This window comes from Carassius gibelio, chromosome A4 (assembly GCF_023724105.1).
Source record: "Carassius gibelio isolate Cgi1373 ecotype wild population from Czech Republic chromosome A4, carGib1.2-hapl.c, whole genome shotgun sequence".
NCBI lineage: Eukaryota > Metazoa > Chordata > Actinopteri > Cypriniformes > Cyprinidae > Carassius > Carassius gibelio.
Window position 1 is genome coordinate 10,737,717 of NC_068374.1, and position 72,089 is coordinate 10,809,805.

General features: G+C 37.2%; 1 protein-coding gene across 1 annotated transcript; it reads right to left on the minus strand.

The window, feature by feature from the left end:
• Positions 1-8,311: 8,311 nt before the first annotated feature.
• LOC127969089 (NACHT, LRR and PYD domains-containing protein 3-like) lies at positions 8,312-43,914 on the minus strand. The gene is made up of 8 exons (XM_052570767.1): positions 43,648-43,914; positions 40,168-41,992; positions 39,819-39,992; positions 23,170-23,343; positions 22,898-23,071; positions 9,749-9,892; positions 9,016-9,092; positions 8,312-8,871 (listed from the first exon to the last, which is right to left on the minus strand). Exons 1-8 carry the CDS (start codon positions 43,901-43,903, stop codon positions 8,312-8,314), a joined length of 3,384 nt encoding a protein of 1,127 aa, XP_052426727.1. The 5' UTR covers positions 43,904-43,914.
• Positions 43,915-72,089: the final 28,175 nt, after the last annotated feature.

Consider the following 72,089-nt stretch of genomic DNA (forward strand, 5'->3'; position numbering starts at 1 on the left):
GGTTTTTCTTATATTTTTTTATTGCTACGTGGCAAACAAGTTACCAGTAGGTTCAGTAGATTCTCAGAAAACAAATGAGACCCAGCATTCATGATATGCACGCTCTTAAGGCTGTGCAATTGGGCAATTAGTTGAATTAGTTGAAAGGGGTGTGTTCAAAAAAATAGCAGTGTGGCATTCAATCACTGAGGTCATCAATTTTGTGAAGAAACAGGTGTGAATCAGGTGGCCCCTATTTAAGGATGAAGCCAACACTTGTTGAACATGCATTTGAAAGCTGAGGAAAATGGGTCGTTCAAGACATTGTTCAGAAGAACAGCGTACTTTGATTAAAAAGTTGATTAGAGAGGGGAAAACCTATAAAGAGGTGCAAAAAATGATAGGCTGTTCAGCTAAAATGATCTCCAATGCCTTAAAATGGAGAGGAAAACCAGAGAGACGTGGAAGAAAACGGAAGACAACCATCAAAATGGATAGAAGAATAACCAGAATGGCAAAGGCTCAGCCAATGATCACCTCCAGGATGATCAAAGACAGTCTGGAGTTACCTGTAAGTACTGTGACAGTTAGAAGACGTCTGTGTGAAGCTAATCTATTTTCAAGAATCCCCCGCAAAGTCCCTCTGTTAAAAAAAAGGCATGTGCAGAAGAGGTTACAATTTGCCAAAGAACACATCAACTAGCCTAAAGAGAAATGGAGGAACATTTTGTGGACTGATGAGAGTAAAATTGTTCTTTTTGGGTCCAAGGGCCACAGGCAGTTTGTGAGACGACCCCCAAACTCTGAATTCAAGCCACAGTACACAGTGAAGACAGTGAAGCATGGAGGTGCAAGCATCATGATATGGGCATGTTTCTCCTACTATGGTGTTGGGCCTATTTATCGCATACCAGGGATCATGGATCAGTTTGCATATGTTAAAATACTTGAAGAGGTCATGTTGCCCTGTGCTGAAGAGGACATGCCCTTGAAATGGTTGTTTCAACAAGACAATGACCCAAAACACACTAGTAAACGGGCAAAGTCTTGGTTCCAAACCAACAAAATTAATGTTATGGAGTGGCCAGCCCAATCTCCAGACCTTAATCCAATTGAGAACTTCTGGGGTGATATCAAAAATGCTGTTTCTGAAGCAAAACCAAGAAATGTGAATGAATTGTGGAATGTTGTTAAAGAATCATGGAGTGGAATAACAGCTGAGAGGTGCCACAAGTTGGTTGACTCCATGCCACACAGATGTCAAGCAGTTTTAAAAAACTGTGGTCATACAACTAAATATTAGTTTAGTGATTCACAGGATTGCTAAATCCCAGAAAAAAAAAAAAATGTTTGTACAAAATAGTTTTGAGTTTGTACAGTCAAAGGTAGACACTGCTATTTTTTTGAACACACCCCTTTCAACTAATTGCCCAATTGCACAGCCTTAAGAGCGTGCATATCATGAATGCTGGGTCTTGTTTGTTTTCTGACAATCTACTGAACCTACTGGTAACTTGTTTGCCACGTAGCAATAAAAAATATACTAAAAACCTTGATTATTCTGGCTAGTCACATTGTACTGCTATTATTTTGAACAATACTGTATATATATATATCACACACACACACACACACATACATTATATACACAAAATCAACCAACCTGTAACTGGAAAGTTACTTTTATTACATGGCTCTGTGGGTACTTGATTCTGATTGGTCAGTTGCGACATTCCGATGTATGTTATCCCTGGATAACAACCTGTAAAATGTAATAACACAGGCTCATACGGGAAAACAGCAGTTGGCGCAGTACTCTTGCTTGAACTATTTTTTTCTTGGTGGAAGCTGTGCATTTGTTTAGCTAATAAAATATAAAATCTTTATTCAAAGTTGTGTCAAAGTTGATTAATCTTTATTTTATTTATAAAAAGAAAACTATGCAGTGTTTTTAAACTTTTAAGTACAGTTTCTGTACCTGAAATTTTTTTAGTTGTATTTATGATATTGCTAATTGATTTGTTTGTTCATATCTTACTACTGACTGGTTACTTGTCTTTAACACTTTAATATTTTATTAATTAATTGTTTTTGCTATGGTATTTTTTTTTTTTTTTAAGCACAGGCAAAATTCCTCTTGCAGTGTTTTGTAAGCTGCTGATTTTTGCTCATGTTTTTCAGCTGCAACAGAATGCTTTGTAAAAAGACAGAAACATGTTTGACATTTAAATGTTTGACTTAATTTTTTTATATTGGATTTTTTATCTTTGGAATCGAAACTAGAGCAGAATCGGAATTGGAATCGCTAAAATTCAAACGATACCCAACCCTACACACCGGACGCGTCACATTTTATTTGCTATTTTAGAACAGTGCATGATTATCTAATCATGCGCAGCGTCTTTGAGAAGTCAGTTATCACACACACCAGATGTTAGAGCTGTAATCGGGCCTTAAAAGTTAGGCCCGACAGGACCCGAGCCCGACAGGTTTCGGCCCGAGCCCGACAAGTACATTTAGATTTACAGCTTTTTTTAAATCCCGAACCCGTTTACAGCCCGACATTATTCAAATGTGCGCACGCACACAGCTCTTTTGCCTTTTGTCAACAATGAGTAATTTATTCATGTTTTAACATAATTTACTCATAACTAACGTAGACTAGACCACTTGGAAGTTGGAATAAAGAAATAAAATAAGTCCTCTGTCACATCGTAACATCTCAGCATTCTAGACATAGGCTCATTTAACCTATAAATAGACCAACGCACCAATAACAACGAGTTATTTAAAAAAAATTAAATTAAGATACATTTTAAATTAAGATGGGTATTTGGCAATAACGAAATTAAGCTAAAGGCTCCGCCGGATTGGCTTTATTTAATAAAAGAATAATGCCAACATTAGCGTAAATACTCTGTCAACATTCTGCATTTAAGACTCAATGAATATTTAGTTATCATTTGACAAACCTTTACTCACAGAGATTAGGCTAGGTCTACATGTTTTTGTGGAGGAAAATGATTGAATCCACTGTAGATGTCTTCAGAGCGCTCCTGCGCTCACTGATGTTGCGTCATTAGACACTCATTATTCTCATTATAATCATGGTCAAAACTTTTCCACACCTCAGACTTTGCTTTAGTTGCTGGTTAAAAAGTAATCACAGCCAACAAAATAACTTGTGCTTGGTGTTAACTATTAGCCACTCATAGCACTCGTAGTTGCAATCTTTGAAATGTTGCATAAAAATGTTGCTGGCCTTCAGTTTGGGTTTAGGTCTTCCTTTCTCAGGTGTAAGTCTTCATTTCTCAGTTATTCTCTTTTTTTCTGCAAAAGAGCACCTTAAAAAAGCATTTTAGCAGATTGGCAATCAGATCTGTAGGCTGTATTTTCTTTTCATTGAATTTCACTTTCGTACTTTGGAAATCCCTGACTAAAAGGGCAGTCTAACGCTGGGGGTAGCACTGGGCACGTCTCTAGACACAGAGGGTGTGCTGTCATTGAACGTCAAAATTTGATTCGCTGATGATTCTGTCACTAATGCTCGTAACAAATCAAAAGGGGAGCACAATCTGTAGTGCTGGCCATAGACTTTTTTTAATGTAGGATATTCCAGGTCAACCTCAACTAAACTAATCACAAGCAATTTGTGAACATTACACAAATGTTAATGATAACTAAATAGCCTGTAAAAGCATTTTTCACACAATTTTGTTTTAAACTGCAGACTAGTAAGTAATAAATAAATAAAAAATGAACTAAGTACAATCTTGAACATACACAACTGTTTCAGAAGTTTGGGATGGTATGGTTTTTTTGTGTTTTTGAAAGTATTTTATGGCAACCACAGTTTAATTTATGAAATGAATACAATTCACTACAATATAAAATAAGTTTTCTATTTGAATATATTTAGAGAAGTAATTTATTCCTGTGATGGTAAAGCTGGATTTTCAGCATCATTACTCCTGTCTTCAGTGTCACGTGATCTTCAGAAATCATTCTTATATTCTGATTTGCTTCTGAAGAAACATTTCTGACTATTATCAGTGTTGAAAACTGCTGTGTTCCTTCATTTTTTCAGGATTCTTTGATGAATAAAGTTTTAAAACAGTACAGTGTTTGAAACAGAAATGTCTGTTTTAACTTTTGATAAATGATAAGACTATCATTTGATAAGTGATAATAATTGAAAATGTTTATTGAGCAGCAAATCAGAATGATTTCTGAAGGATCATGTGACACTGAAGACTGGAGTAATAAAAATTAGCTTAGATCACAGAAATAAATTACATTTCACAATATATTCACGTAGAAAAATGTTGTTAAATTGTAATATTTCACAATATTACAGTTTTTTTTACTTGCTTTTGATCAAATAAAGGCAGCCTTGTTGAGCAGAAGTCGTACTGACCCCAAACTTTTAACGGTAGTATAAATTACAAATATAATGTTCCACCTACTGAAATGTGTATTCCATTCTAAAGAGATGCCTGTTCCACAAATATTACATTTACAGGGATCACATGAAACACTTCATGAATAAACTGATTTTTGAGAGCATTAGTGGCAGTGTGTCAATTTTTGTTTATTGATCGGTGAATTGGAAGTGGATGTGCGTTTATTAAACCTACGTGTGATTAAATCAGATATATAGAGCAAAATAAGCTCAAATTGAGGCAGCAGCATCTGTGGTGCATGGCCTGTAGTGAGGTCACTAAATTCTAACACCAAGAATTTATCAAAGTCCACTAAAGGAAGCAAAACCTATTGGTATTTTACTTTGAAATAGCCTTCCTAATAATATTTGGGGCTTGGACTCTTTTGTTGTTGTTTAAATTAAATTAAAATACATAGTTTAGTATTCACACAACACATCTAATAACCATGCACTCCAGTTATATGTGATTAAATAAATAATATTTTGTCTGAAATAATATGAACAGCAGCAGCTATTCTAAACTTTCTCCTTTTTATTTCCTGTTTCTATCTCAGGATGTCAATCCCAAGGTTTCTAGAGATTACACCAGCTCCAAACTGAATCCAGACTCAATTGTGAAGACTTCAGATGACACCAACGCTCAGAAAGACTACAGACAACAACTGTACATGAACTACATGTCTACATGTCCCCTTTTATTTGTAAGCATCACTCTGCAGGATGATGCAAAATGAAATGACGAGTTTTGACGAAATGACACAATGCAGCATCTAAATGAAAACATGCTGTTTTGTATCAGTTTTGCAAATAAACGGTATCTTGGAGAAAAAATAAATTGTTCTTTTACAAATGTTACAAACAATATAACAAAATACAAAATGGATTGCATTTTTTTTTACTTACCCTTTAAAAATGTTGAAAGATAATGTTAATGTTAACTGAATACAAAACTAGAGACTTGTTTAGTAAGATTTTATCAGAAATATTTTTGAATTTTAATTGCTTAATTATTGTTTGCCTGGTTTTATTTTGTTTATGTAACTCTTTTTAAAAAGTTCTTGGCATAAAGTTAGCCTGCGCTGCTGACAGCACTGAACACATGACTTTTTATTATGAACTAGAAGATGGTCTTCCCAGTGAGTCTCAGTCATCTCTGGCTTTTTAAACTGTAACCTTGAAACATGCATTTTCTTTAAACCTACTTTGAAATAAGTATTGTGAAAAAAGTGCTATACTCATACAGCATTTAACCATGCAAGTACTGTAGGAATTGTTATTTTTGTTTTTACTATGGTTTTAATGCAAAAGCTGTAGTAAAATCATAATTAATTTTCGAAAGACTACCGAATTATCCACTTTTGATCAAAGCATCTGGTAAATGTTATTGTATTTGTACATGTAATATGAAATAAATGAAAATATTAATAAAGTTGCATCGGTTCTTGAGAGTGGTGTGTATTGTTTTATTATAAACCAGCGGCGGTAGCCGCGGGTGGTCCGTAACGATGAGCAAAACGCCGGTGAACCGCGTCCACGCAAAGCGGCCGGGATGTATCGTCCCAGCATCGGCCGGAGAGCATTTCCGATCAGAGGCCGACGTCGCCGATACATCTTGCCTATTAGCAAACGCTCCCTGAGCGATATCGTCCCGATGGAATTTTGTAGGTCGGCTCGACATCGGCACAACGTATGTGTGCTGTCTGGGAAGTGAACTTTCCCAACACTGACTGTAAGATTACATTTGTTTGAACGCATTATTGCGAAAGCGATTGAGTGTGAATCTGTTTAAGTCATGCTTTAACTCGAAAATAATCAGTAAAAGAAACAGACTAACTCTTAACATCCCGCTCGACTCTTGCAGTCAACCTTCTGATCAAGCTAAATATGTTTAACATGAATTTTACTCGCGATAAGAAGCTCATATTCAAGTGTTTGTGCAAAAATTATTAATGTGCATTAATGACAGGGAGCCGCCGTCTCATCACTTTAATTTTTCATGATAATGATAATGATAATTTTTTAATTAACATAATATCGTGGTGTCTCACATAGGTACATTAAAAATATAGCTACAGAAAGCTTGAAATGTTTTTAAACGAAAAGGAATAATGTAATGTGTGAATGTTGCATTTCTCTCGTTGGAGAGAGCCAGCACTGTGAATATAACCAAAACAACAGTCCTATATAAACCGGTTCAGTAAGTGAAAGCCTCATAAGACACTGTCCATATGAAAGAGCAATTCACACATTTATCTCGACCCCACAAGCCATGCATAACTATCCAAAACCCAACCCCCTCCAGCTGAACAGAATTCGGTCTGTGTTTTGGCTCTGAGGAACGTCGTGTTACTGGGCTGAAACATGCCTGCACTACACTTCATAATTTTCTCGCAGCCCATATTATTATTTTCACAAGACCATAATGATAATAACACATCATCAATTAATAATTAATCATTATTTTACGAAAATCATTGTTATTTGTGATCGTGGATGTTTGCGGGAGGCTTTAAGACCAAGCGGAGTCCTCTGTTCCCGCCTCACAGCGCGCGGGTCTCCGAGGCTTCACTGTCTGTGGTTTGACTTTACTGAATCAGATTGAGGCGAACTTATTGATCATGAGCCCAACATTTAGCAAGGCAGGAAAATTCTAACGGAAGGAAGACGTATATCATTGAGCTAATGCTGTTAAAGAGAGAGAGAGAAGTCTAGGACTATTCTTAAACTTGGAGCTCATTATGTTGAAGTAGCCTACATATCCAAACACCAAAAACGTTATGTATTTTATGAATAATGAAATGTTATGAAAATTATGCATTTTATTTATTCACATGCTGTATGGTTGAAATAATATTTTAGTTCACAACTTTAAGTTCCGTTGTTTAAAAAAATGCTTTATTGGCTAATGTTTCATAAACCTTCAGTTGTTATGCTCTAAAATCCATGCCATTATTAATTTCACAGTATTTTTACCACCTAAATGACTAATCTTTAAAGTCACAATTCTATAATGGTCAAAATTACTCAGGCCAATGGTATTTTTTAATGACATTATTTTATTATTAAATAATATAAAATAATATAAAATAATAAAATAATTATTGCAATTAGTTTTTTTATACTGGTATTAATTTTTTTATTACATTAAAACTTATATGATAAATATTAATACATGCATACATACTTTTTATTTAAGAGTACAATGTTGATATTATAATCATAACATATTTCTTGATTGGTTTGTTATAATACAAATAATTAAAACAATCATATTTTTGCTGTTGTTATCAACTCAGCAAATATTATACATATTTTATCACATTTTTACACATTTAGGTAAATAAAAAAAACAGTAAATAAAAAGTAAATAAAATCACAGATGAAAGAGATCCCATAATAATTGAGTACAGCTTTTCTGTAGTTACAATATATTTTATTAAATGCTATGATGAATGTTTTATTTTATAATGTCAGAAACTCTCCTCTTGTGAGGAATTGATTATATTCATGATACAAACATCAGTTCAATTCAATTCTGATCTCAAGTTCATTTCTCACCATGTTTTATTATTTATGAAGAAAAAAAAAACAGAGAAAAATGTATTACATGTACTTTTCACAAACATGGTCCATGAAGAACTTTTCAGTTGAAAATAAAGTTTGATAGAAATAATACAAACTAAAATGAAAACACAAATGAAGACACACACAAACTGATCTTACTGTCTATAAGAGGATTTCTGACACATTTATTCTGTCTGTTATTTCAATGACAGAAAGTCAGCCACAGTATTATTGTCATGAAGAGACTAACATCTCACTGTTACTGGTTTATCATGCAGCTAAAAGCATTATGGGTAGAATCTCTTGTCAATCTCTTCTGATTCATCAACACAGTTTCACTGATGATCCATAAGAAAAAAAACCAAACCCAGGATAGAGCGGCTGAGTGAATGTGTTCTGGACTGTGTGGATGAGGCTCATTGTGTTTTCAGAGACGCTGTAGAAGGACAGAGTTCCTGCTCTGTGATCCACATACACAACTATTCTACCGATATAATCATTGTCAAACACTCCTATTCTCCTGCTGGTGGGCTTCACAGAGAGATCAGTCTCTATGTTATTGTGTTTGAATGAGTATCTGTCAGGAGTGCAGATCAGACCCCAGGACTGATCATTAGATCCAAACTCACACTCCTCATCTCCCTTCCTGTTGATTCTCTTATATGACACTAATATACACACATTATATTTACCACTGCACTCAATCTCCCAGTAACAGCGTTCACACACACTCTCTCTACACAACACCTGATGAGACTTATTAAATCTGTCTGGATGATCAGGATACAGCTGTTTCTCTTGCACACGTGCCACCTTTCTGTTCCCCTCAGACAGAATGAGATCAGTGCTTGCTGTGTTTGGATCCAGTGTGAGAAAACAGGCATCTGAACACAAGAACAGAGACATTTAGAACAACAACAATAACTACAGCTGTGTGTGTGTGTGTGTGTGTGTGTGTGTGTGTGTGAGAGAGAGAGAGAGAGAGAGAGAGAGAGAGAGAGAGAGAGTGAGAGTGTGTTTAGACATACATTTCTTTAGTCCTGGTGTAATCCTGGATTCTCCTCCATGATCCACACTAGAAAACACACACAGAGTCACATTCAGTCTGTGAACAAATTGCTGTTGCTATGCAGTTACTATATAAGGTACAAGGGTGGTTGCTAGGGAGTTGCTATATGGTTGCTAAGGTACGTGATGTGGTTGCTTTGCAGTTGATAATGTGTTGTTATGCAATTGCTTAGGTACTCAGGGTGGTTTCTAGGGTGGTTGCTATACAGTTGATAACATGTTCTGGTTGGTTGCTATGTGGTTGCCAAGGTACAGAACATGGCTGCTAGGGTGTGGCTGTGCAGTTGCTAGAGTACATGGCTTGGTTGCTAGTAAAGCTGTGTATCACCAGTAAAGTCACAATACGATAAATATCCTGATACACCAGTTTTGTAGCCAGTTCAAAAAAGAGTTAAAGTAATGTTTTGTTGTTAATTTGTTTTGTCTGAGCTAGTCTAGTTAAGATTTTACTGCTCAGACTAGTGCTCTTTAAATTTGTTGTATAGTTGAAGCCTCTAAGACCTCGTAGATTTATATAGACATACCCAGAGAAACTGAAAATTTCAACAATAAAACCTAAATCTCTTCATAAATTTCGGAAATACTAGAATTTGTTCAGTTAGCATACTCAACATACTTGAATTTGTCCAGTTTTTCAGAGAGCTGCTTGATTCCTTAAAAGTTGAAACAATAAAACCTAAAACCTTTTCCTGCTGGACATACTTGATTTTATCCAGTTTTTCTGAATCTCCAGGGTGATTATAGCTTAGATCCAGCTCTCTCAAGTGTGAGGGGTGTGAAGTCAGAACTGAAGAGACATAAGAAAATCCTTCCTCTGTCACCATACAGCCAGACAACCTACAAAAAACATACAGCAACAGTCCACATCACTTTAGTTTGTTTTTTCTGTATGTCACATTATATGTTGTATCCTTTTTGTATTTAACTGATAATTCAATAAAAAGTATTGTGCACAATTTGTTGTCATTGTGATCTTGTCAGTTGGGTCAATGTTTTTTTTTTTTTGTTTATTGATTTTCCAGTGACATAACAAAATCAAGAGGTAACAAATCGGGTGTCAAGACAGTGTCAAGTACAACTGACAAGAAAAAAATAAATAAAATTAAAATAAGAAAAATTAAAAAATTAAATTAAAAATCAGATAAGGAATAATAGTAATAGTTTAAATGGTTTGTGTACTGAAAATCTGTTCATATTATTTTAAAGAAGAGCAAGCAATGCACTGAGGAGGTAGGAGTATAGAAACATATGCTATTCACACAAGCCTCATTGATACTAATGAGCTTATATGAGGACATCTCAGAGCTCAGCATCAGTTAACAGTCATTTGACTGGTCAGGCTGGATAAAGCATCCCTTCTAGCTTCAAATTACTATGTCTAATATTTATAATATAATTTTTACAATTTCTGGATAACTCCTCAGACAGAATGAGATCAGTGCTTGCTGTGTTTGGATCCAGTGTGAGAAAACAGCCATCTGAACACAAAAACAGAGACATTTAGAACAACAACAATAACTACAGCTGTGTGTGTGTGTGTGTGTGTGTGTGTGTTCAGAAATTGAATTTGTGTCTCAGTATAGGTATCAGTGCAACTTACTTGGGGCCCATTAAATTTTTTTCCCCCAAATTACATTTACATTTTTCTAGACTCTGTTTTAATTGTTAAATTAATAAATATTCAGTGAACTGGGTTTGGTTCTTTTAAAACAAACTATATGTGAAAACACCCATAGAGTTTCAGCAAATTAGGCGACCAATTAATAGTGAGTCTGTACTAGTGTTGCACGGTGCACCGATACTTCAAAAGTATCACAATTCTCGGAAATTAAAAAACGTCGCGATTCCTGAATTTATTAGTATCGATACTTCAAATAATGACTGCGTTCCAGATTTGTAAGAGGCGTATTTCATGTTGGTGTGTGCAACGCACGCTTCCAGTGCCTCCCTATGCACATCTGTGTTTTTCTCCTAACGCAAGCAGCAAAAAAGCACTAGAGCGAGATGTCTACATTAGTGGCTTTACTAAACTGATTTGGCTTTACTAAAATGTGTGCATAATCGCATTAAATAGTTGAAATAAGTTGTTCAGATGAACAAAGCACAAGGTTTTCTTCCATAATTAACATTTTAATTGTTTGGTCAGACAGTTCATATATAATATTCACATTAATCGGGGATTAAACGTGGAGTTATGTTCTGTGTGTTAAATATGAAAACGAGCATATCTGCAAAAGCACCTATAACTGCGCTTTGTATCTGCTGATTGCTGCTCGAGATTTACATGCTTTGCTCACTGACCCTGTATTGAGAGTGAGGAGTCACGTGTCGATTTGTGTTGATTTGGGAGGGGTCTGAGCCGATCGGCCATGATGGTGGGACACGCTATCAGTTGCCAGGGGCAATGCCTTCAGAACTTCACAGAGGCGCGACTAAACATTCCAGAGCGCTTTAATTTTTGCGCATTATGTAGGTGGAATAGAGACGGATCTACGAATACAAGAAAGAAAAGAAGAAAGTAAAGCACATGCAGAAAGATAAGGCGAAAGAAAGGGGACTTTACAGGAACAAGCTCACACCAAGCGCAAAACAGTGGTATTTGGAGAAGCTCTCAGGCATCCAAAATATCGACCCATACGAGCTCCTTGCAGAGGCACAGAGACCTGGACCATTTACCTCAGTGCACACATATGGACATTGTGAATTATCTTGTTTACGATGTAAGTCACCTTGCATTCACGCTATTGATGGCTTTAATCTAACAAGGACATTTACATCTTGCAATCACACATTTAACTACCCTAGCCAACCCAGAACTGATTTATCCACTTTGCAGCCCCCAACGCAAAAACCTGGTACAGTATGTGTCATTGGGCTAAAAATCAAATTACAACTAAACATACACAGCTTTAGCCTACATCAAAACATGTTGGAAACGTTGGTATACATTGAACATCTCGTTACAAAAAGTTACTTTGTCAGTTAAATGCAAAGTGTGATTACAACACGCTAAAATGCATTTGAATAAACTTTGTTTATTAAAAACGCTGTTTTCACCACCTGGAGACTTGTAGATGGACCCAGCCACAGCAGAAAGCCTCGTAACTTTCCAAAGACTTGTGGCTTTTAAACTCCTGCATTGTCTAGTAACTTACACCAAAAGCAAGATAATTCCCAATGTCCATATGTGTGTGTGGATGTATGTTCCAGGTCTCTGTGCTGCTGCAGGAAGCTCGTATGGGTCAATATTTTGGATGCCTGAGAGCTTCTCCAAATACCGCTGTTTTGCGCTTGGTGTAACCTAAAACAAATTTATTCCATTGTTCCTATGTTTTCCATATGTATCGTGAGAGGTACTGGAGCAGTTTTTTAATGTAGCAGTAACTTCCAGGCATGGTAAAACAGTGCGGAATTGCAAAAACCTCCTCCACTATAGAGTTAACAACACATGTAAACAATCCTGTTTCACCACCGGTGTCCTGCCAACATGGCGGAGACTGTGATATCGAGGGAAGGGGCTCTGTGCTATGACGATAACTCCTCACTCTCAATACTCATTCATTTCATTCATGAACGAGATGTATCAGTTCATTACACTCGTTCACGAATGAGAAGATCACTCGATCTCATTCAGTGAAGGGCGTATGGGTTCACTACATTCAACAAATCACATGCTCCGTCACATCTTGAGTAACTCTTTGACAGGATGAAACAGTTCACAGAGCTGTTCACGAGCTGCGCATGAGCTGCTAATAGCGCTGAGCTCGGGCGCTGCTGTGGAGGGAGGAGCTTCAGTGAACGAGAAAGTCTAGTAGCAACGTATCTTCCGTGATGTCCCCGATGCGCGGGTCCGGGTGGGTAAAGAAATGTTACTTTATTTGCGGGCTGGGGCGGGCCAAATAATTTCATAAAAGCGGGACCCGCTGGTTGGGAAAAAACCCGACCCGCCTATCACTAGGCTGCGTGTGCGAGCACAAGTGATACTGTGGCCGCCGGTTTACGACTGGAAGAAAAAGATGACGCTCAATAAAGATGACGCTAATTAACGCTCAGCTTAAAGTTCAGAATCAAGATAAATTTATTACTCTTATGTTTCTTATGATGACTGAGATAATAATGCTAAATTTATTCTTTCTTTACCTTGAATGTCATTGCTCTATTTTATTTTTTATATTTCATATTTTGTTCAAATGTTTAATATATCTGCTGTTCATATGTTCATTTATTAGTGTGTTACATGATTAGAATGTTGTCCCAGTTTTAAAATAAAGCACATCAATGATATTTGAGAGTGTATTTTCCCTTTTCAGGAAAAGTATCAAAAAAGTATCGCAATCGCAATCTAATCGCAATTCTTGACTAGGTTTCGGTATCGAAACAATAATTTTGGTATCGTGACAACACTAGTTTGTTAATATTTGAAAAATAAAAATCTTAATTACAAATATTACAAATATATTTACATTAACATTATAAATTCTAATATTTATGTATTTCTTAATATATTTGCTTTAAATCTTTAAAAATAGAGTTTTTAGTATTTCATAAAGTATAAAAATATAAAATAATTCAATATTAATATTTTAGAAAACCATAAACAACCTGAAAAGTTAGTGATGCTTCATACGTTTATAATGAGAACTGTTTATAAATATTTTGAAGGTGTTTGGAGCATGTTTAATTATCAAATCCATGTTTAAGTGACCCAAACTTACAGCGCTGGTAGAGATGAGTTCATGTGGAAAAGCATTTACTGCAAACTGAATCACTCTGAGACTTGAGTTTCTTGTTTTTCAGTGCATACTGTGTCACACCTCACTTGTATATTGCATATGTACTTGATCATACATTTTTATAATTACATCATAACCTTTGAAATCTGATGATTACAATAACCAATATCACATTCTCAAAACCATGCATTGTACGAATTTATAAGTTCTTGGCCATTTGGCAAGTAAAACCCTTTTCATATACTTGCCAAAGCTGTGTTAATTTTGGACACTAGCTAAGATGCTAAGGGTGTCCTGCTAGATTCTATGCTGCTAGCTCATGAAGTGCTGTCAGAAGTTATGTATAGAACATGCAGCAGTTTTGCAGCTTGTTTAGTAACTGTTAATGGCCATTTCAATCTACAGACTAGGCATGGGACGACAACTGCATGGTATACAATGGTTTGGAAAAGTCACGGTTTCAAATCCCCCCAAAAATTGTCATGACAATTAAAAAAACCATCTGCTGGATCTCAGGTGTCTTTGCCACTGTTTGAGTGTACGGAGAAAGACTGTGTTTGTGTGTGTGTGTGTGGCACACTTGCACTCTCTATGTCCTTATGTGAATGTGCACAAATCCTTGTACCTCCCCACTCCAAACTTAATCCAGGAAAGGTGAGCATTTCTGCATCATATCTTGGACTGAAAGAGGAATGTGTAGAAAGTGAGCATGTCTTCAAAAACATTTTGAGCTGCAGGTTTAATGACTGCATTTTTCATTCATCCACTTTTTAATTAATTTTTACAGAAATTGTTTTGATTTATGTTTATTGAGCTGCAGGGTTAGGCTCACTGAAGCGACTGCACTTAATTTAAGAATAATTCAATTGTTTATTTAAATCGTTTAGCCTGACATGTTTACGGCTTCAAAATGTTCTCTGTTTCCTAAAAATAAAATGTATTGTGTTCAGTGGGGAAAAAGGTTTGTTTTTTAGCCAGACATTTAAAAATAATATATTTTAGAGCTGTAATCGCAATACAGTGATACTGTGATATTTTTATCTAAGGTTATGTCACGGTGTCTGGTCTCTGTTTCCCTGGTTCTCCACTGGTGGTCTCACTTCCCCATAGGCACCTCACCGCAGGCACTACAATTCCCACAAAGCCATGGCCCTTCATCACAGTAATTGCACTCCTGTTAATTGCAATCAGGTGTCTTTACTTGATAGTCATTACCCTGCCTATATTAATCGGTCTGTTTCTGTTTTTTTTCATGGAGTCCTTACTTTCCGTCACCCAGTTTCCTCACGCTCCTAGTTTCTAGTTCCTATTCCTGTTCCTTTCCCTGTTTGTTTGCTTGTTTTGGATGGATTTTTGGTTTTAAAATTCATCAAATTAACCACCCTCCGCCAAGAGGGGAATGAGGTGGGTGGTATGGCATATGTGTTCTGGACCCTGGCGGATGGTATGGGATATAATGATGCGGCCCTAAAAGACATTTTCAACACCGGTCTGGATGACCCGGTGCCAAGAAAGGAAATGGATCAATTGGACGCTTTTGATTTCTGGGAATTCATGTTCTACCTACAACATCAGCCTCCGTGGGATGACCCAGCCACACCTGTCTCTCCCGGTGGGATGGCCGATTCTAGACCGGGGTCTACAAACAGGAGGACCGCCGGCCCAGCGCCACAGCACAAGATGGCTGCCAGCCCAACGCCACAGCACAAGGTGGTAGCCAGTGCAGCGTCATGGCGCAAGATGGCCACCTGCCCAGCACCACGGCACAAGGTGGCTGCCAGCCCAGGGCCACGGCACAAGGTGGCCGCCAGCACAGCGCCACAGCACAAGATGGCCACAAGCCCAGCTCCACAGCACAAGATGGCCGCAAGCCCAGCTCCACAGCACAAGATGGCCGCAAGCCTGGCGCCACAGCACAAGGTGTCTGCCAGCCCAGCGCCACAGCACAAGTTGGCCGCCGGTCCAGAGTCATGGCACAAGATGGCCGCTTGTCAGCGCATCTGCACAAGATGACAGCCACAGTTGACCCTCCAGAGTCGAGTCAGGTTCCCGTTGACCCTCCAGAGTCATGTCAGGTTCCCGTTGACCCTCCAGAGTTGAGTCAGGTTCCCGTTGACCCTCCAGTGTCAGGTCAAGTCACCGTTGACACTCCAGTGTCAGGTCAAGTCACCATTGACACTCCAGAGTCAAGCACTACCACAGTTCAACTTCAGGAGTCAAGTCACCGGTGATCTTCAAGGACAAAGTCAAGTCACCGGTAATCTTCATAGGCAAAGTCAAGTCACCAGTGTTCTTCATGGGCAAAGTCAAGTCACCGACTATCTTCATGGGCAAAGGCAAGTCACCATTGATCTTCATGAGCAGAGTCAGGTCACCAATGATCTTCATGAGCAGAGTCAGGTCACCAATGATCTTCATGAGCAGAGTCAAGTCACCATTGATCTTTCTTTTCTCCTCTCCTCTCTCTCGCTGCAGTTTTTCACAAGTTCATGAAATAACTGCATTAAGAATATTTCATCAAGCACGGGGAGTAATGGCTTCTCCTGCTATTGTTATTTGCATCTCTTGCCACATGTACAGTTTATCTATCTCTGTTGCAGATGAGGGATTCACATGTGATAAATGCAGGGAATTATTTAGGCTGACAGAGAAGATTTCAGAATTAGAGACACGCATCTAAACTTTAATTGAGGACAGTAAGAATGTTAGGGCTCTAGATAATGCTTTGGATGCATCAAGTTCAGGGATTCCTGTACATTTTCCGGTTCCGGCAGAGCCCCTTCAGCAGGGCAACTGGGTGACAGTGAGGCAGCGTAGTCGTCGGTCAAAACACCGCTCTTCTGTTCCGATCAAAACATTAAACAGGTTCTCCCCACTCAGTGATGCACCCACTGAGAAACCTGATAAAAGTGTTCTAGTTATTGGTGATTCTATTGTACGGAACGTGAATATAGAGACACCAGCCATCATAGTCAAATGTTTACCGGGAGCCAGAGCACCCGACATCTTGGCAAATTTAAAAGTGCTGGCTAACGCGAAACGTAAATACAGTAAGACTGTTTTTCATGCTGGCACTAATGATGTTCGACTTCGCCAATCGGAGATCACTAAAAATAACATTAAAGAGGTGTGTGAACTTGCAAGCACGATGTCAGACACTGTAATATGCTCTGGTCTCCTCCCTGCTTACCATGGTGATGAGATGCATAGCAGATTGTCATCACTCAATGGCTGGATGTCTAAGTGGTGCCCACAGAATAACATAGGTTTCATAGACAATTGGACGAGCTTTTGGGGCAGACCTGACCTGTTGAAAAGAGATGGTCTTCATCCCTCCTGGGGTGGCGCAACTCTTCTCTCTAGAAATATGGCAAATAGTCTTAGTGTTTATACTTGACTAACTGGAAGCAGACAGACTGGCTAAACCGACCGTCTGCTACTGCCTCGCGTCACAGAGGTTAGCTAATTCTCAGCAGGGCAGGCTTCAAGTATAACTTGTTTGAAGTAATAGTAAATCCCCTGTTATGTTTGAATTGGCTACTGTATACAGGCCACCAGGGCACCATACTTTATTAAAGAGTTTGGTGATTTTACATCTGAGTTAGTTCTGGCTGCAGATAAATAGTTGGTGATTTTAATATCCATGTTGATAATGAAAAAGATGCATTGGGATCAGCATTTATAGACATTCTGAACTCTATTGGTGTTAGACAACATGTTTCAGGACCTACTCATTGTCGAAATCATAATCTAGATTTAATACTGTCACATGGAATTGATGTTGATAGTGTTGAAATTATGCAGCCAAGTGATGATATCTCAGATCATTATTTAGTTTTGTGCAAACTTCATATAGCCAAAATTGTAAATTCTACTTCTTGTTACAAGGAAAGGTTAAGGAAAACAGTTTGACGCCATGGTATAATGAGCATACTCGCACCCTAAAGAGAGCAGCCTGAAAAATGGAGCGCAGCTGGAGGAAAACAGAACTAGAGTTATTTTGTATTGCTTGGCGGGAAAGTAACCTATCCTACAGAAAAGCATTAAAAACCGCTAGATTCGACTACTTTCCTTTTTTTTTTTTAGAAGAAAACAAACATAACCCCAGGTATTTATTCAATACAGTGGCTAAATTAACGAAAAATAAAGCCTCAACAAGTGTTGACATTTCCCTACACCACAGCAGTAATGACTTTATGAACTACTTTACTTCTAAAATCGATACTATTAGAGATAAAATTGCAACCATTCAGCCGTCAGCTACAGTATCGCATCAGACAGTGCACTATAGACCCCCTGAGGAACAGTTCCACTCATTCTCTACTATAGGAGAGGAAGAATTGTATAAACTTGTTAAATCATCTAAACCAACATGTATGTTAGACCCTATACCATCTAAGCTCCTAAAAGAGGTGCTTCCAGTAGTCATAGATCCTCTTCTGACTATTATTAATTCCTCATTGTCATTAGGATATGTCCCCAAAACCTTCAAACTGGCTGTTATTAAGCCTCTCATCAAAAAACCACAACTTGACCCCAAAGAACTAGTTAATTATAGACCAATCTCGAATCTCCCTTTTCTGTCCAAGATACTAGAAAAGGTGGTATCCTCACAATTATATTCCTTCTTAGAGAAAAATGGTATATGTGAGGATTTCCAGTCAGGATTTAGACCGTATCATAGTACTGAGACTGCTCTCCTTAGAGTTACAAATGATCTGCTTTTATCATCTGATCATGGGTGTATCTCTCTATTAGTTATAAGTAATTATTGGATCTTAGTGCTGCGTTTGACACAATTGACCACGACATTCTTTTGCACAGACTTGAACACTTTGTTGGCATTAATGGCAGTGCATTAGCATGGTTTAATCCTCTTGGCGCCACGGTCGAGTTTACTCAACAAGATGCGGCACTGAATAAAACAGCCGTTTTGTCAAATAGGGTGTTAAATTTCATGCGACCTCCCCTGCACCAGATAGCAGACATGTAATACTTCACCTCTGACTCAAAAAAACATCATGCTTCTATACAAAATCGTCGAGCTAGAGCGCATTGAATCAGTGTGAACAAAAGCGGAGCTAGTGTGAGAGTGGGGCATTTTATCAGACCAATATTGTCAACGTCAGCGAGTATTGGCATTAGATTATTATTATTATTATTATTATTAGCATTATTAGCACAGTACTGTAGTGGAGACTTTGTCTAATACCACTGGGTATGTTAGACGAGGTCGAAGTATTCATTGGACAGTTAGGAGGCAAGGTGGGGAGTTGCAATGACACTGACAGTAGTCCGAGCTGTGCACACTCGGTGCGTGCGCGAGGCAGATCTGGCCGCGCTGCTCGTAGCAGGAGCAGAGGCGATGTGACACGGGGCACAGCTTTTGAACTAAACAGGTCTTGTCTACTTGTGTTTGTGTGTCATACGAATGATATATATGTGCCCCACACATGGAATCAGAGTGCCTGCTGTATGTAGTAAATTGAAAATCTCTACAGCAAAAGACCAACCACTACATGCATTCGGTTTGTTTCTACCATTTATTAGTAATGATTTACACAGTTTGTTTACTACTTACTATTAACCTGAGCATTCAGTATCGTGCAATATAGCATACAGAAGGTTAGGGACATTTTGGGGGAAAGAAGTGCTGCATTTTATCATTTAAACATTTGACTTTTCATGAAAATTCTATAATTCAACATGGCTACCTCATATGACGTCATAATATGCAAATTAGATGGGAAATTGTAATCCCTACATAAACATTGGGTCATCCTTAATATTTTTATAATTGACAGAAAGTCTCTATCTTTTATCAATTTTAAGATATAGCCTTATGAAATTAAGAGGTCAAAATCGAACATTTTATGAGAAAACCTCTGGCGCCTAAATGGTTAAATTGTACTTATATGATCAGTTCGTAGCAGTGAATGAAGATGTATCATATCGATCACAAGTGCAGTATGGAGTACCTCAATGCTCAGTACTAGGGCCGCTACTCTTCATGCTTTATATGTTACCCTTGGGAGATATCATCAGGAAACATGGTGCTAGCTTTTACTGTTATGCTGATGATAATCAGCTATATATTTCTTTGCGGCCTGGTGAAACACCAATTTGAAAAACTAATGGAATGCATAGTCGATATAAAAAAACTGGATGACGAGTAATTTCTTACTGCTAAATTCTGAAAAAACAGGTGTTAATTATAGGACCTAAAAACTCTGCTTGTAATAACCTAGAAAACTGTCTAAGACTTGATGGCTGCTCTGTCAATTCTTCATCATCAGTTAGGAACCTAGGTGTGCTATTTGATAGCAATCTATCCTTAGAAAGCCACGTTTCTAGCATTTGTAAAACTGCATTTTTCCATCTCAAAACTATATCTAAATTACGGCCTATGCTCTCAATGTCAAATGCAGAAATGCTAATCCATGCATTTATGACCTCAAGGTTAGATTATTGTAAAGCTTTATTGGGTGGTTGTTCTGCACGCTTAGTAAACAAACTACAGCTAGTCCAAAATGCAGCAGCAAGAGTCCTTACTAGAACCAGGAAGTATGACCATATTAGCCCGGTCCTGTCAACACTACACTGGCTCCCTCTCAAACATCGGATAGATTTTAAGATATTGCTTATTACTTATAAAGCCCGTAATGGTTTAGCAATTGAATGAGCTCCTTTAACATTATAATCCTCTACATCCGCTACGTTCTCAAAACTCAGGCAATTTGATAATACCTAGAATATCAAAATCAACTGCGGGCGGCAGATCCTTTTCCTATTTGGCACCTAAACTCTGGAATAACCTACCTAACATTGTTCGGGAGGCAGACACACTCTTGCAGTTTAAATCTAGTTTAAAGACCCATCTCTTTAACCTGGCTTACACATAACATACTAATATGCTTTTAATATCCAAATCCGTTAAATTATTTTTAGGCTACATTAATTAGGTAAACCGGAAACACTTCCCATAACACCCTATGTACTTGCTACATCATTAGAAGAATGGCATCTACGCTAATATTAGTCTGTTTCAGTCTTATTCCGAGGTCACCGTAGCCACCAGATCTAGTCTGTATCCAGATCAGAGGGTCACTGCAGTCACCCGGATCCAGTACGTATCCAGACTAGATGGTGAATCAGCACCTAGAAAGACAACAGAGACCAGGAAAACTAGAGCCCCAGATACAGAACCCCTGTAAAGACCTTGTCTCAGACGGCCACCAGGACAAGACCACAGGAAACAGATGATTCTTCTGCACAATCTGAGTTTGCTGCAACCTGGAATAAAACTACTGGTTTCGTCTGGTCAGAGGAGAACTGCCCCCCCCCCCAACTGAGCCTGGTTTCTCCCAAGGTTTTTTTTTTTCTCCATTCTGTCAACGATGGGAGTTTCGGTTCCTTGCAGCTGTCGCCTCTGGCTTGCTTAGTTGGGGTCACTTCATCTACAGCGATATCGTTGACTTGATTGCAAATAAATGCACAGACACTATTTAACTGTACAGAAATGAAATCACTGAATTCAATGATGAACTGCCTTTAACTATCATTTTGCATTATTGACACTGTTTTCCTAATGAATGTTGTTCAGTTGCTTTGACGCAATGTACACTATTTAACTGTACAGAAATGAAATCACTGAATTCAATGATGAACTGCCTTTAACTATCATTTTGCATTATTGACACACTGTTTTCCTAATGAATGTTGTTCAGTTGCTTTGACGCAATGTATGTGTAAGGTGACTTGATTTGACATGAGCAGAGTCAAGTCACCATTGATCTGATCTTCCTGAATCCAGTCTAAAAACCACGGAACTAACAGAGCCTCTCCACGTCTCTGCAGAACTACCAGAGCCTCTCCACGTCTCTGCAGAACTACCAGAGCCTCTCCACGTTTCGGCTGAACTACCAGAGCCTCTCCACGTCTCGGCTGAACTACCAGAGCCTCTCCTCATCTCTGCGGAACTTCCAGAGCCTCGTCACGTCTCAGCCGAACTCTCTGAGCACTCAACTGATCCTGTCGTGGCCACGGAGGCCACCCTTAACTTGTTCATGTTCTCTATTTCAGACTTGCCTAATCAGACTTGCTCTCCTGTGTCTTCGATCCCACTGTGGTGGTCTTCTGCGCCGCCCGGGTGGGCTTCTGTCTCGACCGCATGGATGTGGTGGTCATGGCTCCAATTCCACCTTGCTCCACTCTGGATTCCTGCCCTGTCAGTTCGGCCCTGGGCCACTGAACTTTCTGTTCCCTCCTGGACTTGTGTTTTGTTGTCTTGTTTAATTTTTTTTTTCTCTCTGTTTCCCTCTATGGACCTGTCCCTCCTCCGGTCCACCTCCCTCCTGGTTTCCTTGTTTTTGTTTCTTGCACTTCTTGTCTCCGTTTCCCTATATTACCTGGCCCGCCGTTCCTCCCCCTGGTCCTCCGCCGCTCCACCTCCCTCCTGATCTCTGTGTCCTTGGTCTGTCTGGGTGGAGCATCTGGTAGCTGCTCCGTGGAGGAGGGGGTAATGTAACGGTGTCTGGTCTCTGTTTCCATGGGTCTCCACTTGTGGTCTCACTTCCCCATAGGCACCTCACCGCAGGCACTACAATTCCCACAAAGCCTTGTCCCTTCATCACAGTAATTGCACTCCTGTTAATTGCACTCACGTGTCTACACTTGATAGTCATTACCCTGCTTATATTAACCGGTCTGTTTCTGTTTGTTTTCATGGAGTCCTTACTTTCCGTCACCCAGTTTCCTCGCATTCCTAGTTTCTAGTTCCTATTCCTGTTCCTTTGCCTGTTTATTTTGGATGGATTTTTGGTTTTGACCCTCTGCTTGTTGGATTTTGAATTTGGATTACCCATTAAACTCACACTGCATTTGGATCTCTCGTCTCCTGTGTTTCCCTGGGTCCCCGATCGTAACAGGTTATCATACCATCAGAATCTCATGACAGACCATACATAACAGACCATACATACTACAGACATCTGTATAAATTTGAATAAATGCCTGTATAAATTTGAGAGCAGATGCAAAATTTGTTGACAAGATTTAACAGCCATTTATTGTGGTAGCATTTTGTTAATTATTTTATGGAAACCATTACCTCAGTATCTCCAGCTTAGAGCTTGGACTCTTCAGTCCATCAGAAAGAAGCTTCACTCCAGAATCCTGCAGATCGTTGTTACTCAGGTCCAGCTCTCTCAGAAAGGTGCTTGATGATTGTAAAACTGATGACAAACTCTCACAAGACTGAGCAGTGAGACTACATAAGGACAATCTGAACAAGAATAACATGGTAACTATGTAAAATACATTTTAACAGTGTTTTTTATAATTAACTTGCAAAAAAAGTAATCAAGTATTTGAATCTCAAACCTCAGCATCTCCAGCTTAGAGTTTGTACTCTTCAGACCTTCAGAAAGCAGCTTCACTCCTGAATCCTGTAGATCATTGTTACTCAGCTCCAGCACATTTAGATGGGAATTTGAAGATTGTATAGCTGAAGACAAACTTTCACAGGACTGAGCAGTGAGATTACATCCACATAGCCTGTGTAAAGGACAAAGCACACAGCTATATTAATGTGAATTCATAAGTTTATATAGTTTGTAATATTCAGTACACACCTGTGCTGAATACAGTGTAATTAGACTTTATTGGTAACATTTTAGAATAATTATACAATAACAACTCATTTTAAAACTATTTCAGTTTATTAAGTGTATAATTAATATATAATTAATAAATATAATTAATAAACCTTTACAGACATAATCAACTGTTTTTGTAACTCATATGTTTTTAATGTAAACATCTGTGTGAAAGAAAACTTAGTTTAGTAACTTAGGTTTAAAACACATGATTTCAGCGCAATAAACATGATAATCAGAACCAAACATTTTTAGCAGGTCTGAGCTGTAATGATGCAGCTCTATTCTGGAAAAAGGGGGTGGTGAGGAGCAGCTCTTTTGCATTTAATCCAGCACGCTAAATTTCAAACTCTGGACAATCTGTGCAATCAGTAGAAAGATTAAAGACTCTGGCTTTGATATTTGACCACTGTTTTGGTAAAACATTGTTGCAGTAACATTAATTTAGTAATTTTTGTCAGGATGCAAAATAATAAATACGTATTATGTCAAATTTTGAACAAAAGTTCACCACACATTAATATTCAATCACGTCAGCAGCGGTTTATTTGTGTTAACATAGTTCTTCAGACAAAATTATAATTTATATTCATTTTCCACTGATTTACGCCATCTGATGAAGCAGTGGGGCCCTGGGCTCTCTGTGTGATACACTCACGTGTTCGCGTTGTGATTAAATGTAAAAATGGCAATCATATTGTACAACACATACCGCCCCGTCATCCTGTGATGCATTTCCTGTGTTCTTCCTCATACATATCTGACCGTAACAAACACAGATAAACACTTTTACACAAAGACCAAAGATAATAAACACACGATTAAAAAAGGATATGCTTTGTATGTGATTTGCTTGAGATTTGAGGCATTTTGAAAACCATAAAGAATAAGTACATATGAATTGCTAATTTGTGCAGCGATATGAAAGGCTATAAATAGCATATTTTAACAACAGTAAACAACCAAATTTCACATGTGATCGCAAAAGGAAGTTATTACAAACATTTGTTGGTGGTTTTAAGTGAGTTTTGAGTAAACGTTTGTTGTTGCCGTGTGTCATGTGTTTGAGCATGATTATATACAGTATATATATATATATATATATATATATATATATAGTATATATATACAGTATATATATATATATATATATATATATATATATATATATATATATATATATATATAAAATTTGTTTGCTTAACATATTTATGTACGATTATTCTAAAGGGAGTTTTAATGTCATACCAAAAATGTCACACACATTACACACAAACCACTGGCCTGTGAAATAGTGAAATAATCATCCCTCAGGTAGATTGCATGTTTTCTTGCCTAGCTGGATGGGGAGCTCATAATCACATTGTTTGCATTCACCCAAACTGATATGCCAAAATCAAAATGGTGATGGTGAAGGGAATAGCAGGCAGTGCGAATCCCGCTAGTTGTGAAGCGGATATGACTGGGCAGCAGAGGATTCTACTTGGTCGTAAAGCCTTCCTTGAATGTGTTAATAAATGAAATAGAGCATTGCGTTAGTTCAGTCAGGCCATGTTAGTCACGCTTGCATCAGCTGACAGTCAGCTGTTCCTGACGTGTACCAATCCAGTCTTGACACCTATCACCTGCGGTCTATTTAAATTCCCATTATTCAGTGTCTCTTCCATCGTATTGCTGCTTGTAATTAACTGATCGCATCGCTGCTTGCAAATCAAACTGATGCATCGGTTCTTGCAAATCAAACTGTTGCAGTTTGTTTCAGAACATCTGAAATCCACATCTAAGATAAGTGAATGCTTTTTAATCCATATCACTGTGTATGTTCCCTGGTGGTAAACATGGTTTTGCATCGGTTGCAGGAACGAATATTAAGCATATTTGCAGCAGCATTTATACATCTGTGTTCATACACCTGGAGCAATACGCAGCTTGCGCATGCATTCGCTCTAAGGACACGCCGAGAAGGCCATCAGAACAGGGTTAAACGAGACCAGCATTCTTGTGTAAGCGTTTCAATGGGGGTTTGCTGTATTTAGCGGCGAAATATCAATGTCACTGGTGTTTATTTCTAAGGTTGATGTCATATTAACTGTTTGAGTGATTCAGATGCACGCAGCTTCAAAAGCACGCATTTATCGCTCTATGGCTTCTATACATAGGGTTATAAGAACCTGAAAAAAATAGCCACGTTTACATGTATTTTATTCCTTCATCCAGATTTAAAGATTCGGTTGACCTCATGAGATGTTATCTAATCCGATGTGGTGTTTACATGTGCTCGTGCTTCGATTTTGGGACATAAGTGGCTACGATGACATGCAAATTACCAGAAGAAAAGAAAAAAACCCAGGGTTGCATTAATATTTTTAATTGCTGCTCGCACTTGCTTGGAATTAAGACTAATATTGAACCTCTAGTGTTAATTAGTGTGCTCAGTCATGTGGCCTGAACACGATCACATACACACTAAGGCCGTCTTCTATCATACCACTGGTGTGGTCGGGGTTATTATGTATACCCACTTGTTTTGGTGGTTCGCAAAATATGTAATTTACTATCATGAATCGTTCCCTTAATGTACCATACAGTTGTTAAACTAGTGATTCTTTGTTTTAATTGGAGCATTATCAGTTCTGTCATCTCACATTTCCCCGCCCATCATCTGCTGAGTGCGTGTGTCCGCTGCAGCGAGAGAACTCCGCTCAAATGCCATCAGGAGCACCAGGACATTTCTGGTCCGGTTGAGTGAGAGCTGATCGCCGAAGCGAGGGAATTCTCCCACACTTTAGGCACCGTTTCTAAATTACACCAAACTGCAAAAAAGTGTGAAGCAGCGCTGCGCACTGCATCCGCCAGCTGCATGCAAGAGCAGAGTCTCATGCACAACGCTGAGTTTGCGCAACAATGTAAAGTGATAAACCGCTTCATCCATTCAGATGTTACACAGAATTATTGATACTGTCGTGTTGTGTGACACATGAGAACATTAACATTATTCTATATGTTTTCAGCCAGCAACATTACAGAATCTTTAATGGCATGAAGAGGAAACTGGAAAACACCAAGGCATGTCAATTCAGCAAGGGGAAATAACTGTAGCCTAAGACCTTCTTTAATGGTGCTCTGAAATGAATCTGAAAAAAGGGGCAAATTTAAAGGGGGGGGGGGTGAAATGCTCGTTTTCACTCAATATCCTGTTAATCTTGAGTACCTATAGAGTAGTACTGCATCCTTCATAACTCCAAAAAGGCTTTAGTTTTATTATATTCATAAGAGAAAGATAGTCTGTACCGATTTTTCCAAGAAAAACACGAGCCGCTGGAGGTGTGACGTGTGGGCGGAGCTAAAGAATCACGAGCGCGAGTAGGCTTTTGCGTTGAGAGCGTTTGGAAGCTGTGACATTACCGTGAGGAAAAAAAACATCCAAAACAAATTATTTATGATCCAGAATCAGATCCAGAGGCTGAAATATAACAAGAGCAGCATCAGCAATGACTACAGCAGGACGTCTCTATGTGGTACGTACTGAAACTGTATATATTTGCTTAGCGGTTTTGGAAAATGACTAAGTTCCACTATATGTCGTCTTTTTTTTTTTTTAAGCTGTAGCGTTACATGTGGAAAGTGCAGTTTGATGCCAACATCGCATGTTGTTTACTTGATGTGCTTACGCGCCGATAGCTAAGTTAACAACACAGAGATATTTGAAGCCGTTTTACTCACCGCATGTGGTTCCAACACACGATCGTGACCTTTTTAGTTGGGACTGCATTATCCTTAAGAAATAAACGATGTGCAAATCCGGCGTCAAACTGGGCCTTGTTTGTAAAACAAGCATCTTCGAAATGCAGGGAACAAACAAAAACACTTGCACAACTCCGTTGATGCTCTGTAAAAATAAACTCCATCCACTGGTCCCTAAATGCGTTTTTTTTTTTTTTTTTTTTTGGTAAACTGTGCAAGGTTGTCTTGCCCTCGCAACCAAAAACACACTTCTTTTGTGACATTTCGCGACGCTCTCGCTCTGATCAGTGAATGTCTGTGCTCTGCTATACGGGAGCGCGCGCTCTTTCGGCAGAAGTGCCCTCGGGACCCATATAAGGAAATTCCGCTCCATTTAACATCACACAGACCCATACTCGAAAAAAACTTTCCGAAACTTGTGACAAACCGGAAGGAGTATTTTTGGAACAATGTTTAGCATGGGAATCCGACTCTTTAACAGTGTAAAAAACTCAGTATGCATGAAATAGCATTTCACCCCCCCCCCCCCCCCCCCCTTTAACTGGTAAAATTCAATTCAATTCAAGTTTATTTGTATAGCGCTTTTTACAAAATAAATCGTTACAAAGCAACTTTACAGAAAATTATGTTTCTACAATATTTAGTAGTAGCTAGTAGTTTGTGCACATTTGACAGGATTTTAGAAAAAATAATAATAATAATACAAGACGTAGTCAGCTAGACGATGAACTATCAATATTATTAATTAAGTTATTATATGATGCAGTCACACATTTAGCAATAATTGTTAGTTCTGTTTGTTGATTCAGGGTTAGCATCATCTGAGGTCCTCTGAGGGTCAGCATCATCTCTTCTCAGCTGTTCTGGATCCAGACTGGAGTTTGGGTAAATCCTCCCGTGGCGAAACATAGAAACAAAATACAGACATCATTAGCATAGCTGCTGATCCATCAAAGTAAGATTAGTTTAACCTAAGGTAATGAATAAAAATGCACCTTTGATCAGATGCAACTACACTCACAATTAAAAAGATACATTATTCGAATGCTTGGCGAAAGAGATGTGTTTTTAATCTAGATTTAAACAGAGAGAGTGTGTCTGAACCCCGAACATTATCAGGAAGGCTATTCCAGAGTTTGGGAGCCAAATGTGAGAAAGCTCTACCTCCTTTAGTGGACTTTGCTATCCTAGGAACTACCAAAAGCGTTTTGTGACCTTAGGGAGCGTGATGGGTTGTAACGTGGTAGAAGGCTAGTTAGGTACGCTGGAGCTAAACCATTTAGGGCCTTATAGGTAAGTAATGATAATTTGTAACTGATACGGAACTTAATAGGTAGCCAGTGCAGAGACTGTAAAATTGGAGTAATATGATCATATTTTCTTGACCTGGTAAGGACTCTAGCTGCTGCATTTTGGACTACCTGTAGCTTGTTTATTGACGAAGCAGGACCACCACCTAGAAGTGCATTACAATAGTCCAGTCTAGAGGTCATAAATGCATGAACTAGCTTTTCTGCATCAGAAACAGATAACATGTTTCGTAGCTTGGCAATGTTTCTAAGATGGAAGAATGCAGTTTTTGTAACATTGGAAATATGATTTTCAAAAGACAAATTGCTGTCTAATATAACACCCAGATTTCTGACTGTAGAGGAAGTAACAGTACATCCATCTAGTTGCAGATTGTAATCTACAAGATTCTGTGTAGTGTTTTTTGGTCCAATAATTAGTATCTCTGTCTTATCTGAATTTAATTGGAGAAAATTATTTGTCATCCAATCTTTTACATTTTTAACACACTCCGTTAGCTTAGATAATTGGGAAGTTTCATCTGGTCTCGTTGAAATATATAGCTGAGTATCATCAGCATAACAGTGGAAGCTAATTCCGTATTTTCTAATAATATTACCAAGGGGCAACATGTATATTGAAAAAAAAAAGGGGACATAGGACGTATCCTTGTGGCACTCCATATTTTACTGATGATAAATGAGATGACTCCCCATTTAAGTAAACAAAATGGTAGCGATCGGACAGGTAGGATCTAAACCATCTTAGAGCCTGCCCTTGAATACCTGTATAGTTTTGTAATCTATCTATGAGTATGTCATGATCTATGGTGTCAAACGCAGCACTAAGATCAAGTAAGACTAGAAATGAGATGCAGCCTTGGTCTGACCCAAGGAGCAGGTCATTTGTAATTTTAACAAGTGCAGTTTCTGTGCTATGGTGGGGCCTAAAACCTGACTGAAATTCTTCATACAGATCATTTTTATGCAGGAAGGTGCTCAATTGAGCAGACACAACTTTTTCTAAAATTTTAGACATAAATGGAAGATTTGAAATAGGCCTATAATTTGCCAGTACACTAGGATCTAGTTTCTTAATAAGAGGCTTGATAACCGCCAGCTTGAATGGTTTTGGGACGTGACCTAAAGATAACGACGAGTTAATGATATTGAGAAGCGGTTCTTCTGCTACAGGTAACAGCTCTTTCAGTAATTTAGTGGGTACAGGTTCTAATAAACATGTTGTTGGTTTAGATACAGTGATAAGTTTATTTAGTTCTTCCTGTCCTATGGTTGTAAAGCACTGCAGTTTATCTTTGGGTGCGATGGATGAAACTGAAGTGTTAGCCGCTGTAGAATCTACATTCGCTATTGTATTTCTAATGTTATCTATTTTATCAGTGAAGAAATTCATAAAGTCATTACTATTTAACGTTGGTGGAATATTTGAATCAGGTGGCGTCTGGTAATTTGTTAACTTAGCCACTGTGCTAAATAAAAACCTTGGATTGTTTTGGTTATTTTCAATGAGTTTGTGTATATGCTCTGCCCTAGCAGTTTTTAGAGCCTGTCTATAGCTGGACATACTGTTTTTCCATGCAATTCTAAAAACTTCTAAGTTAGTTTTTCTCCATTTGCGTTCAAGACTACAAGTTACTTTCTTGAGAGAGTGAGTATTACTGTTATACCATGGTACAGTACGTTTTTCTCTAACTTTTTTCAATTTGATCGGGGCAACAGCTTCTAATGTATTAGAGAAAATAGTGCCCATGTTGTCAGTAATTTCGTCTAATTCATTGGTATTTTTGGGTACAAATAGCAGTTGAGATAGATCAGGCAGGTTATTTGCGAATCTTTCTTTAGTGGCTGGAACAATAGTTCTGCCCAGACGGTAACGCTGCGACATATAGTTAATATCAGTTATACGCAGCATGCACGATACAAGGAAATGGTCTGTAATATCATCACTTTGAGGTACAATATCTATAGCAGTAAAATCGATTCCATGCGATATAATTAAATCTAGTGTATGATTAAAGAGATGAGTGGGCCTGGTGACATTTTGCTTGACTCCAAAGGAGTTTATTAGGTCAGTAAACGCAAGTCCTAATGTATCATTTGCATTATCAACGTGAATATTAAAATCTCCCATGATTAGCGCCTTATCAACTGTAACTAGAAGGTCTGAGAGGAAATATGCAAATTATTTTAGGAATTCTGTATACGGCCCTGGTGGTCTATACACAGTAGCCAGAGCAAGAGATACATTAGATTTCTTTTGCATGTCTGACAGTGTAACATTTATTAGAAGTATTTCAAAAGAGTTAAACCTGTATCCTGTTTTCTGGGTAACATTGATAATATCACTATATATTGTTGCAACACCCCCGCCATGACCAGTCTGACGGGGCTCATGTTTATAACAGTAGTTTGTCAAGCAAAGTAAATCAAAACTATTATCTGTGATCATTTCATTTACAATGACTGCTTTTGGTGTGAGTGATCTAATATTTATGAGCCCAAACTTTAAAAATGTTTTTTGTTCATTTACTTTACATTTTTCTGGTTTAATTACGATAAGATTTTTTCTAGATCCTACATTATATTTATATTTTGACCTCACTATTCGGGGAACAGACACATAATACATGATTCTCACCAAGTTTGTTAAAACATGAATCATGAGGGGGCAGCTTATGAATGCAGATAGTGCTTGCTATCTTAATTAACATTTACAAATGGGTTTATGAATGTGTAATAATTCATACAATGACAGGCACATTTTTGTCAAGTATTTTTATTGAGCTATTCACTATCATAGTCTGCATCCGAAAACTGAAAAATGCTGCCTTCGGAGGTCACATTCCAAGGTAGGAAGGCATCAAGACACGTCCGAAATCATGGCAGCTTCATTTCCTGTCTCCTGAGATGACTTCATCTGGCCGGTTTTTGAAGGCAGCATAGATGTATCCTTCACTGCCTTTGATATCCCACAATCCCGTGCATTCCATTCTGTGACAGTTAAGCCAAAAAATAAAGATGGCGTCTGAAAGTTGCGGTAGGTGGTCAGTTTGTGTGTAAATGTATGTTTCTGAACAACGTTTTCCACTTATGCAATTTCTAGCAAGAAATTCTCAGCTTCTGCTCTGGTCATGGGATTCCAGATTCCATTCGAATGTGAGTTATTGTATAACTGCAATTTTATCATCTTTGTTCACTATTTCCCAGTCTGTACTGTAATGTCAGTACAAGTACAAGTAATCAGTTTATCATGTTTACGTGGCAGGATTTTAATCTAGTTCGGTTATAGAAGGTTATCCTACCTCTCAACAGGTTACCATTTCGGTTTAGGCATTTTTATTCTGACGGAGGTGTTTCTATGGAGCAATTTCATTCATACTGGAAGCCATTTTAAGTTTCCGAAGTTAAGTTTGCTGGACTACCACCCTCCATTATGCAACCTACAGCATTAATGCAAATTACATGTTCCTCATGCCGCAGGAAGGGGTCGTATGCATCACACCTTTGCTGTTGTTCAGTGTTAAAGAGGTGGATTTTCATGCTAAACATGGCCAATTCGGGTGAGTGTAGAAATCTTATTTCTGGGTGGTACAAGTTTCGGTAGATTTTCGATGATGGATCTATGACGTAGACGATGGTGGAACTCCTTATGAGCATTTCCTTGGGAAAGCACGACCATGCACATCTCGACCAGATCTCGACCGTAAACTCGCTTCATCAGGAAATCGTTGCCAGCGCTGCATAGGATTTGTTTGAGAATGTCTCCAAATAAGTGTGTTTTGGTTGTGAGGGGAAAGTTTACCACGTTCAGCTTCTCAAAGAACTTGAGGACCGTGGATGCAGTTACTTTTCTGTGGCAGCAATGGAGTGTAGCAAGTGTTGTTCTCGTCATTTCATTGATGAATGTTTTATAAACAAGACCAGGTTGATGCTGGATTTGCACATCGTTGGCTATTAAAACAAGGTAGAAGAGTACACCTGCATCAGATTTCTATCTTTTGTTGGAAATCAGCACATAAGTGAATATGTATTATGGAAATAACACAAATCAGTATTATAGCTCCGCCCACAGCATGCCTCCAGGAGCTTGGTATTTCCAGAGAGAATCGGAAGTTGTATTTTTGTTTTGCAGATATGACCAGGCTGGGGACTTTTGGAGATGGGGATTCGTACTGCTCTGTGGGTACTCAGGATTGGCATGAGATTTAAGCATTTTTAAGAAACATGCTTGTTGCACATCCTCAGTTGCTTAACTTGGGGTGACGCTTCCCCCTTTGTGATTTTTACAGCATGGTAGATACATAAAATGGATAATACTGCCATCATTTCAGACTGCTGATGCTAGGGTGTATGCTTCCCCCTTTACAATCACAGTTGCTTAAGCATTTTAAGAACATACTTGTTGCACATCCTCTATTGCTTAACTTTGGGTGACGCTCCCACCCCTCACCTTAATGTGATTTAAATCAGCATGTTAGACTTAAATTAAATGATATACAAACTGCCATCGTATTAGGCTGCTGCTAGGGGTGTATGCTTCCCCCATACAGTTCTCTCAAATATTTTGCATAAGCAGCTAAGCAACATGCTTGTTGTATGCTTCTCTTCGAGTTTGGGTGATGCTTCTCCCATAAATATAGTATCAAGCAACATTTATTGCTGGCCATTCAAATTGCATCAGGGGGTTTATCTTGCTGCTCTCCCCGCTCTGTCCAAGCATGGCTGTATGGATAGGCGTGTAGAGTGTTGCCCAGAACATAACCATACCGCCAACACTAACTGTATGCAATTATAATTGTCATAAATATAGTTGACGGAAGTGGTCCTGATTGAAATCGAGCATCGCATAAATTCAGTCAGGCCATCTTAGTCACGCTTGCATCAGCTGATGTGGAAGATTTTTATTAGTAAAATTTTAATCAATCAAGAATAATCAATGCGAATCTAGCCATTTTTGTTGCTAGCTGTTTTTCCATTATAATCCTATAGGTAATGGAGAGAAAGGAATATGCTTACGTGCTGGAATGTTCAGAACTGATGAAAAACATATGGCCAGACAAGGGCCTTTCATTTTACCAAAACAAGTAGGGGCCTCTCCTCTCTAGGGATGTATGAAAAGTGTAGTCTAATGGAAAAGTTTGACTATTTGGAAACGCCCCATATAGTGTAAATAAGGAGAAACCAAATAACATTTCGGGAGATCTCCTTGCAAGGTCCTCTCGGCTTTGTTTTGTTTAAAATAAAGTCTTTTCTTCTGAGAGAAAAATCCCTGACTGAGTTTGATTCTTTGGAGAACCGGCAAAATACACCACACTGACAGTCAGCTGTTCCTGACGTGTACCAATCCAGTCTTGACACCTATCACCTGCGGTCTATTTAAATTCCCATTATTGAGTGTCTCTTCCATCGCATTGCTGCTTGCAATAAACTTCCTCCTCCAACCCCAACTCCACCAACTGAACCTGTAATCCGATCTAACTTGTTCTTTCTTTACAGTGTCTTCATTGGAAGCAGTCTCTATGACATTTTGTTTACAACTCATGTAATTGTGAATTGTAATTATGTATGCTTATAATGGTTCTGTTCTGTACCCCAGGGGGGTTTGTCTTGCTGCTCTCCCCACTCTGTCCAAGCATGGCTGCATGGACAGGCATGTGGATTGTTGCCCAGAACATAACCATACCGCCAACACTAACTGTATGCAATTATAAATGTAACTTTCATACAGAGTGCTTTGATGATTTATGTAACTTTACCAGAGCCAGCTAACTTGTTATTACAATTGGATTAGCTGCCAGAAATGCGGAGAGAGGTCGGAATCAACAAACATCAATGCAATTATAAATAAGATTATTATTACATTGTCAGAGTGGATATGAAGCAATGCAGGTAACGTAATGTTAGGCTGTTTAATTTGCTAGCAGCTGGCTAGTTAATGTTAACTGATTATAAGGCTGTCATTTGCCTTGCTAGAAGTTAATATTTTCCCATCTACCTTACCAGTCTTTGGATATGTGTGTTTAAACGCGAGTTAAACCATCATTTAACTGCGGTATACGAAAGGCAGATTGCGCAGTATCTGTGGTGTCTAACAGGAAAACAAACCCAGAATGCAGTAACTTCACTTACTTCGGTTTGCCTTGGTTTTAGTTTGGATTTTGTAGTTACTGCAATTTTGACATTCTGATTTCTCTGTAATGGGACTAAATTGAACCAGGAGACTTTGTCACAACAGAACAGATGTCACAAAGCCCATTTTAGGATTTAAATCAATTTTGACCAGATGTGTAGTTACTGCATTTTGCCTATGGATGGCAGCATTGTTCCAGGCACCAAAGACAGATTCGCAAATAACCTGCCTGATTTATCTAAACTGCTATGTGTACCCAAAAATACACACAAAATAAACGAAATTACTGGCACATGGGCACTATTTTCTCTAATACATTAGAAGTTGTTGCCTCCATCAAATTGAAAAAGGTTAGAGAAAAACGTACTGTGCCATGGTATAACAGTAATATCCACTCTCTCAAGAAAGAAACTCATAGTTTTGCGCTAAAAAACAATACGTTCGGCAATAGACAGGCTCTAAAATCTGCAAGCGCTGAGCATATCCACAAACTCATAATAACCAAATAACAATCCATAAATAACCAAAATAAACCAATGTTTTTATTTAGCACAGTGGCTGGATTAAAAAATAACCAGACACCACCCAATCTAAATATTCCATTAATGTTTAATAGTAATTACTTTATGAATTTCTTCACTGATAAAATGGATAACATTAGAAATACAATAGCGAATTCTACAGCATCTAACACTTCAGTTTCATCCATCACATCCAAAGATAAACTGCAGTGCTTAACAACTATAGGACAGGAAGAGCTAAATAAACTTATCACTGTATCTAAACCAACAACATGCTTATAAGATCCTATACCCAGTAAATTATTGAAAGAGTTGTTACCTGTAACAGAAGAACTGCTTCTCGATATTATTAACTCGTCGTTATTTTTAGGTCACATCCCAAAACCAAACTGGTGGTTATTAAGCCTCTTATTAAGAAACCACAACTAGATCCTAGTGAACTGGCAAATTATAGGCCTATTTCAAATCTTCCATTTATGTCTAAAATTTTAGAAAAAGTTGTGTCTGCTCAATTGAGCACCTTCCTGCATAAAAATGATCTGTATGAAGAATTTCAGTCAGGTTTTAGGCCCCACCATAGCACAGAAACTGCACTTGTTAAAATTACAAATGACCTGCTCCTTGCGTCAGACCAAGGCTGCATCTCATTTCTAGTCTTACTTGATCTTAGTGCTGCATTCAACAACATAGATCATGACATACTCATAGATTGTTTACAAAACTATTCAGCTATTCAAGGGCAGGCTCTAAGATTGTTTAGATCCTACCGGTCCGATCAGTACCACTTTGTTTATTTACCTCTGATGTCTAAGGGGGTTTTGGGGGCCTGGAGAGGTTTTGTCATGCCTTGACACTTGTGCTTTTTTCAGCTGCTTCTAAATGGCTAAAGTCTAATATCACTGTAATCAGCACAAACCTGGCTATAATAATAATAATAATATGTGAGCAGCATCTATGTATATGATTGTGTTTTTGAGAAAACAATGTTTATTCATGGTTAGTGAAAAACTAAAATTGTAAATCACTTGAATAATGCCATAAAACACATATAGAACATTGGTTCCCGGGACTTTTGAGAACTGGATCTTATAGCCTAGAAATGTTCTTAAAATTTTTTTTATTGTTATTAGTATCATTATTATTATTATCATTTATATTATTATTAATGTTGAAAAGAGCTGAGAATATTTTCAGTTTTTTTTTTTTTTGATAAATTGAAAGAACAGCATTATTTGTTACATTTATATTATTTACATCAAGCTTTTGAATGATATAGTGTATATTGTTATTGAAATTTCATAATGTTTCACTTAATTATACATTTAGTCAGGAATGGCAAAAGTCTAACTAGTAAAATGTTTACACATTATGTGAAAATATATAAATTAATAAAATGAGACTTACTTATGTATATGATCTCTGCTGAATAAAGCACTTCATTCTTTTTTCTGAGGAAATCCAAAACTCAAATCCTGAGGTAATCCTCATCACACATCTTCTTGGGGTGAATAATGTTTTATTCCTCTTAGCGCGAAGCAAACAGTAAAATAAAAAAAACTTGAAGAACAGTCTCGCTGCTTTGTTTTTTGTATGGGCATTTACAAGCTGCATGCTTTGCATGCTGAGATACCGGTTTATGGTGCCTTGATGAGATCGTTAATATGCAACAGCTGTGGGTGCTTAACTGGGTAGGATCCTGACAGCTCATGGTATGGGATTATTTTCCCGTCAAATGTATTGCAGTCACAGATCGAAAAATAATGCGCATAAATAAAATATTTAAAAACACGTGTAAAATAATAACGCACAAAACCGATTTTTTAAATAACAAACAGTGCAGTCATGGATTACACAAATCTGAAACATGAATTCAACATTTTCCAAATCGCAAACAAAATCAGGTTTCCTGCTCATATGCTATTTTTTTGTGTGCTTGTGGTCTTTTCCCCTTTGCTCGTTTCCACATTCTGCGCTTGCGTTTCTAAAAGTTGCAGTTTGAGTTTCATGTAAATCAGGGGAGGCTTCAGCGTCACCATTGGCCGCAAGTTCTAGATTGACAGCTGCGCCGCTAGCCAATCAGTTCAAGGGGGAGTTGACGTCACTCCAATGCGACTCGTTGGCTGCTGTTGGCTGCACATTGACAGCAGCAATGGGAACTATGTAAGGCTGCTATTCATTGACTATAGCTCAGCTTTTAAAGCACACAAAGAAAACCTATAATTAATAAGACCACATTATAAAGCCTTTTGGATGTATTTTATGAAAACTTTGTAATTGTAATATTTCAGTAAAAACACTAATAAGATGTACTAAATTATTGTGCAGATCATAAACGATGGCAAGATATGAGACTTATAATACATTATAACTATCGGAAATATAATTCGGTAACACTTTCTATGAAGCCCGTATTTATAATATTAGTATTTTTAACCCTATGATGGTCTTCGTTTCTCCAGAGACCCCAGACAATAACATTCAATTTTGTAACAAGATAATAGTTTTTTTTTTTTTTACAAATGTAATTTTACTCTGTTTTTTAATATTTTTACTCAACATTTGTGCAGTTTTTGGAGGATTTATGATATATTTAAAATTTCTATAAATAAATAAATAAATAAATATTTAAATAGGCTTTTTTTACAAAAAAAAACAGCATTTGATGTAAAATTCACTTTATAAAAGACCCAGATTTCTAACTTTCATTCATGGGGATAACATGGATCATTTTAAATGATTTAATGTAACATTTATACCCATTTTTTGGAAAATGCAGTTTTAAAATAAAAATAAAAATCACTTTAACCACTAGATGGCTATAGAGCTCCACTATATGCTATTTGCTATTTGACTACCTGAAAGATATCTTTTCACAAGTTGGATTCAGTTGAATTCATATCTAAACATTATAAAATCACAATTATAACAAAAATAAAATATTTTTTGTCAAAGTTTAGTATTTTTTTACTGAAAAAAAAAAAGTTTTTCAATAATGTTACATTACAATGCATTGCAGGCAGTAAGCATGGTAAACCACATGACCCCAAAGACCACGAGTGTCACAATTTTTGTCACGCTAACATAAAAACAGATATCATTCCAATTTAATTTCTTTTTGTAGATCTAGAAAGTGTTGAGAGCCGTAAAAGGTTTCATATAATTTGGACAAAGGGAACATTTTTTTTTATTTGAGCAAAAGTCATTTGGGGTCAGAAAAGACCCCAGAAACCATCTGAGGGTTAAGGCATTATAATGAATGCATTATGCATAATGTTGTATCATATCATGAATATTCATAACAACACTTTTAATATATTATAATATTTACTTATTTGTGGTTATAGCTTTTTTTGTAATATATATTATGATTTATAACACAATGAACACCATCCATTTTTACAACAGATTATATTTCTCATAGTTATAATGTATCATAAGTCTCAAATCTTGCAATTTTTCTGATGCTACTTTACTTAACCCTTGTGGATTGTTCAAATTCACTACCCTTTCGAGTTGTTTGTTGGTTCAATCGGACTGAATTCATTATGATTGATGAATCTGATAGTAGTGTTTACGTGTAAGCTAAATAAAGTGATTGGGTTGATGTGTGCGTTTATGTCACAAGCTTCAAATTGGAATAGTTTTTTTGACATGCGCGCACACTGCTCAAATAGTGAAAGTGAAATTGAAAAGTAAAAGTGAGAGTGACATATAGATAATATAGAGTTTCTCAATGTTTGCACATAATAACCTCTCCTACACAATTTATTTATTTGTTTTTAACAGCAGAATTAATATTTACCTGTTTATGGATAAATATACATATAAACCGCTGTGCTGTGCAGCTCACATTTATCATGGAAACAAATAAAAAATAAAAAGCCCCTCCCCGCACCCAAAATGGGTTGCTTGTGGATGAGCATCCAAATCAAAGTTGTCCTGCTCCACTACACAAGCCGAGTGAAAGGAGAGTTTTATAATGACAGGACACGCATTTATACAACTCTTTATTCAAAAAGAAGAGCCACTCTTTCCGTGTGTCATGTGTAATTAGCCTACATTATTTCTTGCATAATTGCACATGCGTAGTTCTTTCAGTTTTGTGGTTCAAGCCGATCAAGTTTTTACATGCACACTCAATCGTATTAGAAATGGAATAATCCACCCCCTTCAATCTAATCAAAATTTCATTCAGATCGTGCTCAATCTGATTGATTAAGGTGTTTATATAAATGTTTTTCAATCCGATTGAGCCATCAATCTGATTAAAAATGGATTATTTGGGTACATGTAAACGTAGCCACTGATACAGTCACATCGGTTCTCCAGTTATCAACACACTAAATCTGTCCTACTGAAATGAGGCAAGAACGGAGAGTAATTTGATACTCTGAGCAAAGAAGTTAACTGGTGAAGTGAAAATAAATCTATTTTAATCAAATTCATAAGGCAAGGGAACATTTTTTAATGCTGTTCACTGAAACAATGTTCACAGAAGTCATTAAGAAATGTAGGTATTATTTCATTCTCATAATCATAATTGTGTTCTTGGAGAAAATGCTACTGACACAATCGTACTACAGTATAGACTGGAAATATCTGCTAACTACACCGAAGAAACGCCTATTCTTCCACTTATTTGAACCTAGTGATTCAGTGAATGTCAAACCTCAGTATGTTCAGCTGACAGTTTGAACTCTTCAGTCCCTCAGAAAGCAGCTTCACTCCTGAATCATGCAGGTCATTGTTACTCAGGTCCAGCTCCGTCAGATGAGAGTTTGATGATTGTAGAGCAGAAGACACAGTTTCACAGCACGTTACATTAAGATCACAGCCGTCAAATCTGACAAAACAATATTTAACCAGTTTATTTTCTGATGTTCAGTGTTACTGCAATAATTTAGTATACCCTTCATAATCTAGACTGTGAAAATATTTTGCATAGTATTTTAACATTTAATTGTTTAGTGATGTAAGACAAAACATTTAATTAAACAGCAGTAAGTGAAATTACTCACAGGGCTTTTCTGCAGCACCTCAGAGCTGGAATGAGTTTCTTGTAGTTTGAAGATGATGACGTGAACCTCTTTGGGTTGAACTCATCCAGCACTTTCTCTGACATCAGCAGTATGTAGGTCAACACTGTGCACATTGAAGATGAGAGGTCTCTTCCTGGATGTTCATCTGAACTAAGGTAACTCTGGATTTCCTCATATAATGAATTATCTTTCAGCTCAAGTAAGCAGTAGAATAGGTTGACTGAAGTTTCATCTGAGATGTCCTGTTTCAGTAATTCTTTAATGTGTTCAGTTGTTTGTCTGATGCTCACACTGGTGTCTTTAGTGTGTGTGATCAGGCCTTTGAGTAAGTTCTGACTGGATTCCAGTGAAATTCCCATCAGAAACCGCAGGAACAGGTCCAGGTGTCCTCTCTTACTCTGCATTGCTTTATCAGTGGCTCTCTTTATTAAGTCATGAAATTTGAAAATTCTTGAGAAGATCTGACACTTTTTTCTGGCTGTATTTTGTGAATCTTCAAAGAAAAACTGAAGCTCATGTCTGTTCTTGTTCAGGTAGCAGATGAACACATGCAATGCAGCGAGGAACTCTTGAACACTCAGATGCACAAAGCAGAAGACCTTTGTCTTATAAAGTCCATCTTCCTTCTTAAAGATCTCAGCGATCATTCCTGTGAACTCAGTGTCTTTACTCACATTAATACCACATTCTTTCAGATCCTTCTCATAGAACACAATGTTTTCCTTCTTCAGCTGTTCAAATGCTAGCTTAGCTAACTTCAAAATCAGCTCTCTGTTTAATTTTAAGTGCTCTGAATGTTCTCTTTCTTGTTCATCATACTTCTGATTCTTCATGTTCATCTGTATCCGCAGGAAGTGAATGTACATTTCAGTGAGTGTTATGCTTATGTTCTCTGTATTGTTCTTGATGAGAATATCCTGAAGTACTGTGGCTGTGATCCAGCTGAAGACAGGAATGTGGCACATGATGTAGAGACTATGAGACGTCTTAATCTGTGAGATGATTCTGGAGGCTTGAGTCTCATCTTTGATTCTCTTTCTGAAGTACTGCTCCTTCTGTTGGTCTGTGAATCCTCGCACCTCTGTGAACAAACCCACATACCGTGGAGGGATCTGATTGGCTGCTGCTGGTCGTGAGGTCACCCAGACAAGAGCTGATGGAAGCAGCTTCCTTTTGACCAGACTTGTAAACAGCACATCTACAGATGCTCTTTCCTCAACAGTGTCCAGTGTTTCACTTTTAAAGTTCAATGGCAGGCGACTCTCATCAAGTCCATCAAATATAAACGCTAGCTTACATTCCTTATATAACTTTGATTTCTCCAGGTCTTTCAATTCAGGATAAAATTTCAGCAGAAACTCATGGAGATTGACCTCTCTGTCTTTAATTACGTTGATCTCTCTGAATGGAAGCAGGAACACACACTCTATATCCTGATTGGTTTTTCCTTCTGCCCAGTCCAGGATGAACTTGTGCACAGAGACAGTTTTTCCGATGCCAGCGACTCCCTTGGTCAGCACAATCCTCTCCTCTTTATTTTTCCTCAGTTCAGTAAAAATATCATTGCATTTGAATTGTTTGTCCTGTGTTTTTCTGTTCTTGAAAGCTTCATCAATCTTCAGAATCTCATGTTCATGATTGACATCTTCCATCTCTCCCTCTGTAATGAACAGCTCTGTGTAAACAGTCTCGAGATCTGTGTCAATGTCTTTGTTGCCCTCAAAAATACACTTTGTGTTCTTCTTCATGTTGGTTTTGTGAATTTGCAAGCATTTCTGCAGCATTAAATCCTCCGTAAAAAAGGCTGATGATAGTGAATAAAAATATGATGAAAAAGCAAAAAACATTTGTCAACATTATAATAAAAACACAATTGAACATAATGCAGACCTGAGGCTTTAGTGAATTTCATTAAGCCTCAAAGAATTTTTCAGATGCTTTAATTTGTAAACTCCAGAAAGCATTAATTTGGAATATATATATATATATATATATATATATATATATATATATATATATATATATATATATATATATATATATAAACTATTACCAAACCCCAACAGTATATAAACTAAAAAAATACATTAATAATCTAATGCTAATGTGATATATAAGGTAAACTTTGTGCAGGATCTAGAATTAAAGGGTTTGTTCACCCAAAAATGAAACTTATATCATTAATTACTCACACTCATGTAGTTTCAAACCAGTAAGACCTTGGTTTATCTTGTTCTATTTCTCGCAACTTGTGTTTGATAAAATCTGGAGCTGTCTGACCCTGCATAGACAGCAATACAAATGAAATGTTCCCAAGTCCAGAAACATTGCAAGGATATCTGTAAAATAATCCAATATGATATTTCCATTCAGATCAACTTACAACAACGTTGGAAACAAGTCCGGCGGTACACAGCTGACACTGAACAGCGTAAATCCAGCACATGATCTCCAAAATGGTACCAGGGTGATGTGGAAAGACAAATTAGTGTTGAATAAAGTATTTTTTTTTCTCTTGTGCACAAAAAACATTCTCGTAGCTTTGCATTATTTCAGATGAACCACTGATGTCACATGGAATAATTCACAGATCTCCTTGCTATGTTTCTGTACTTGGGAACTAGGGATGTCAATTTTAACAGGTTGACTGTTAACCGACTGTTAACAATTTTGATTGATTAATCCAATCAGTTAAACTATTGAAAAAAAAAACATTTATTTATTTATTTTCAGTAATTTAATAAATAAGCAACTACTCTTTTCCATCATAAACAGTTGTAGCAATTAACCGGTTTGCCTTTATTTGTGTATATTTACAATAAAAACTAAAATGTGTGCAAAAAATTAGCCTAAAGAAAAATGGGATGCCATTTTCTGATATATGTGTATATATATATATATGTTAGCTTTATTATGTTTTTTGCCACTGGCAGAAGCGCTGCAGGTGCAGGTTTTATTATGAACTATGTATTATCTGTATCCTCATGTTCTGTTGTTTGCTCCTTTTTGCCATGTAAAATGAATTCCAGGGAAACAAATGTTAGTATTTTTAATGGGTCACAGACACTTATCCTTTCTAATTTAATTAAATTTTAATTTAAAATAATTGTGTCAGTTAAAGAGCGTTGGTTGTCGGTTAGGAAAAATAACTGAAATGAACATCCCTATTGGGAACATTTCAGTTGTTTTGCTTTGTGTACTGAATATGAACAAAGTTCTTACAGGTTTGAAACAACTTAAGGGTGAGTAATTAATGACAACATTTTTGCAATTGAACTAACCCTTTAAATCAACACATGTTTTTACTGTTGCAGCATTTATTTCTGCATTTATTTCAGTTTTCAGATTAAATCCAGTCTTGAGTTGATGATTTTGACTTGAAAAGAGAAAAAGAGATTAATATATTTTTTTCTTTTTTTACATTACAGGTTTGATATTACAATATCAGTTCTTTATTACCTTCCTTGTGCTTGTTCTCTAACTGTTCAGCAAGATTGTTCTGGTTAATCTTTTTCAGGATATGAAGTGTGATCTTTACAGCTCTTTCTGGTCCAAAACGATCCAGCATCTGATTCACTGTGTCTGTTGCCTCAGCCTTCTCCAATACAGAAGCAGGAATAGGTCCATCTTCTCTTAAGAAGCTCTTAAATCTCTTGAAATTGTCTTTTTCCAGGTCATCCAGTGTGTCATAAAGCATTCGTTTAATGGAAGCCATCTTTCTTCACTGACAGCTGTTAGATATGAAGAAAATGCTTTACAATACAGTAGGTCCACTCTTACTAGGCACTCTTAGTTTTTCACATAAGTTTCATAAAATTATTATTATTATTTTTTTTTTTTAGTTTCAGTTTATTGGTCAGGGACAATGTACAAAATACATTAATCTTACGAAGAGATGTTTTGTACCAGAGTTAGCAAATGCTAATTTCCATCTGCAGTCCATCTTCCATCACCTGCCCACAACAAACAATGTTGTGGGCAGGTGCACACAATATTAAAACATTATATTACAAATAACTGTCAGTAGAACTAACAAAAACATGCAATATTAGTTAAACAATGAATATTTAAAACTAATCAGATAGTCTAATGACAAGCTAAACAAAAAAGAAGAAAACCTATCACAACCTAAAATATATATACAACATAGTCAAAAATATTTACCTCAATGTTACATTTGTAAACTTGAAGTCTGCTAATGCTGACACAACTGGTTATTGAGGATGTATTTCTTTAAGTTTCGAGAGAAATTACTCAGATCTACAGACAACTTTAGATTGTCTGGGAGTTGATTCCATTGTTTAATGGTTTTAAATGTGAAGGCTGTCTGTGCGAAGGCAGAAGATCTCTTCGGGATAGCACAATTTCTGTGAGCAGTGGAGCGGGATGTTCGGTTCATTGTTCAGAAAAAAGTTGTAAAAAAAATGTAATTGATGGTGGAGCAATATTATTAACAATTTTCAAAACGTTTCTTAAATTTGTATATCGAATTAGAGAGTCAAAACTTAATGTTTTATATTTACTAAGAATATTACAGTGAACACCAATTATAAACACCAACCTCAGGAGATGATTATTAGTTTGAGTATTATTTCCTCCAAACCATATGAAATTTCACTATTTGAATGATTGTTAATTTCCTTCTGTTAAATCCATAAAACAGAGATATTATTAATTTGATCATAACATCTAAACATAAGAAGTAGTAGTTTTAATTTTATATTTATAGCACCTTTCCATAGCTCAAGGTCACTTTACATTTAAACTTACAGGGAAAAAACATGACAGACATTAGACTACAATATGCATCTAGAAGGCTATATTTTTATTTCTACAAGGATGTCCTGCATAAAAAGCCAGAAATAATGTGGCTCTCTGGATTATTGATGATACCTAGAATGTAAAAGTCCACATTGTATTTGTTTATTTAGCAGATGCTTTGATCCAAAAAGGATCAACACAAGCTTTTGAATCTGTTGACTCCGCCACTCTGCAGTAAATCAGGACGGGAATTTGACTCCACCTCAGGCCACCTCTGTTGCTGCAGTCACCATCACCCAATTCATGTATCCACCAGACTGCTAAACTCTTTGGCTCTTTCAGTTGTTTGAATTGGGTGATAATTAAATAGGGGGTTAAATGCTATTTCATGCATACTGAGTTTTTTACACTGTTAAAGAGTTGGATTCCCATGCTAAACATGGACAAAGTTTAAAAAAAAGTTTAAAAAAGTTGTACGTTTGAAGGAGTATTTCTGTTTCAAAAATACTCCTTCCGGTTTGTCACAAGTTTCGTAAAGTTTTTCGTCGAGTATGGCTCTGTGTGACGTTAGATGGAGCGGAATTTCCTTATATGGGTCCTGAGGGCACATTTGCCGGAAGAGCACGCGCTCCCGTATAGCAGAGCAGAGAGAGGCTGTGCACAGACAATCACTGATCAGAGCGAGAGCGTCGCGAAATGTCACAAAAGGAGTGTTTTTGGTTGCCAGGGCAAGACAACCCTGCACAGATTACCAAAGAAAAAACAGCATTAAGGGACCAGTGGATGGAGTTTATTTTTACAGAGCATCAACGGAGTTGTGCAAGTGTTTGTGTTTGTTCCCTGCATTTCTTAAATGCTTGTTTTACAAACAAAGCCCAGTTTGACGATGGGTTTGCGTATCGTTTATTTCTTAAGGATGATGCAATCCCAACGAAAAAGGGTCACGATTGTGTGTTGGAACCTCAGGCTTAAAATATCTCTGCCTCCTTGTTAGTGCGTCCACCTCCCATCGGAGACCCGGGTTCGAGCCCCGCTCGGAGCGAGTCCTTGCTGTTGCTGCTCTCGTTCAGTTTCAGCCTTCATAGCTGTCACAGCTTCCAAAGGCTCTCAACGCAACTGGCGCTCGTGATTCTTTTGCTCCGCCCACACGTCACGGCTCCAGGCGCTCGTGTTTTTCCGGGAAAAATCGGTACAGACTATCTTTCTCTTATGAATATAATAAAACTAAATACTTTTTGGAGTTATGAAGGATGCAGTACTACTCTATAGGTACTCAAGATTAACATGATATTGAGTGAAAACGAGCATTCCAGCCCCCCTTTAAAAAATTAATCAAAATCCTTACACTGTGGACGGGCAAAATAATCAAATGGACTATCAAAGCATTTATTGTCTCTATCATCTTTCCATGAATCCCCCTCTCTCTCACTCTGCACATCAAGTTTCTCTGCAATTTCAAATAAGCACTTTCAATAATCTATATTAATTTTGCATCCATCAGTTGTGTGTCCCCATGATCACAGTCCTACTACTGATGACCTTATAAATCATAAAAGCACATATTTTTCCTAAGAGTATAGCCAGCATGTTTAGTTTTGCTTATAGCTTAAACTTTACCTGAAGGTTCATGCTCTGACTCAAAAGCTGATCTGTGCACTAGGACTAGTGCTACTGTTGCTTAGGGTTGCCACCTTCAACACAGAAAAATAAGGGACGCCTGGGGGAGAGACACCCCTCGGGGCCAAGATGACCACAGGTCCGATGATGTGCCAGTGATGGTAAATCACAACTTAAAACATCTTTTCATAAAAATATTGTAAAACATACAATATTTTTTTTTGTTAATTATTATTGGTAAGTTAATCTATTTTATATAGTCTATTGTTAATTATACAGTAGCCTACTGAATAATGAAATCATTTAAATTAGTTAAGTTGTTTATTTGCTTCACTTAGGCACTAGATTTTTTTCATTAAATATATCTAATTTATCTAATTAAAATAATGCTTATGTGTCTGACTGTACACCTTAACTATAATAAACAAATCACTAACACTTTAAAATAAGGTTCATTAGTTAACTACATTAATTAACATTAACTAATAACGAACTGCACTTATACAGCAATTGTTAATATGTTGTCAGTTGTATCTGGAGCAGCCTCCACCATTCTCTCAAATTGACTCTCTGCCAAGAGACCTGCCCTCCTCTAACCCTGTGGCGGTGAACCTGAAACAAACCAATCAATCCAATGATGGGAGCGAGTATTATCCAATCAGGGGCAGAATAAGACGAGACTTCACAGAAGATTTGTATGAGATGCTGCATTGAGACAACTCCGAAAATACGGGACAAACCCCGTCCCGAATTGATTCAAAATGGGACACTCTTTGGGACACCATTTTATTCTCAAATTCGGGACGATTCCGTATTTTAAGGGATGGGTGGCAACCCTACTGTTGCTTCCTTCGTCACCTTCAAAATAAACAAATAAACATTGTAGATTAGGCTACATATTGTAGGCTAGAAAGGGAAAATCTAAATTTCTGGTCAAATTTCGCAATTAAAAAAAACTATCCCCAATATGTAAAAAGTGTGCTAGTTTGTCATTAAGATGCTCTTTTAAAACTTCTATCATTACATATATTTGTTATATTTATTTTTTAGAATAGATTTTATCTATTGTAAGTCACTTTGGATGAAAGCGTCCATCTGCCAAATGATTACGTAAATATTATGGGTGGAACAGTTCAGCTTTTTCAAGGTTCGGTATGTTTCACAGATTGAGTCACGGTTTCGATACTGCTGTATGTGCTATGTTTATAGAAATACTATATTTTCAAAAATATATATTTTATCATAATCGAGCAAAGCGTTAGTTCAGTCAGGCCATGGAGGCAAGGCTGTGAACAGCTGATGCGGTCAGCTGTCAAATCGCTCCAATCACCACCTCTCTCCTATTAGACACGGGACTTAATATATATACGTGGCACTACTGCTCGGTAAGTATGCTCAATGGCTCGCAAGGCTCAAACTGCTCACGAGAGCCTTTGCTCGCTCAGGAACTATCAGACGGTGAATCTATCTCCATAGGAAGCGTTAAATCAGGTTTGGATTTCACAAGATTTCAATCGCAAACTTAAGCGAATTCGCCGTGTTGTTTGTCCAGCAACAGACTGAATTGATACAAGTGAGCTCTTGATATAGACACTTTGCACGCGTTTCATCGTCAGTGTGTACTAATACAACCGAATCACAACTTACACGAGATCTGCTCCCCGCTGGAAGTAGCCATATATTCAACAAATCAAAGCATCCATGAACAACTGGCAATTTCCACTTTAATTCATCTCTGGACGTCTTCATGGAGCTAAGCAAAGTATTTCATTTTACAAACTAGTGCTATTTGGCGAACATGCTTCAGACATTGTTTATTAAAAAGCTATTGTTCAGTTACTTTGCGAGGCATGCTATCATATTACCACACAGGTAACACAGTTAAATACACCCATGAGCCTCGTTAATCTGTGGTCAAGGCTGTAGATATTAACGGCTGCTGCTAAAGGGATGCTTCATTAAATTCATCTGACGATCAAGTGCTTTATACTGCATGTACAGATCGTAATTTTGCTCGCATAAATGTTAAAATGTATCCGACAAGGGCTTATGCTGTTGCCTAAATTAAAGTCTGACCATATGATATAAATATTTATAATAAAAAATAAAAAAAAAAAAAAAAAAAAGGGGGGGGGGGGTGGTTCTGCTTTACAGGTGCACACTGATTTTCAGCTGTTTAAAGAGCACCCTTTGCTACTCCTATTTCCGACTGCGGGCGATCCCGCCCCACTCCACACACTAAGAAGGTATTTTTTTTGAAGCTATCAAGATATGGGACTGCTTGCTTGTGAGGTTTATATATTGTCCAAAATAATGTGCTAGTCCTGCCGTGCATCGGAGGGATTAATGCTTTTTCCGGCTCAACTGCGAGCCTCCGGTGACTGAGCGCTCACCTGATCAAACGCTTGGTTAACTCTTTGGCTCATTCGCCGTCGTACAGGGTTTATAGTACGGGTGTTCGAATCCTCGAAAATGCTGAAAATTAATGCAGTGTTTTCAGGGTTACTTGTATAAGCGATTGGATTTAATAATTGCCTGGAAATGCACACATTTGGGCTAATATTTGCTCTTATGGGTAACCATGGTTCATTTTATAAGCAGCTCCGCTCGAGTCTGCACCTGTGGCTGTGGAGTGCTCTATTAACGCAATAAATAAATAAATAAATAAATATTATCTTCTCAGTTAAACTACATTCTAAGACTGCAATGCATAAAATCATATGCAGGGTTTCACAGCATCAGGGTAGGTATTATTGGCATTTCATAATCACACACGGTGTTGAATGCTACAGTCGTGTCAGATCATGTAACTGGACTGGACTCTCTCAAACATCATCTTCACAACAGCGGAACAATGTAAACAAGAATTAATTTGTGGTTAGTCCGCGAAATGCAGTGGAATCGTCAGTCATCAATCAGGGATATGTTGCACGTCTGTCAAATAAATCCCGAATCGATTAACCATCTGCTATGCTACAAAAATCACATATCGCAGGATGTATGAACATGATGTGTCATTCTCCCACAAACATTAATCGTTATTGGGACAAAATCTAAGGACATCATTATTGTAAGGACATTCATACAAACCGTTGTAACGGGCCAAATGCGCCGCCTGTTGGAAATTTGATGATTTGTCTAGAACAATGAAATTGCTAATGCACCTTAAAATCCAAACGTTTTACAAGTAAGGGTGTCCGTGGGGTATCTGTGCATGTGCTTAACTAAGATACGGTAAGGTATAAAAAAAAAAGATAATTTACCCAGTCTGTAAAGTACTGGAAAATTAAATGTCTTGGAAGTGCTTGGATTTATTCAAGGGCGTAAGAACCCTGGTGTACCTTCTCGGAACAACAGAGGGGGACAAAGACTGACCATCCTCCGAAACCATCGGGAATCATTAGTGAGAATTACTGGCTGCATCTGATCTTGGGCAGCTGACTCGATGAGCATCAGGCATGTTCGACTCATCAGCACCGTGCAAACCAATCGCAAATCTGACTGAAGCAGTGAATACTGGGTAGAATATTGTCCGACTAAGACTGCGCCGATGCACATGACTGTCACGTGTGCATCAAGTATCGCAAGAGTGTTTGAGAGCAGCCGGCTGATTCAGCCTGCATTTTCCCCAGAGTGACAGCTGGAGCGCTGATGACAACACAGCTGTTCACGATTGGCCAGACTCACCTCATGACTACAGTCACGTGTGTTTCGGGGTTTATGCAACATTTCAGTTCCAAAAATGGACACAAATCTGCGTTTAGAACGGTAAAGCTTTTAATGTAGTCAGCTGTTGTATTGAGTCATGTCATCATCCTACACCGATCAAAGCGGATATACCCCTCTGTATTAGAATTAGAGGTGGGCATAGATAAAATTTTTTAATCTAGATTAATCTCACTGTGATCTTGAAATTAATCCAGATTATATTGGCTCATTCGAATTCTGCCGAAGGCATTCAGAATATGTGTTACCCAAATAAAATTGTCAAACAGTAAGTCTTTGAGAAGGGGTTTTATCAAGCTAGGTGGTGCAGTAGAAAAGGGGCTCATCTCCTGTTTCCAAAATGCATCACAAAGTGCTTGAAAAAGCTGTAAACTAATTTCACATTGCACAAGGTGCAAACAACATTACTCCTGTTTCACACCAATGTTTAAGTTTGTAGGTGTCAAGGTACAGAAACCAAATAATTAAATGTAAAATAGCACTGGATAGTCTTCAATGTAAAAATGAAATATACAATCAAACCTACATTTATTCAGACACCTTCAACATTTCCCACATTATTACAGTTTTTCTATATATATCAAAAATTATATCTGGTGTCTGAATAATTTTTGGGTTGACTGTTAAAACTACAACTACAAAAACTATTTTCTTTCATTTTCTTGGATTAACATTACAGCAGCCAGTGGCTAAATTAGGCGCAGTCCCTTTAAGAGACAATGAACGCATCAAATATAATACACATCCCATTTCCTGTTTACTTTCACTTTAGAAATAACTGACAGTTTTTTTGAGCATAATTTCCAAGGGGGATATTGACATTTTGTATTTATTTGTCGGCACAAGAGCAAAAATAAGCAAATTCGATGTTCAAGTGTTTTGAGACGCCTTTCTCTTCGCAGAAGAAAGCTCGGTTCAGTGTCACTGTCCGTGATACGCGTCTCTCTCTCTCTCTCTCTCTCTCTCTCTCTCCTCACCGAACACAGCGCGGGAGTAACCAGCTACTCCGTTCAAACATGTGAAAAAGATAAGCTTTCTTGACGATGCGCAGCAGTGGCCCGTCAGCTGTCCTGAGCATCTTTTTAGGCTGGCCTCAGCCAGTTGGTAATATAAAATATCAAGGTGAAAGTCATCATAGCTTTCTTAGTATAGACCAAGCTCCCAACCCAACTTTGACAATAGATTAACGGCGATATTTTTTTTATCGCCCGACAAGAGTCTCGCGTTACCGCAGCAAGTTAACGCCGATAACGGCCCACCACTAATTAGCATTAAAAAAATAAAAATAAAAATCATGTGAACTTATTATTGAAATATATGGCACCGTATTAACCAGTGTAGAGTATCTGTGCTCACGAAATGTTCAGAAACGCCTGCGTATTTGACAATTCTGCATTTTATTTACTTCATAGTGATAAGTATATGATATAGACATGTCTGTTTCTCCAAATGAACCGATTTTGGACAGGCTTCTGAAGCAGAGTAATGGTCTTTAGCTGATCTACAGCTAAATATAGGAGCGTTTGTTATAACCATTGGATATTTCGTACTACATACATTTAATAATAATAAAATATGACACTGACCGCAAGGGAAAGAGGAGAATGAAGAGAAGGATGAGAAGAATGAGGAGGATGAGAAGGAGATAGAGAAGGAGATGAAGAATAAAGAGGAGGATGAGAAGGAGGAAATGAAGAATGAGGAGGGTAATAAGAATAAGGAAGAGGTTGAGAAGGAGATGGAAAATGATGAGGAGGATGAGAGGAATGAGGAGGAGGATGAGAAGAAGGAAATGGGGAAGGAGAAGAATGAGAGAAAACCCTCGCTGCTATGTAAAAAAAAAAGGGGGGGGCTGCTGTTTTGTTAATGGAGATGGAGAAGTCAAAGTTGAATGAGAAGGAGAAAAAAAAATATTATAAAGGAAAAGGGGCTGCTGTTTTCTCTCATGGGAGATCACCCCTTGCCGCGATACCTGAGGGGGCCACTGTTATCCCTCAAGTGAGGGACGAACTAGCATTAGTTTTTAGTTACAGAAATGGTATAAAGTAATCAAAGATAAACAGCGAAATTGCTGTTTCGATTAATATAAAGACTGTCACTTTAAAAGAACGCACTGATCCAGTGTTTGTATTCGTATTGAATAAAATGGTTTGTCCACAGATTTTTTTCTTTTCTTTTTCTCATTGCTGTTGTTGTAATGTCTGGGAACCCAAAATGCTAAACCATCAACAGAAACATATATTAGCTGGACCCTGTTTGTTTTAAGTGTTATTTATAGTAAACTATATTACAGATACTTTGTCAGATTGCCATGTGTGGAGAACCAAACGCACGGGCGTAATTTCCTATGGGGACAGGGGGGACATGTCCCCCCCACTTTTCAAAATCCCGTTCGTGTCCCCCCCACTTTCAAATTAGTTTGTTATGATTTTTTTTTTTAACAGTGCGCCGTCATCGTCACGGAGGAGCAGGACGGAGCAGAACCTGCCTGTCTGTGTCAATGCGCGCGTCCACGTACAGGCAGGGACGTCTCGTGCACACTCTAAATAGTGTAAGCACACTGAAAGTTCTACTGAGCAGCCGGTATCACAGTCAGTCATGAAACGCCAGCAACAGATGACTTTAATGTCTTCATGGATGAAAAAAGAAAGGAGATGTGAGTTGGTTGATTAAGTAAATTAGCTCAGGTCAGGGTAATCAAAATGTCTGTCTACTTATTTTTTTTACAGTCTATGGTCTACACCTGTTGATGAGCTAACGTTAACATGCACTGTTGCTAGGTAACTTCAGACCGTTAGCTAGCTAACCTAAACATTTAATGTTGCCTAGAAAATTCTGTGTCCACTTTAAACAGCAGTGTTTTCTGTTCAATGTATGACAAGCAGACTCTGGCTGCTGTTATAGGCTACTCAACTCATTATACTCAGATGCAGAAACAAAATAAGTCTTAATAATAAATGTTTTTCTAAACTTGAGCTATTGTTGTTCACTTATAATATTTGTTCATTTAAAATGGAAGTTAATTTGTAAAAATTGAGTTACTTGTTCAAAGAAAAGGCTTGATGTCGAGCCAGCCTGAGTTAGCCTATATTTAATATAGTGTTATGGTTATGTGGTGAGCCTGAGTATAGTTTTACACATCAGCCCAGTCTAGTTCGTAAAGTTATTGATACGCAGTAGTTTTTTTTTTGAAAATGAATGTGGCACACCCAGTTTTTAAAATGTACATCCAGAGACTCTTTTCTGGCTATGTGGACTCATGATCATAACTCAGTTGTTTTCATATCAGAGCACAGATGAGGTGGAGCTGCTTCAGAACAGAGAGGGTGAGATAGGGAAAAACGTTACAGGTAAGTTATGTGCTGTATGAAAGGCCTGGTGATTTTGATTTGTTGGTGATAAAAGGGAAGAAGTATACATGATAAATAGTGAATACAGTTAGAATATTATCAAATTAAATGTTCTTCTTGTAGGAGCCAAACTGCGTGTTGTTATTTGTTTAGAATATTGTTTTAACATGGTCACATCATCACATGGGTGTGGTTTCATATTATTTACCTGCTCACTTGTGTGGTGGGAGAGAAACAGAATTTTGGGAGAATTCATCATTATAAACAACTTAATTATTTCCTGGATTTTGTATCACCATAGTCACTAACTGTATGTAAATGGAGGAAATGGGATTCAAATCGAAAAAAAAATTCCCCATTTTGTGTCCCCCCCACTTCTCAAACCAAAGTTACACCCTTGACCGATATAATAAACAGTCCCATCCATAGTAAATATATTGTAAATGTAATTCTGAGCAACCTGCTCCCTTACTGGTGAACATTGCTGGGATTTTGTAGCAATTTGCTGTGTACGTTCCCCCTCTGCTCCTCCTTTGCATTTACGTTCCATTTTTTGCACGGATAAAGCCAATTAGGCAGTGCTTCGCTGATGTTGGTGTCATCTGGTGTTGTGATTTCACTCCGCGATTGCCTGATTCTTTCATTCTTGCTGTAATGGACAGCTTTAGTTTTATAGTCTTCATCTGTCAGTTGAAATGGCTTTCAAGCATAAGAAATGAATTAAACTAAGCATGTTTGCTCAAAATGATGACTTCTCCAAATGTTAAAACAAGGTTCATGCAGGTTCTTGAGTTTTAATGTAGTGTTTTCAAGGTCTGGATAAAGTCAAGTCTAGTTGCTCTTTGGTGGGCCGCCACGGCCAGCAAGGCCTTCTTTGCTGGCCTAAACATTATCAGAATCATTGACTAACACCCTTATATATTTTTACATTAATGTATATTAAATTAATACCAATAGTTTATTCTATTAATTTAATAGATTTTCTCTTAGTTGTACTGCTTTCAGTAGTGTATGTTTATTTTAGGGCTTTTATCCAATCATATTTCAGCAATCACGTGTTACCAGGGTAAAATTAATCTGCCTTGAAGTCTTCAGAATCACATTGTGAGCGGTATGGTCCCACATATGGGATTCTTATGTCCGTGCCCTTGGGAGTATGGTCCCATATATGGGATTTAGAACATTCGCTGATGTTATGAAGGACAGAGGAACGATGGGAAATTTCGTTTTCATCATCCAGAGATTTCTGAATCATGTTCACGAATGTAACCGTTAGGTGCATATGGAAGATTGGAGGTGATTGTAAACTTCCTAGAATTAGCAGAAGTCTGCCTGGGGAAAAACAGGCTTTACATACCGTGGACTTTACAAATATAAGATCCACTAAGGCCTCTACATATATAACCTAGCCCTCTACCGGTTCCCGCAGACTCACAAAGTGAGGGCCTGGCACATCTGGCTCCTGAGGGGATGGAGGAGCTCAGCAGGATCTATTGTATGGAGTCTCTGGAGCAGTTTAAGCAGTGCTTCTACCCATATGAGGTAAAAACACAGGAGGATACCGGCTGCACACTAAGACTATAGAATCTAAGTGAACGTGTTGGTGTCGCCCAACACACAGCTCTACAAATATCTGTCAGCGAGGTGCAATGGGCCAGTGCCCAGGAGGACAGGGTGTCCACAGGCCCTTAAAAAAGTCTTAAAATGTCTCAAATAACAATTTCCTATTATAAGGCCTTAAAAAGTCTTAAAATGTCTTAAATTCGTATTTTTTAAATTTCGGCAGAAAATTTGTATAATTATACCACGTCATATAGTACAATCAATTCCTGTCAATTTCACATGTTTTAGACATCATATTGCTTGTTTTTGTACTATTTCGCCAACAAAAATAATTCCAAACAAATCCACAGTGCTTGTTTGCCACTTTGAGCAACATGACAGTGTTTTGTTCCTTAATCAATCAACCATTTGAACGATTTGGTTCAATCGCAATGACTTGCTTACTACTGGTTGTTTTAATTTCACATTTAAAGTATCTTTTGATTTTTTTTTTTTTTTTTTCACATATCAATATTCAACATTTTATGTTATTTATGCATTTGTAACTGAAGGTTAAGTGCATTCATGTTTTGCATTAAACTGTGTGTAAATACTTCTAAATGCCACTTCTAAATGCCACTAATGTCTAGATTGCAAAGATTAATTTTGTTTATTCCGATTTCATTTGCATGGTAACAACCCAAATGTCTTGTTATTATAATTCACTGATTAAATGTAAGAATTTGACTCAAAATGTAATGCACACTTACAGAAAAAATCTATTTAAATTTAATGGAAGAGATTTTCTATCTGACCACAAAACAGACTATGAAGAATATTAAAAACTTCAGGTCCTTAAGATACCAGCATGATAACACAATCAGTTGAATAAATGACTCAATTACTCACTCATTTGATTCAGTGGTTTCAAAGTGCCTGCGGACAGAGGGTTTCCTCTCAAAGGGGAATTCCTCACCCTCACGGTAAGACCAGTCCGACCAGTGACAGTAATAGGGTGCCCCTGGCTGCCGCCAGGAGGAAACCCATATCCAGGCTTCGGCATGGGCACTCTGCCTCTTCACAGGAAACAGAGTCTGATCTGCAACTCCAAGATGGTCATCCTCCCAAAATGGAAGCATGATCTGTCAGCAAAAGCCACCTTGGTGTGCTTAATGCTCAGACACGTGAGGCAGCAATTGTGACCATCACCTGGTGCCAGGTAACAACTGCCTCCAGAAACGTATGGTTGGAAAGGCGCCTTTAAAAAGATGCATCATTAAAAAGTCATTCCACCCGTAAATGTTGTGCTGAAGCGCACAGGAGAGATGGCTGCCTGCAATACACACCACTGAACCATCATACCACCAACACAAGAGCCCTCGAAGAGCGTGCTTGACTCATTCTGCAGACTTGAAGCAGGAGATCAGGAGCAGAACAATAGAACTGCTCGGCTCTGAAGCAAAAAACTGAATATGTGGTACATCAAGCACTCTCAAAAAACTAAACTTCTAATCAGTAATGCTGTCGATACACTTTTTGATGAATTAATCTCCTACTTGCATCAAACGTACATCTGCACTTTGGTGTTTATGATGAGAGGATTTGCAGGACTGCAAAAACTCATCTGAACTAGTCTTAATTTGGTCATCTTAAAATTAAATTAAAAATAGCTATCTTAATTTTGTATCAAATATAACTTTTAGTTTTTATCATATTTAGTCAACTTCTTTAGTCGACTAAATGTGTGAGAATTTTATTGTACTTTGTCATATTTTTGTCTTACTGTATAATGGTTAATGATAAAAAATATTATTTTGCTAAATTACTGTTAATTGCAATGTTTAATTGCTGTTAACTGTTTAATTGCAATTACTGTTGTCCTTTGGGAGATTTATTTATACATTTCATCAGAAGTTGCTCTTTCACCAATAAGCACAAATCAATAGTATATTGACTTGAATGCATCTAACGCAGGGCCATTTTCTAACCATTTTGATGCCTAGGCGAAATCCCTATTGGTGCCCCCCCCCCATTATATACATATATATATATATATATATATATATATATATATATATATATATATATATATATATATATATAAAGTTCAGACACCAGTTTCTTGTCACATTGAAATTGCTTGTCACAGTAATGAAACTAATTTGTGGAGATTCAGTGCATTTGGAGTTCCACAAGGCTGAACGCATTATTTGTAAATTTACTGTTAAGATATACATTTTGCACAGTTTATCATCTGAAATACCATTGTATGGCCACTAAATGCCTGTATAATGCATGTAACAATGCTTAGTACCTAAGAAATTGTCATCATACATACATTTATTTCATTACATTTGGATCTCGAAATGCCTACATGTTTGGTTATCAGCAATGGCTACTTGTTTTTTAAATCTGTTTTTTGTTTAATTATTTTGCCATTTTGGAAAATCTGAGCTGAGATGGTGCTACGCTGATGTGGAGTGACACAGAGAAGACAAATTGTTTAATAAAGTCATTATTTTTTGTTTTATTCACATACAAAAAGTATTGTTGTCAATTTATTTTGTTATGGTTGAACCACTGATGGCAGATGGGCTATTCTGACGATGCCTTTCATACTTTTCTGGACCTTGACCATGTATTTTACTTGGCAGTATATGGGACAGTAGGTAACAGAGAAATTCCTAATAGTAATTCCAATAATTCCAAATTGCATTACTGTTTCTCTTTTAAACTTACAGGGAAAACAAACTGGCTTGCATTAAAGAAAAATACCTAAAATGGAGATCGCTTGACTCTAGCTTACTTGTAATTTTTATAATACATTTATTTTTTATTTTATGTTTGGACTTTATCATAATAACAGCAGCTGCTGTGATGCTGTACAAGCACTTCCAGTGTAGAGGGTGACACGGGAGTGGATTTTCAAATCTGTCCTGTCTCACTCCTGCAAAAAAAAAATCTTGTCCCATCCCAATCCCACAAAAAAATTGGGGAAAAAATTTGCTCCACTCACATACTCTGTGCGGGTGAATGCGGCGCGCGAATTAAACATTTAAAAGACCATGTAAATGAGAGAGTACAGTAGGTGGCCAGCCTATCTGGGCCTTACCGCCATGCGTACCGTCGCGGTAACTGTAATTCAGTCGCGTGTTGAAATCATTCCCGAAACTACTGCCAGGTGGCGCAAAGGGACGGATTGCGAAATGAATGTAATTATAAAATGAGATAGCAGTAAGTAAAACAACAATAACATTATGATATAACATTGTAACATAAAAAATAAAAAAAAGAACATTTTTTTACAATTTGTTAATTTTTTAAATGTAGGATAATCTTAGGCTACAGTCTACTAAACAAAAATTAAAAGAAGACCTTTACACAAAGGATCATATGTATGCTATTTTTATATATAAGGCATATGTGATTGTGCCTTATGTGTGACCAAAAATTAAGTATTATTTGTTTCAGCTGTTTGATCGCTGGGACCTCACGCACATATTGATTTGTCGTGAGCACTTTGACATATTGTTAATTATGATTTTTTTTTTTCATCGATACTAGTTAAGCTTCAAATGGGCAACATCATGATTATGGAAACGTTTGGATTTCTCCCGATTGAGAGCCCAAGCTTACCTTATGCTTAGCTTTAAATTATTATTATTACTTTTTTTTTAATTACTAATCCTATAATTATATACTGCAATTATATTTATCCATTAGAATTATATATTTTTAATTATTGTTTTGTTCTGATAAATTTGTTAAATTTAAAGGATTTGTTGTAAAATATTTTCTTATAGCCTATTTTTTCCTCTCACAAACTCTTTTTTTCTATTTATTTTTTAGCGTGTTTAAAAAAAAACTATTATTAAAAACTAAATATTTTTTTCCTCTGACAAACTTAATTTATTTTTTTGCATGTTTAAAAAATTTAAAATAAAGAAAACATTCAGCAAATGAAAATAGGCGATTAATCTGTTAAAATTTGTTACTCTTGGTTAACAGTAATTATAATTATTTTACTTCAGAACAGAGCCTGGGACTAATCCAGGCTAACCAGGTTTTTTTTTTTTTTTTCATTGCATCTGAAAATGACTTTGTTCATTACATTCACTTCACGTGCTCTGGCACAGATCAGCCTCCCGCGATGCTCAGCTGTGGACGATTTAAAAATGTTTGATATAAAGCAGTGGTTCTCAACCCGCCGCCCATCACAAATTCAAATGTGGCCGCACCACATGCTGAATAAAAAAAATAAAAAAAAAACTTTGTAAAAAATTTGTTTTACATCAATTTAAAAAAAATGCTACTAATGAAATATACGCTATATCCTAATGTTTTTATGTGATTTTTTTTTCATATATTATATTTTCAGACATTGCATCTCTGGAGAGAACCTCATATTATTAAATTCAAAAGTGCTTTCCATATTTGGATCAAAATAGGCTACATTTGTGAACGCACATTTTCTGAAATGTTGTACGTCAGGTCATGCAAGCCTGCATCTTAAAGCCTCTGTCAAACTTTCTGCATCCGCGAGTCTGCTATGGACCGCTAGAATTCTGGGCTGTTTGTACACATGTTTGTTGCAGAGAGAACCATCAGTATGCACTTTCGGAAGTATAAATGGAAGAAGTCTGCGTCCGCGCTGGCCGTGTACGCGTCCGGATTGCTCATGCAGAAAGTATAACAGGCGTTACAATCGCAACTTCTTTGTGTTACTCCTTTCAAGCTGAATCTCACAAAATTGGTCAGCTCCCGACAGCATCAGGTGTTTTATTTATGGGGAGTAGAATTGTTTATTTCAATGAATGTAATAGATTATATATCATAATAGTTTGGCTATAATATTATAAATCAGGTTGGTTTGTATTACTGACGTAATATGTAAATTATATGCGACTTGCACTTAGACCATAGTGCGGCTCGCTGGAAAAAAAGGTTGAGAACCACTAGGTTGCTGTCCCATTTTATACAGGAATTGTCATTTTAAAAGATTGAATTATCATAATAATTTAGAACTTTTTTTTTACTAATAAACTCCTTGAGAATTTAAAGTTAGTTTAATAGTAGCCTATTCAAATTCAAGTTAAAAAAAGGTTTTAATTGTTTAAATTATTTTTATTAATTAATAATATGTTATCATGTTTATTCTTGTAAGAAAAATGTGTTTATTCTTTAAGAAAACAAGGGAAAAAATAAGGGACAATCCGAATATTTGTTTTACTTTACCTATTTATGTAAGCTACAATTATTCAAATAATAATAATAACAATAATAAAATAATGTCATTAAAAAATACCATTGGCCTGAGTAATTTTGACTATTATAGAATTGTGTCTTTAAAGATTAGTCATTTAGGTGGTAAAAATACTGTGAAATTAATAATGGCATGGATTTTAGAGCATAACAACTGAAGGTTTATGAAACATTAGCCAATAAAGCAATTATTTTAAAACAACGGAACTTAAAGTTGTGAACTAAAATATTATTTCAACCATACAGCATGTGAATAAATAAAATGCATAATGTTTCTGGTGTTTGGATTTGTACTTCAATATAATGACCTCCTAGTTTAAGAATAGTCCTAGACTCGTTTCTCTCTCTCTCTCTCTCTCTCTCTCTCTCTCTCTCTCTCTCTCTCTCTCTCTCTCTCTCTCTTTAACAGCATTAGCTCAATGAAATACGTCTTCCTTCAGGTAGAATGAATGTTTTCCTGCCTTGCTAAATGTTGGGCTCATGATCAATAAGTTTGCCTCAATCTGATTCAGTAAAGTTAAACCGCAGACAGTGAAGCCTCGGAGACCCGCGCGCTGTGAGGCGGGAACAGAGGACTCCGCTTGGTCTTAAAGCCTTCCTCAAACACCCACGATCACAAATAACAATGAATTTCACAAAATAATGATTTATTAGAAATTGATGATTTGTTATTATCATATGGTCTTGTGAAAATAATAATATGGGCTGCGAGAATATAATGAATACAAAGAGTAGTGCTGCTGAGTGCAGGCATGTTTCAGCCCAGTAACACACCGTTCCTCAGAGCCAAAACACAGACCGAATTCTGTTCAGCTGGAGCGGGTTGGGTTTTGGATAGTTATTCATGGCTTGTGGGGGTCGAGATAAAGGTGTGAATTGCTCTTTCATATGGACAAGTGTCTTATGAGGCTTTCACTTGCTGAACCGGTTTATATAGGACTGTTGTTTTGGTTAAATACACAGTGCTGGCTCTCTCCGACGAGAGAAATGCAACATTCACACATTACACTATTCCTAAACATTTCAAGCTTTCTGTTGATATATTTTTAATGTATGTGAGACACCACGATATTATGTTAATTAAAAAATTATACATTCATTATCATGTAAATTTAAAGTGATGAGATGTCGCCTCCCTGTCATTAAAGCACATTAATAATTTTTGCACAAACACTTGAATATGAGCGTCGTGGTTTTCACACGCTCCAAGAGCGCTGCATCACGAGTACAATTCATGCCAACAGCCATTTAACTGCATATTCAGCAAGAATTCATGTTAAACATATTTAGCTTGATCAGAAGGTTACAATGACTGCAAGAGTCGAGCGGGATGTTAAGAGTTTGTCTGTTTCTTTTACTGATTATTTTTGGGTTAAAGCATAATTTAAACAGATTCACACTCAATCGCTTTCAAACAAATGTAATCTTACAGTGCTACATTATCAGCATGCTATCTGATTTTGAAATCTTGAAGAAGTTAATCGATCTGTTTAGATAAAATATTGTAATTATTTTCATCACAAACAAAATCACAGCAGAAAGCAGCAATTAAAGATGTAGCTAATGCTTACAATGTTATTAGTTTGGCATGTGATATAGGGAAAAAAAGTTTACACAAAATAGCTTAAACCACTTTGAAACTCTCCTGTTATTTATTATTATTATTATTATTATTATTTTATATGCTATGTTATGAACATAACATTTCAAACATACTGAAATACTTTATTCAAGGAGTGAAGGCGGAGCCTTTTTCTGGTATCAGTTCGCGCAGAGGGGAAGTTGTTGCTGCTCACAGACTCTGCTGCGAGTGAGAGAGATGTTTGACCTGACGAAACGAACATCCGCCAAAAATCAACCTGCAGTAATGCTCGTTCATCGACTTGCCAAGCTTTACTTTTGTAGGTCGCATGGCAGTAAATAATTCGATAATATGACCATGCAGTCAATACAGATATTTAATAAAAACATTAAAACAAGCAGGGCTGTAAAATAAAACAATAAAAAACGCACGCCAGATCTACACCGGACACAAGTGGAACGATCCAACAAAAGACAACAGAACCAATTGATGGATACACTGGACACGATCCCCATCAGTGAACTGATGCTCGTTCTGTTTATGATGAAATGTTCTGAAACTGCGTTCAGATGATTTGACACTATAGTGTGATGTCATCAAGTTTAGACACACTTTTAGCTGTGGGGCACAGATGACAACTTTCATGTCCAGTGTAGACACACAGAAAGTTTCTGCTCTATTTAGTTCTGAGTGGTAAGGACACTTAAAATCTGCTCTTCCAAATTTAGAAAAAAATAGGATATCTAAATTGAAAAAGGGGGTTTACGCAACCTCGATTTAAGACAAATATGGTGTAGGCAGAAACACATTGTATGAAATGGTCTGTGTTTATTGGATAGCTGTGCCAGGTAAGGACAGTGATAAACGGATAAGCAGATTAGTTAAGGAATCGCGAGGAAAAGCCCCACGGATACCGCTTTGAGAAAGTATAGTTTCTGCTCTATTTACAAACAAATGATAAAGTGGCATAACGAGATGGAAATATAAACTAGAAAATATATTAACAGGTCCTCCATCCATGACACTGAATCACTGCTGAGCTGCCAGTTTTAATCTGAACAGCTCTTAAAGCTGAGTGGATGGTTAGATGCATGATGGGCTAGTATTAAAAAAAATAAAAAAAATAAAATAAAGGTCTTTCCAGCATTTAGGTATAACAGTACTGTTTTTTCTAAATCATCTTGTTGCAGTTATAAATTTGACCGCTAAATGAATGATAAAGAACTATATTAAAACTTGTTTTGTAAAAAAATTTCGTCATTTGAATATTGATTTAAAAATCGGTTTAAATCATAAATCAGATTTTTTTTTTCTAAAATAAAAAAAACTGGGATTTTCAAGTAAAGAAGGTTGCCTTTAAAATCACTTAAGTTGTCAATTACTAAAGCTTTTTTTTTTACATCGTGTGAATGTTGTTGATTATAATGAGAGAACTTGAGTTTAATCATGAGGACGTTTTATTAATTCTTTAGAGTTTCAAAGATTTAATCGTGCCGGTTTAATTTGATTAGTTTATTGTTTTAGGCAAATTAGACCTAAATAATGGGAACAAAATTATACAGTGCTTCACATTTAAACATGCAACAATTTCTTAATCGGTTTAAAGACAAATGTCTTTTTCCCCAATAAGTTATGTCAAAATAAAGGACAAGTAACTAATAACAAAAATGTTTTATTAAAGGAAAAAATATATTTATATTTAAAATATAAATTAAAATATAGGCATGATATATTAAAATATTGACATTTTGCATATTAATCCATGTAGCCTACCCCCTTAAAATAGGCAACCACTTTTAATGCTCCGGTGCAAAGTAAACCACAATTTCTTTTGAATAATATAACACATAATTAATATAATATAAGTACTGCACACCTTTTAAATGTGTCCACTTAAAATCTGCTCTTCCAAATTTAGAAAAAAATAGGATATCTAAATTGAAAAAGGGGTTTTACTCCAGAAATAATAACTGCATGCACATATTTGGGTTATTAATAGGAAGGCCTTGGAAGGCAACCTCGATTTAAGACAAATATGGTGTAGGCAGAAACACATTGTATGAAATGGTCTGTGTTTATTGGATAGCTGTGCCAGGTAAGGACAGTGATAAACGGATAAGCAGATTAGTTAAGGAATCGCGAGGAAAAGCCCCACGGATACCGCTTTGAGAAAGTATAAGTGAAATTCAGAATAGGTGGGCCCTTAAGGACACTCTAGGAAGAGCGAGCTCTAGGTAGAGCTGTGTTTTGTTGTGTGGATGTAACTGTGTCCGGACGAATGAATGTGTGAACGATGATGAATGTATGAACAAATAAATTCCGTATTGGGTGGGTAAGGGTCGAGCACCGTTCCTGGACCTTCACTTTGGTGTGAACTGGTAGAATTGGACTCGACTCAGATCCACTTGAGAGGGATGAATGTATGATGAGCCTTGATAATAAAAGGACAATTAATGACTGATTATCCTTTAGATACAGGGAAAAAGTATGCAAGAATAAGCACACTGGCTCAATAAAGAGTGCAGAAAGTGTGAATGAGGTTAGGAAAATGGCATCAATAAAGTTTGAACCAAGATCTATAATAGATTTTTGCATTTTGGATGTCTGTGTGAAAGGGGAGAACATTTTCTGAGCCCAGCGCAGTGGGAGTGAGAGCAAGGGAGGAAGTTTCCACATTAAAGTTGTATTACATGGGTGGAGCAAGAGGTGCTCTCCCCTCCTGGACCATCACTTGAGAGTGATTAGGTTACAGAGACGGGCGTGGCTGGTGTGGAGAAAGGATAAGTGCAGGAGCCCTAAAACAATAAAGTTAACTGTATGAAGGTTGTTTTAGAGAAAAATAAATACAAATGTTCCAAGAAATGGACTAATATAGAGATGGCAGATATGGTGGAATATAGAAATAATAATAAATTAATAAAAATAAGATATGCATTTATTATTTAATAACTTATATTAATAGATGAATTTAAAAGATGCACATGCTTAAAACTTTATATCTAATATGTGAAGACATCTAAAATTTGTATCTTGTTATCCCTGGGACACAGTATGAAAGTTAATCCATTACAGTTTCAGAGATTGGGCTTGTGTAAATGTAAAAAATAAAAGAAATAACTTGTGCAATGTGGAATGAAAGCAAGATTGGGTGACCAAGTTAATAGACATTTGGATTCAAAAGCTATAGGCATTTTACAATAGGAAGGGAACTAGTTGCTTAAAGAATTAAATTTGATTATTTTATTTACAATAATAGGAATTACTTTATGTTAGTTAGGAGACATTAATTCACCAATACCAGATTATTCTGAATCATGTATGCAAATATAGAAGAAAAATAATGATTGAAGTCTTTATTTTACCATACGCATGTCTGGCTGTTATAGAAGGAAGGTTTATTTTATTTTATTGCAGTATACTTAGATAATAAGGGTAGCTGATTTCTGCATCTTGCAACGAAGAAAAAAATGCTTGCTATTTTCCTGCAATGAAGAACTTGCTTTACTAACATAGAATAAGAGAACTGCTGTTTTCAACCAGATGATTTTGTTTTTATTAAGGGACCACTGAAAGAGGAGGTTGAAAAGTGAAAATTAGAAAAAGAGCTGATTGCTCAGAAACAATTTGGTCAGAAGTTACATGGGTAAATTTGATTAGTGCAGTCTCTGAGTGTTCGAATTTCAGATGACTTCTGGAACAGTGCCTTGACAAAGGAAAGCAATGAACTGGAGAAATGGCAAAGCAGCGAACACAGCTGCAGAGAGAAGAAGAGGGAGGGGCTGATGGACGTTATACCCTCCTGAAAGAGAAGAACACACTTCAGTAAGGAGAAAGACTGAATTAAAGCAGGAAAAGGTGAATCTTTCACTTGAGACTTTTCCTGAGGGTGAAAAGAACATTATGAAATGCAAAACTCTCAGAAAGCAACCAGAAGCCAGACTGAGAAGAAGCAGAGTAACAACGGAGACCGTACGCCACAACATCAGGTCTTTGAGTGCCATCACAGCCTGACGACCCAGTACAACAGCCCAGGCTGATGATGTCACCAGAAGGACTTCCATCCCTTCAGTGCACAGGTGCTGCACATTCAATGAACACTATAGAGACTGCTTCAAATGTTAATTATTTTATTTCATTATTTTATTTACTATGTTTTAATCTTGATTATTCACTGGTCTCGCAGCACTTCCTTAAATTCTGTGTTTTAACTAACTCTCTCAATCTGCTTTTCAATAGGTACCAGTCCAGCCTCATGTCTTAAAGAAAAAATAATTTTGACAGACAGAAGTTAGTACTTGACTCAACAATCAGATAAACACGGAGCTGGATTTTGCATAGTAAGAGTGTTTCATTAACCAAATAGGGGAAAATGCACAACTGAATACTTGACAACAATGCTGAGCTCTTTGGGAAAAGAAAATAAATAAAAAAATTTAAAAAGGGTATCTTGAGCCAAAACAGCTGTATACAAATATGAATGTGGGTCCACAGGGCAAACTTATGCCCAGTAAAATAATGACCATGGATGAATTTGGTTAAGTTTCCTGGTCAGTACCTAGGTCTTTGTTGTGGCAGAAAGAAAAACAGTGCCACACATGCGCAGTGTATAACACGGGAAGGCAGAGCAAAGCAAGCTTGCTCTGTCCACCCCACATCTAACTTTCTTTTCAGCATATCATGATGGAGCAGATTGTGTCAAAAGGATGAAATATTGTCTTGCTGACTGTTAAAATAAATACAGTGGGTTGAGTGTTTTCCAGGTCAAAAGGACTATATTACAGAGTAATATAGTGGAACTCAGTTTACAAAACAAAAATTTGCAAAAATAAGCAAATTGTTGAGAATAAAATTTAAATGAATTTAAAAATAGTAAGGATGCCAATAACAGAGTAAAACCAAATTCTTTATTATATTATAGAAAATGAGCATTCACTCTTTTCTCATTATAAGGACAGCACTGGATTTGTGAAAACTCAAAAAGGGGCCAAGACAGCCCTCAACCCACATTACATTTCCACAGGTCACACCAAGAAGGACGACTAGCAAGATGAACAAATTAGCATGCTTGATAACACTAACAAAAAACTCTGAAGTTTTCCATTTACAGGTGACAGCAGTTCCAGTAAGGCCAAGGAATGCTCGCTCCATCAAAGAGAACCAATTCAACAACTCCACACAGCATGAAGTGAGGGATGAAGGGCGTGCTAGTAACGACCCACCCTTGCCAACGAGGGAAAGACCATTGCAACGACTCGCAAAGAGTCTCCCTGGTGAAGAAGGAATGAGAGAGTGATGGGACTACTACTGAGATCAAAATACTTGGGAGCAGATATGAGCCAAGAAATAGAAAAGAAAAGGTGGAAAGAGAATGTTAAGTAATGGTAGATGAAGAATTTGAAGGTTATGAGAAGGGAAATATGGATGTAGGAAGATTTGAAGGGAGAATAGAGCAATTGGATGCAACAAATAGAATGAAAGGAGCAAAATAGAAAAGCTCAAGATTTGTGAATTGAAGAAGGAGAAGTATGTGTTATGTTTGTAGGACAATGCTGTATTTATAGAAGGGGAGCATTAAATGAAGAACTGATCAAATTGAAAAGGCTAAGAATGGTAGATAAAGAAAATGTTGGAAAAGATAATAAAATGTAAGACTGGTTTGATTTACAGTTAGGAGCATGGGGAGCATAGTTTATAACTAAATAGGGAAAGTTTTTAGGAATTGCATTATTAACAGGAGATTTACTATTTTACAGTATACTTCCTATATTGAGGTCACGAGTCAAAGCCACAGTTAAGCAAATTAAATTCAGAGATGTCAAGATAATGGGAAATTGATACATAAGGTATCTAAGCTGAAGATCAACTCTTATAATCTTGTGATATTCAATGTGTGACGTGATGTATGTACAGTATTGTTCAAAATAATAGCAGTACAATGTGACTAACCAGAATAATCAAGGTTTTTAGTATATTTTTTATTGCTACGTGGCAAACAAGTTACCAGTAGGTTCAGTAGATTCTCAGAAAACAAACAAGACCCAGCATTCATGATATGCACGCTCTTAAGGCTGTGCAATTGGGCAATTAGTTGAAAGGGGTGTGTTCAAAAAAATAGCAGTGTCTACCTTTGACTGTACAAACTCAAAACTATTTTGTACAAACATTTTTTTTTTCTGGGATTTAGCAATCCTGTGAATCACTAAACTAATATTTAGTTGTATGACCACAGTTTTTTAAAACTGCTTGACATCTGTGTGGCATGGAGTCAACCAACTTGTGGCACCTCTCAGCTGTTATTCCCCTCCATGATTCTTTAACAACATTCCACAATTCATTCACATTTCTTGGTTTTGCTTCAGAAACAGCATTTTTTATATCACCCCACAAGTTCTCAATTGGATTAAGGTCTGGAGATTGGGCTGGCCACTCCATAACATTAATTTTGTTGGTTTGGAACCAAGACTTTGCCCGTTTACTAGTGTGTTTTGGGTCATTGTCTTGTTGAAACAACCATTTCAAGGGCATGTCCTCTTCAGCATAGGGCAACATGACCTCTTCAAGTATTTTAACATATGCAAACTGATCCATGATCCCTGGTATGCGATAAATAGGCCCAACACCATAGTAGGAGAAACATGCCCATATCATGATGCTTGCACCTCCATGCTTCACTGTCTTCACTGTGTACTGTGGCTTGAATTCAGAGTTTGGGGGTCGTCTCACAAACTGCCTGTGGCCCTTGGACCCAAAAAGAACAATTTTACTCTCATCAGTCCACAAAATGTTCCTCCATTTCTCTTTAGGCCAGTTGATGTGTTCTTTGGCAAATTGTAACCTCTTCTGCACATGCCTTTTTTTTAACAGAGGGACTTTGCGGGGGATTCTTGAAAATAGATTAGCTTCACACAGACGTCTTCTAACTGTCACAGTACTTACAGGTAACTCCAGACTGTCTTTGATCATCCTGGAGGTGATCATTGGCTGAGCCTTTGTCATTCTGGTTATTCTTCTATCCATTTTGATGGTTGTCTTCCGTTTTCTTCCACGTCTCTCTGGTTTTGCTCTCCATTTTAAGGCATTGGAGATCATTTTAGCTGAACAGCCTATCATTTTTTGCACCTCTTTATAGGTTTTCCCCTCTCTAATCAACTTTTTAATCAAAGTACGCTGTTCTTCTGAACAATGTCTTGAACGACCCATTTTCCTCAGCTTTCAAATGCATGTTCAACAAGTGTTGGCTTCATCCTTAAATAGGGGCCACCTGATTCACACCTGTTTCTTCACAAAATTGATGACCTCAGTGATTGAATGCCACACTGCTATTTTTTTGAACACACCCCTTTCAACTAATTCAACTAATTGCCCAATTGCACAGCCTTAAGAGCGTGCATATCATGAATGCTGGGTCTCATTTGTTTTCTGAAAATCTACTGAACCTACTGGTAACTTGTTTGCCACGTAGCAATAAAAAAATATACGAAAAACCTTGATTATTCTGGTTAGTCACATTGTACTGCTATTATTTTGAACAAAACTGTATTTGTATGCCTTTTATACATAACTGTGAGAACCAGGCAAACGCTGAACCATTTTAACAATGTTTACTATTAAAGAGGGGTTAGGGAGACTGGATCTTTTACTCACTCCTTGTCAAATTAGGAGAGAGATGTTTGGTCCAGTAATGGAGTGGAATTTCATAATCTAGTCACTGGTGATAATACAATGTGACATATTTAGTCACTAGGTAGTGTAACTAATATGACTGGATTATGGAGTAGCACTCTGGATAAAAATAATCAAATGTGAGACTTGTTAAGTCTCAAAGGGGAGAATATGTGGAAGATTTTTATTAGTAAGTAATTTTAATCAATCAAGAATAATCAATGTGAATCTAGCCATTTTTGTAGCTAGTTGTTTTTCCATTATAATCCTATAGGTAAAGGATAGAAAGGAATATGCTTACGTGCTGGAATGTTCAGAACTGATGAGAAACATATGGCCAGACATACAGAAAGGGAGCCTTTCGTTATACCAAAACAAGTAGGGGCCTCTCCTCCCTAGGGAGGGATCAAAATTGCAAGGATAAGGAAAAGTTTGACTATTTGGAAACGCCCTGTATAAGGTATATAATGAGATGCAACCTAGCATTTCGGGAGATCTCCTTGCAAGGACCTCTCGGCTTTGATTTGCTTAAAAGAGAGAAAAATCCCTGACTGAGTTCGATTCTTTGGAAAACCGGCAAAATACACCACACACTCACGCACCACTCATGATTGAAGTGTAAACCCGGCGTACTGCCTTTTTCACACAGGCTGCATCTGAAAACTTAAGCCGGGTTCACACCGCAAGCTGCAATAGAGCAGAAGCAGCGCGTTAGCAGCAGGTAGGCAGAGCAGAAGCAGTGCGCGCCTATTTTGCTTTCACACCGGCAGCGGAGGCAGCGCGCAACTGAACAGTGGATTTTGGTCAGAGTACTCCATAAAGTTGGCATTGCTTTATTTCCATTTAAAATACATTTAAATAAAAAGACTTGGCTTATTAATGATTTAATTGTAACTTTTGTTGCATCTTTGTTTTGCTGTCTTTATCTTCCGTGCAGTACGTGTTGTTAATAGAAGAAAGGCCATCGTGCTATATTTGTTATTAAGGAGATTATGAATAAGACGCAGGCTTTGGGTTCATCCCATTAACCGACGTATGGAAGAACATGGTGCATATTACCATCTTGTCACTGGGTTTGCAAGCACGTTTACCAAAGGACAACCTGAAAACCAATTTAATACACGGTTTTAAATTCTGTGTATTGTAAATTTATCACAGCCTTGACTTCCTGCTCATCTTGTTTATTATATATGCATATCACCTGCTTTTGTTATTTGTGTGCTTATGTGTAATTTAGAAATTGTAAATAAATGGTAGCAGTTGAATCAGTCTTGAATCAAATATTGAGTTGTTTGCTCGTTTTCCAGTGAAAGCGTCAAAAACACTATAAAATTACATACCATCTGCAATAAGAGCCGCTGCAACTTCATCCCGTACTTTTTCCTTCTCCTGCAAGTCTTTGTAAAGTACATTGTGTGGATCATTAAGAACTTGATATTTCTCAACTTCCACGATGAGATGAGTGTAGTCCATTATTGTCTTTCCAGGTGCACTCTGAAGACCACCGCCTGTGACACCACGTTGTTTATGATTGTCTGCATGATGTCAGCACGACATCCGTTCTACTATAGGCCTATTTATAAGAATACGACTACTACTACTAATAAACAAATCTCTAAGGCTAAACTAGCAATATAAATTATTTAAAGTTGTTTTTGTATTTCGCCAAAAAAGTTTATTTTTGGATAGAACTGTAGTACTTTGACAGATTTTGTACAAAAAAACTAAAAAATATGTTAATTTAAATATCATACATTTTTTATGTAATTTGCTAAAAACACAGTATATATCATTAATGCAAATTTTGGGCAAAAATTACTTTTTCGTCTCAGTAGATGTGTATTTTGGCCATGATCATTGTCACTTTATCTTCTATACATATTTTTTTGATTAATTTTCTTTCCTAACATACTCCAGTTCTTGTTAAAACACCCTAGATGTGCTTATTTTGTGCATTTAGAGCACTTTTTGTGTGAAATCATATTTATTTTGTCCATCAAAAGTGTACTTTCACTTTAACTGAGCGTCAGCAACGCAGCAAAAATAGACCCAGCGCCGAAACGATCGCGGCACTGCTGCTTCTGCTCTGCTTCTGCTACGCTCTGCCGCGCAGCTTCTGCGTGCGGTGTGAACGCTCTCATCTGTTAACATAGGCACCGAAAAAAATACGCGCTGCTCTGCTGCTGTCACACCCTCAGCTCGTTCCCTTAGCCCCAGTCACCATTGCCAGTCACCATCCACTCAATCTCCCATGCACCGCTCACGTGAACCGTCACCTGAATACTGATTACCTGCACCTGCACCAGCAATCACCACACCTTTAAATACTCACCTCACTCATTCACTCACCGGCTGGAATCAAGATTACATGGACGCTCTTTGTGGATCTTCTGCCTGCT

Coding starts and splice junctions, on each gene's coding strand:
- LOC127969089 (XM_052570767.1), bottom strand. CDS start 43,903: ATGGCTTCCATTAAACGAATGCTTTATGACACACTGGATGACCTGGAA. Junction 41,993..43,647: donor AGAGAACAAGCACAAGGAAG/GTAATAAAGAAC, acceptor CACTATCATCAG/CCTTTTTTACGGAGGATTTA. Junction 23,072..23,169: donor TCTAAGCTGGAGATGCTGAG/GTTTGAGATTCA, acceptor ATTCTTGTTCAG/ATTGTCCTTATGTAGTCTCA.